At 44.6% G+C, this 72,089-nt stretch overlaps 2 protein-coding genes across 2 annotated transcripts in view; both read right to left on the bottom strand.

The window, feature by feature from the left end:
- Positions 1-6,687: 6,687 nt before the first annotated feature.
- Positions 6,688-32,157, bottom strand: LOC139579400 (von Willebrand factor A domain-containing protein 7-like). The gene is made up of 17 exons (XM_071407988.1): positions 31,952-32,157; positions 31,506-31,642; positions 30,411-30,555; positions 19,987-20,080; positions 18,531-18,662; positions 18,146-18,332; positions 16,799-16,968; positions 16,541-16,653; positions 16,130-16,246; positions 15,695-15,883; positions 15,327-15,459; positions 14,899-15,051; positions 14,186-14,278; positions 13,429-13,697; positions 13,147-13,280; positions 12,725-12,884; positions 6,688-7,089 (listed from the first exon to the last, which is right to left on the bottom strand). Exons 1-17 carry the CDS (start codon positions 32,135-32,137, stop codon positions 6,688-6,690), a joined length of 2,814 nt encoding a protein of 937 aa, XP_071264089.1. The 5' UTR covers positions 32,138-32,157.
- Positions 32,158-38,804: 6,647 nt separating this feature from the next.
- The window catches only part of LOC139579401 (von Willebrand factor A domain-containing protein 7-like), a 34,771-nt gene continuing 1,486 nt past the window's right edge, over positions 38,805-72,089 (bottom strand). The window contains exons 2-18 of the mRNA XM_071407990.1: positions 70,530-70,719; positions 70,167-70,303; positions 67,492-67,636; positions 61,993-62,086; positions 58,231-58,362; positions 57,888-58,074; positions 57,410-57,579; positions 57,150-57,262; positions 56,013-56,129; positions 55,650-55,838; positions 55,061-55,193; positions 54,059-54,211; positions 52,972-53,064; positions 43,613-43,881; positions 43,303-43,436; positions 42,935-43,094; positions 38,805-42,452 (exon numbers count right to left, since the gene is read on the bottom strand). Of these exons, the coding sequence (XP_071264091.1) occupies positions 42,051-42,452; positions 42,935-43,094; positions 43,303-43,436; positions 43,613-43,881; positions 52,972-53,064; positions 54,059-54,211; positions 55,061-55,193; positions 55,650-55,838; positions 56,013-56,129; positions 57,150-57,262; positions 57,410-57,579; positions 57,888-58,074; positions 58,231-58,362; positions 61,993-62,086; positions 67,492-67,636; positions 70,167-70,303; positions 70,530-70,715 (2,814 nt within the window). The 5' untranslated portion in view covers positions 70,716-70,719 and the 3' untranslated portion in view covers positions 38,805-42,050. The remainder of the gene's footprint in view (positions 42,453-42,934; positions 43,095-43,302; positions 43,437-43,612; positions 43,882-52,971; positions 53,065-54,058; positions 54,212-55,060; positions 55,194-55,649; positions 55,839-56,012; positions 56,130-57,149; positions 57,263-57,409; positions 57,580-57,887; positions 58,075-58,230; positions 58,363-61,992; positions 62,087-67,491; positions 67,637-70,166; positions 70,304-70,529; positions 70,720-72,089) is intronic.

Below are 72,089 nucleotides of genomic sequence, written 5' to 3' on the forward strand. Positions count from 1 at the left end.
ACACTACAGACAATTTTGTGAGAAGACCGCTTTTCGGGATGTGGTTTGACAAACACCGCTCTAGCTCTGCAAACTTATATATTTGAGGTTTATTGGCAGACTACACTCATAAAGTGTATTGCCGCCACCTACTGTACGGAGCTAGTAAAATATCCCCAAAAACAAAAGAGGTTTTGGATGAAAAAATTCATACTAACTATCAAAAACAGCAAACACTAACCAAAAATTCATACTAACTACCAAAAACAGCAAACACTAACCAAAATGTCATACTAACTACCAAAAACAGCAAACACTAACCAAAAATTCATACTAACTACCAAAAACAGCAAACACTAACCAAAAATTCATACTAACTACCAAAAACAGCAAACACTAACCAAAAATTCACACCACTTCTGTTCAAATACAAAGTCCAGGTCTTCTGCTGTGAATTCTTTCAGCCCGAAAACTTTGAGTCGCAGCAACAATGATTTCCAATGTTGTTGTTTTTCTTTGACACTTGAGCAGTACAATTAATAACTGTTGCAATAAACGCCACATAATCCACCTTTTTCACACAAAGCGTGTCCGGTTCTCTTGATTGACAAACTTTCACTAATGGCTGGGGTGTATCCACTACCACAGGGGTACTCAACTACTATTTGAGAAGGTTCGGTCACACAAATTTCCTAGGTGGCAAAGGTCTGGATGGATCATGTAATTTATCGCCGTTGTAACAAACCCCCACCTCGCAACCCATGCAACCCCAAACTGTTTACACCCCTCTAGTTGGTTGAGAGACAATGTTGCAGTTTTTAAGGTAATTTCACACAATTTTACACATTATACATGAGACAGAAATCTGTTTTGTTGTTTTAAAGCTAATTTCCTGCAATTCTATGCATTCTTCCATGTTATTCCGGGTTCGAATCCAGTCCGGCAGTTGAGTATGGAGGCACTACCATATCATCAACACTAGCGTCACTTGCTTTTCTCAATTACTTTGCTTGCCTCCACGTAGGAGATCCTTTGATCCACCCTTACTTTTGCCCTGTTTACCTCCTTCACCAGGGAACTCCAAGAACTCCAAGAACTCTGGATCAGTGGTGGAACAAGTACTCAATTGTCATACTTGAGTAAAAGTATAGAAACATTAGAAAAAATTTAAAGTGAATGTCACCCAGTAAAATACTACTTGAGTAAAAGTATTTGGTTTAAAATATACTTAAGAATCAAAAGTAAATGGAATTGTTAAAATATACTTAAGTATTACAAGTAAAAGTATAAATAATTTCAAATTCCTTATATTAAGCAAAGCAGACGCCACCATTTCTTGTTTTTAAAATTTACGGATAGCCAGAGGCACACTCCAACACTCAGACATTATTTACAAAATATGCATTTGTGTTTAGTGAGTCTGCCAGACCATAGCCAGTAGGGATGACCACGTGTTCTCTTGATAAGTGCGTGAATTTCACAATTTTCCTTTCCTGCTAAGCATTCAAAATGTAACGAGTGCTTTGGATTGTCAGGGAAATGTATGGAGCAAAAAGTACAATATTTTCTTTCAAAATGTAGTGAAGTAAAAGTAAAAGTTGTCAAAACTATAAATAGCAAAGTAAAGTACAGATACCCCCAAAAACTACTTAAGTAGTACTTTAAAGTATTTTTGCTTAAGAACTTTACACCACTGACCTTCTTCACCCCAGTCTTCAATATACTCCTTCCGTCTGCAAACATTTTCAACATGGCCAAATCCTTTACAGTTATTGCACTGAAGTGGCTTGTTGACGAATACTCTTACTGCATACTTTACATAACCTAACTTCACATAACCTGACTTTACATAACCTAACTTTACATAACCATACTTTACATAACCATACTTTACATAACCATACTTTACATAACCTAACTTTACATAACCTAACTTTACATAACCTAACTTTACATAACCTAACTTTACATAACCTAACTTTACATAACCTAACTTTACATAACCTAACTTCACATAACCTAACTTTACATAACCTAACTTCACATAACCTAACTTTACATAACCTAACTTTACATGCGTAGGGATGTGTTCTTTATCAAAAAACTAAAGAACCGACAGACATTCTACCTTTTACCCATTTACCATGCGGTTCAGACAACGGGCACCAACCACATCTTGGATTCTCTAGAAGTATTCAATATTTACCTCCATCGACACACCCGGTTATGACTCCTTTAACTGCTGCTCTACTCCGCAGTCCAAAGCACAATAATGTGATTCCCGATGCCTTCTTTTTCTGCTCTTCAGAAACACATTGAACCATAACAAGCCCAATCCTGGTCCCTCTGATTGATTCCACTTTACACAACACATGCTTCACCTTCTTTGATACCTCGAACGAGTTTCCCGAGATTCACATCCATGTTCAAAAAACACATCCCAACAAGAAACAAATCCTTATCTGACCTACACTCATCATCCATTCCAATTGTTGACAATTTCCTTTTTCGCTACCATTCTTTGACGCTACTGTTTTCCATTCATCATCTTAAACTTTACTCAATACTGTTCTCGATTCAGACTTGGCTTCCACTTCCGCCATGATTCCTCCGCCGTCTACACACTGAATCAAGAGCAGATTCTTGGCACGGCTGTGCTCAGACGGATAGGTTTTTCTTTAGTCCCTGCAACTTTTCACCTCAAATGCAAAAGTCCGACCCGAGCTACCAGAAGCCGGAGCTGCAGGCTGCTGGGTCAGCCTGGCAGTCAACCACCGAGACACTGACCAGGAGCAGAGAGAGGGAGAGAGTGAGACGGAGAGGGAGATACCGTGATCATGATGATAAGGGAGAAGTGGAGACAGCCCATGTAGGCCTCTCAGCTCTCTGCTGTATCTTTATCTATGCCTCTACTGTCTAGCATATTTAAACTCAGCAAAAAATAAACATCCTCTCACTGTCAACTGTGTTTATTTTCAACAAACTTAACATGTGTAAATATTTGAATGAACATAACAAGATTCAACAACTGAGACATAAACTGAACAAATTCCACAGACATGTGACTAACAGAAATGGAATAATGTGTCCCTGACCAAAGGGGGGTCAAAATCAAAAGTTACTGTCAGTATCTGGTGTGGCCACCAGCTGTAATAAGTACTCCTCCTCATGGACTGCACCAGATTTGCCAGTTCTTACTGTGAGATGCTACCCCACTCTTCCACCAAGGCACATTTCTGGGGGAATAGCCCTAGCCCTCACCCTCCGATCCAACAGGTCCCAGACGTGCTCAATGGGATTGAGATCCGGGCTCTTCGCTGGCCATGGCAGAATATTGACATTCCTGTCAGGAAATCACGCACAGAACGAGCAGTATGGCTGGTGGCATTGTCATGCTGGAGGGTCATGTCAGGATGAGCCTGCAGGAAGGGTACCACATGAGGGAGGAGGATGTCTTCCTCCAACAAGCTCAGTCCGATGATGCTGTGACACACCGCCCCAAACCATGACGGACCCTCCACCTCCAAATCGATCCCGCTCCAGAGGACAGGCCTCGGTGTAACGCTCATTCCTTCGATGATAGACGTGAATCCGACCATCACCCCTGGTGAGACAAAACCGCGACTCGTCAATGAAGATCACTTTTTGCCAGTCCTGTCTGGTCCAGCGACGGCGGGTTTGTGCACATAGGCGACGTTGCTGACGGTGATGTCTGGTGAGGACCTGCCTTACAACAGGCCTACAAGCCCTCAGTCCAGCCTCTCTCAGCCTATTGCGGACAGTCTGAGCGCTGATGGAGGGATTGTGCGTTCCTGGTGTAACTCGGGCAGTTGTTGTTGCCATCCTGTACCTGTCCTGCAGGTGTGATGTTCTTGCCTACCGTCTATAAGCTGTTAGTGTCTTAACGACCGTTCCACAAGTGCATGTTCATTAATTGTTTATGGTTCATTGAACAAGCATGTGAAACAGTGTTTAAACCCTTTACAATGAAGATCTGTGAAGTTATTTGTATTTTTACGAATTATCTTTGAAAGACAGGGTCCTGAAAAGGGGATGTTTCTTTTTTTGCTGAATCTATCTATCTATCTATCTATCTATCTATCTATCTATCTATCTATCTATCTATCTATCTATCTATCTATCTATCTATCTATCTATCTATCTATCTATCTATCTATCTATCTATCTATCTATCTATCTATCTATCTATCTATCTATCTGTCTGTCTGTCTGTCTGTCTGTCTGTCTGTCTGTCTGTCTGTCTGTCTGTCTGTCTGTCTGTCTGTCTGTCTGTCTGTCTGTCTGTCTGTCTGTCTGTCTGTCTGTCTGTCTGTCTGTCTGTCTGTCTGTCTGTCTGTCTGTCTGTCTGTCTGTCTGTCTGTCTGTCTGTCTGTCTGTCGTGTGCTGTCTGTCTGTCTGTCTGTCTGTCTGTCTGTCTGTCTGTCTGTCTGTCTGTCTGTCTGTCTGTCTGTCTGTCTGTCTGTCTGTCTGTCTGTCTGTCTGTCTGTCTGTCTGTCTGTCTGTCTGTCTGTCTGTCTGTCTGTCTGTCTGTCTGTCTGTCTGTCTGTCTGTCTGTCTGTCTGTGTCTAACTAATCTATCTGTACACTACATGGTCAACAGTATGTGGACACCTGCTCGTCGACCATCTAATTCCAAAATCATGGGATAACACTGACCACAGTGGAAGGAGTAGGACTGATTCTCTGTGTTGTTCATACTCTAGGTTCTGAGAGAGAGGTCAGTATAACTGTGTTGTTCATACTCTAGGTTCTGAGAGAGTGGTCAGTCTAACTCTGTGTTGTTCATACTCTAGGTTCTGAGAGAGAGGCCAGTCTAACTCTGTGTTGTTCATACTCTAGGTTCTGAGAGAGTGGTCAGTCTAACTCTGTTGTTTCTACTGAAGGTTTTGGAGGAGTGGAGGCCCTTATGGTGGTGGAGTGGAGAACTGTGTGGTGGTGGAGTGGAGAACTGTGTGGTGGTGGAGTGGAGAACTGTGTGGTGGTGGAGTGGAGAACTGTGTGGTGGTGGAGTGGAGAACTGTGTGGTGGAGGAGTGGAGAACTGTGTGGTGGTGGAGTGGAGAACTGTGTGGTGGTGGAGTGGAGGCCCTTATGGTGGTGGAGTGGAGAACTGTGTGGTGGTGGAGTGGAGAACTGTGTGGTGGAGGAGTGGAGGCCCTTATGGTGGTGGAGTGGAGAACTGTGTGGTGGAGGAGTGGAGAACTGTGTGGTGGAGGAGTGGAGAACTGTGTGGTGGAGGAGTGGAGGCCCTTATGGTGGTGGAGTGGAGAACTGTGCAGTGGTACCTTACAGGTCATCAAGCCAAGGAGAATAGTGGGACAATCAGTGTTCATATCCAGAGTAGTGGATATGTGAGGGACTGCTGTTTAAGGAACTCTTCACTGTATGTTAAGCAACATCTGACTCCTGGAGGTATTTGGGCGTTGCCATAACAAGAGGGTTGAATACTTACTGATTCAACACATTTCAGATTAACATGTTTCAATCATTTGTCAAATAAAAAAAACTGAATTCTACTTTGACATGACCTTCTACGTTCACTTTCTGAAGGTAATTGTAATGTATCCAATGTATAAGAACGTAATTCATAACACATAGCCAGCCTACTGAAACCTACTTTTGGCAAAGTCTGACGAAAACCCTGTCACTCCATATTTGTTGTACACGGTGTATTCCCACCCTTTGACTTTTTCCCTAAAATGTTGTGTTACAGCCTGAATTTAAAATGGATTACATTTATATTTTGTGTCACTGGCCTACGCACAATACCCCATAATGTCAAAGTGGAATTATGTTTTCAGAAATGTTTCCAAATTAATAACTACTAGCCTAGTCAAGCAGACTAACAGCTGCTTAGTTTAATACGTGAAGCGAAACTGAATGTGAGCTATCGAGATCAGGCTGGTTTCACATGGCTACTAAACTACCTCCGTATTATAACAAAACAACTAACATGAGTCACTCACACAGTAGTCACTCACACAGTAGTCACTCACACAGTAGTCATTCACACAGTAGTCATTCACACAGTAGCTTTTTATTCATGACAGAGATGTAACTGGAGACCTACAAAAATTAAACATCAATCTTACAGTGCAAATAACATGTTGAGAAAGTGCACAGAGAGAGAGTACTGCTGGCAGTTTTTAAAGTGACATTCATTTAAATGTTGGCTTTGTCACACGAACCATTGTTGATGCAATGCAATGTCTGCGATGTAGTCGGCCTGGAGCGTAACCTTTTAACTTCAAGAGGCAGCATTGGTCAGGCAGTCAATACATGAGCCATACCCTGCGTTCACAACCACGTGGGAAGGTGGTATTTACCACATACGACTGGGAAAATCCGCTTGAATGCCCCTCCAACTGGTAATTACTAGTCTATCTTCCCTGAGCAACATCTTCTCCCACATGTTGACCTCTAACGTCACCTACTAAGGATATTAACGCAATAACATCATGTTCAGCAGTTAAATGCAACAACAAAACATTATTATTAAAATGGTTTTTGAACACTATAATTTGTTTAAAAGCGTGAAAGCTGTGCTTTTAGTTTATGGTTAAAGTTGCTTGTTGACCAATTTGCGTTTCTCAACGAGTTCAAAGCACGTGAATGAATCCAACAGGTATTTACAACTTCACAACGGGTAATTTCCACCTTCCCACTTGGTTATTAATGCAGCATTAGATCAGATAAGTAAGTCTCTGAGGGACGTAGTGAAGAGGGCAGAGACCAGCAGACACACCAACAGTGGGAGGGACAGAGCGATGGAGGGCGGTCCCGCGTTGCGGACGATGGAAAACCGACAGGTGCCGACATTCATGGCTTTGTCCACCGCCACCAGCTCCACTGTCAGAGAGCAGCACGAAGCGTTGAACGCTGCTGTAACAACCGTCTGCTTTAGGTCCGTGTGGGTGAGGTTACCCGCGCCCTGGCGGTGTTTGAGGCTGGTGATGCCCGTGCCATTGACACCGTCGGTCAGGTTGGCAGAGAGCTGCCAGAAGGCAGAGCTGCAGGCTGCTGGGTCAGCTGGGCAGTCGACCACCGAGACGCTGACCACCTCACACTGGGGAGGGGTGAAATCTGTCACCTGGGGGGGGGGGGGGGGGGGGCACAGAGAAAGAGAGAGAGAGGTCATGATCAGATGAGCTCCTGCATTTTTCAGCTTGTTCTTAAAAAAATATAGATTTAGAGTTAGATATATTTAGATTTTTTTGTCAGGAACATATACAGGATGCTACCCTCTACAACATAACCCTCACTTCAAATCAAAAATCAAAACCTACAACCTGATTTTGGACGGAATTACGGAATCACCTGGAAGGCTTACAACTACCAAAGATTATTATTCCAACGCTATACAGCAAATGCTCTGGAAAACAACAGAAACCTGAAAACGCCATCCAACCTGGAACTGAGCAAGTAATGTTTAGTCTGAAGCTATATTTTATTTCCAAAAGCCAAGAAGAAAAATACATTACATTACTTTATGAGGACTGAATGCTAAATTAAGTGAGAGGTGTCAAAGCCCTTTAGCCCAACAATGGCAGGAGAGTCGAACAGTCTACTCCAACCAAATGGAGAGGCCTTAGATGCTGCCTCCCGCTGTTCAGAGGTAATTAAAATACAGTACCCTGTGTATGTAAAGAATGAAAAGGCAAGAAAAGATCCCAAAATGAAGCTCCTTGTGGAAAATCAAGAGACACTTTTTGCTGACTATTATAGAAATAGGAACATCAGCAACCTCATCTTCCACACAAATCATCCCCTGGCATGGCACAGTGCTATACTAACACACTACACCTCTGTTAAGAGGGGGGGGGGGGGGTGTTATTGAGGGGTGGAAAATCTGAATACTAGACAACGAGGACTCTGAGTCAGCTAATATATATCTCTATAAGTCTGGAACAGGTACAGGTCAACCCCAAACAGTTTCAGCTGGACTTTCACCGAATCAAAGAATTTCCCAGCAGGAGAAGCTCTCCCTTGAGAAAGATACCCCCACCCCGAGCAGGTCAAACCAGACCTCTTCATTATATAACCCCACAGACGAGCAACTCCAAGCGGAAGGTCAACCTCCCAGCACAGAGTACTACCCCCTCACTGACATAAAGGATACATTTACCCAGCTGGAGGTAAGTAAGGTGGAGCTGGACCAGCAGGTGATTACACTCCAGTCAGCACAGACCCAGACAACAGTCCAGCACAACAACACCCCCTTAACCAGACCCGGAGAGCTGGAGGTGGAGAGAGACATATCTGCACTCTGGACTGTGGTGAGACAACTTCAACAATATAAAAAGCAAGAGCAGGAGAAGAACAGAGCACTAGAGGAGAGGATCAGACTACTGGAGGAGAGGGTGAGGAGGATGGCGGGTGACAGAGAACAACCCAGTAGAGAGGTGGCCACCACCGCAGAGAAGCCAGCAGAAGAGCCCATCTCAGCTCCCGACAAAACTCTTGACACCACAGCAGAACAGTCCACCCCAGACCCTGACCATAGTGTCGACATCACAGCAGAACAGACAAATGAAGAACCCCAAGCCGAGGGGATCTCACCCCCTCTGAGCACCCCCCCGCCCCCTGTCAGCCACTCTGATAGCCCTCCTGACAACCCCCCCCACACCCACTGAGGACATACACAAGACACAGATTGCACTCCTTATGGACTCAAATGGGAAATATATAGAAGAAAATAAACTTTTTCCAAACACAGTCTCTAAACTCTGGTGTCCAAACACCCAACGCATCCTAGACCTTCTGTCTGAGGACAAACTAGGGTCACCTAGCCACATAATAATACACACAGGCACAATTGACCTGAGAACACAGCAGGAAAGGGTGGCCACAGCATTGAAAAATCTTATTCTACTTTCCCCAATGCACAAGTGGTTATCTCCACCCTGCTACCATGAAAAGACTTCCACCCTGCTACCATACAGCGGGTAAACACAAGTATTTCCCATGACTGTGCCTCAAAACCAAATGTTTACCTGGTCCACCACTCCACCCTGGACTTAAACAGCCTTTATGACCAGGTCCACCTATACAAGGCAGCAGTGCCCACCTTCGCCCGGACTCCAAAGGACATCACTCTCAAACGCAGCCCCAACACTTCACATAGGAGAAACAGATCAATAGACACCCCACCCAGACCAGCGAGACACACTTCCCAGACCTGTGGGACCCTCCCGGAAGTACACATAGAGGACACACGCCGAGAGGACCAACATCCAGACCACAACACCACCAGCCACATACACACACCCAACCCAACCAATCAACACCCCCACAAGTCAACCATGCCCACCATGCCAATTTAGGACCCCTCAGATCAGACCTATGCCCCTCCTGCCCACCCCATGCACCCCACCCCTGGTACAACAGACTACGTATTCATCCTACACACCATAATTGACAAACAAACAAACCAAAACTAAGGCAAAGTCTTCTCATGTTTTGTTGATAAAAAAAAAAGCCTTTGACTCAATTTGGCATGAGGGTCTGCTATACAAATTGATGGAAAGTGGTGTTGGGGAAAAAGATACGACATTATAAAATCCATGTACACAAACAACAAGTGTGCGGTTAAAATAGGCAAAAAACATACACATTTCTTCCCAAAGGGCCGTGGAGTGAGTCAGGGATGCAGCTTAAGCCCCATTCTCTTCAACATATACATCAATGAATTGGCGATGGCACTAGAAAAGTCTGCAGCACCCGGCCTCATCCTACTAGAATCTGAAGTCAAATGTCTATTGTTTGCTGACGATCTGGTGCTTCCGTCACCAACCAAGGAGGGCCTACAGCAGCACCTAGATCTTCTGCACAGATTGTGCCAGACCTGGGCCCTGACATTAAATCTCAGTAAGACCAAAATAATGTTGTTCCAAAAAAGGTCCAGTCACCGGGACCACAAATACAAATTCCATCTAGACACCGTTGCCCTAGAGCACACGGAAAACTATACATACCTTGGCCTAAACATCAGCACCACAGGTAACTTCCACAAAGCTGTAAATGATCTGAGAGACAAGGCAAGAAGGGCTTCTATGCCAACAAAAGGAACATAAAATGTGACATACCAATTAGGATCTGGCTAAAAATACTTGAATCAGTTATAGAATCCATTTCTCTTTATAGTTGTGAGGTCTGGGTCTGCTCACCAACCAATAATTCACAAAATGGGACAAACACCAAATTGAAACTCTGCATGCAGAATTCTGCAAAAATATCCTCAGTGTACAACGTAGAACACCAAATAATGTATGCAGAGCAGAATTAGGCCAATACCCACTAATTATTAAAATCCAGAAAAGATTTGTTCAATTCTACAACCACCTAAAAGGAAGCGATTCCCAAACTTTCCATAACAAAGCCATCACCTACAGAGAGATGAACCTGGAGAAGAGCCCCTAAGCAAGCGGGTCCTGGCTCTGTTCACAAACACAAACAGACCCTACAGAGCCCCAGGACAGCAACACAATTAGACCCAACCAAATCATGAGAAAACAAAAAGATAATTACTTGACACATTGGAAAAAATGTACAAAAAGACTGAGCAAACTAGATTGCTAGTTGGCTCTAAACAGAGAGTACAAGGTGGCAGAATACCTGACCACTGTGACTGACCCAACATTAAGGAAAGTTTTGACTATGTACAGACTCAGTGAGCATAGTCTTGCTATTGAGAAAGGCCGTCGTAGGCAGACCCGGCTCTCAAGAGAAGACAGGCTATGTGCACACTGCCCACAAAATGAGGTGGAAACTGAGCTGCACTTCCTAACCTCCTGCCCAATGTATGACCATATTAGAGACACATATTTCCCTCAGATTACACAGATCCACAAAGAATTTGAAGACAATTCAGATTTTGATAAACTCCCATATCTACTGGGTGAAATTCCACAGTGTGCATCACAGCAGCAAGATTTGTGACCTGTTGCCACAAGAAAAGGTCAACCAGTGAAGAACAAACACCATTGTAAATACAACCCATATTTATGCTTATTTATTTTAACTATTTGTACATTGTTACAACACTGTATACATACATAATATGACATTTGTAATGTATTTATTCTTTTGGAACTTCTGTGAGTGTAATGTTTACTCTTCATTTTTATTGTTTATTTCACTTTTGTATATTATCTACTTCACTTGCTTTGACAATGTTAACATATGTTTCCCATGCCAATAAAGCCCCTTGAATTGAATTGAATTGAGAGAGATGAGAGAGAAAGAAGAGAGAGAAAGAGAAGAGACCGTGATCATGATGATGAGGGAGAAGAGATGAGGAAAGGAGGCTATTTGGAAGTGGAGACAGGCCATATAGTGGAGATGGCCCATAGAATGGAGACGGCCCATAGAGTGGAGACGGCCCATAGAGTGGAGACGGCCCATAGAGTGGAGATGGCCCATAGAGTGGAGACGGCCATTATAGGCCTTTCAGCTCTCTAGTGTATCTTTATCTATACCTCTACTGTTTTACATTTCTACACCCATTGTGATGTCACATTAGAATGCACACACAGGGTTCTATACAACAAAAAATATTAACTCAACATGTAAAGTGTTAGTCCCATATTTCATGAGCTGTAATAAAAGATCACAGAAATACAAAAACAAAAAGCGTATTTCTCTCAAATGTTGTGAACAAATTTGTTTACATCCCTGTTTGTGAGCATTTCTCTTTTGCCAAGATAATCCATCCACCTGACAGGTGTGGCATATGAAGAAGCTGATTAAACAGCATGATCATTACACAGGTGCACCTTGTGCTGGGGACAATAAAAGGCCGCTCTAAAATGTGCAGTTTTGTCATACAACACAATGCCAAAGATGTCTCAAGTTTTGAGGGAGCGTGCAATTGGCATGCTGACTGCAGGAATGTCCATCAGAGCTGTTGCCAGAGAGTTGAATGTTAATTTATCTACCATAAGCCGTACCATAGTGTTGTTTTAGAGAATTTGGCAGTACGTCCAACTGGCCTCACAACCGCAGACCATGTGTATGGTGTCGTGTGTGCGAGCTAATTTCTGATGTCAACGTTGTGAACAGAGTGCCCCATGGTGGCGGTGGTGTTATGGTATGTGCCGGCATAAGCGATGGACAACAAACACAATTGCATTTTATCAATGGCAATTTGAATGCACAGAGATACCGTGAGATCCCGAGGCCAATTGTCGTGCCATTCATGTTTCAGCATGATAATGCACGGCCCCATGTCAAAAGGATCTGTATACAATTCCTGGAAGCTGAAAATGTTGCAGTTCTTCCATTGCCTGCATACTCACCAGACATGTCACCCATTGAGCATGTTTGGAATGCTCTGGATCGACATGTACGATAGCGTGTTCCAGTTCCAGCCAATATCCAGTAACTTCGGACAGCCATTGAATATGAGTGGGACTACATTCTACAGGCCACAATCAACAGCCTGATCAACTCTATGCGAAGAAAATGTGTCGCTCTGCCTGAGGCAAATGGATGGTCACACCAGATACTGACCGGTTTTCTGATCCACACCCCTAAGTTATCTGTGACCAACAGATGCATATCTGTATTCCCAGTCATGTGAAATCCATAGATTAGGGCCTAATGAATTTATTTAAATTGACTGATTTCCTTATATGAACTGTAACTCTTTAAAATTGTTGTATGTTGTGTTTGTTTTTGTTCAGGATAATATATTTCTATCTATCTGTATATATAGCTGATGTTACCTTGGTGACGACAGAGAGGCGCAGGACGGCGTAGTTGGAGTCGGACGCCCCGGGGGCCACAGCCTCGATGGTCAGGGTGACGTCTGTTCCTGATGGTGTGTTGGCGGGCACCGTGATGGTCAGTTCACCGGTGGCGTTTCCTCCAGTGGTCACAGCGATGCTGTTAAGTTAGCATCAGCAATGGGTTAGCATTAAGTGTCAATACAAACGATGCCAAGAGAGGACCATAATTAGTAATGTTGAGTCATTTTGCTAGCGGAGAAGAAGCTAATTTTAACCAGATAACCTGGTCCCAGATCTGTTTGTGCTTAAATTGCCAACGCCTGTGGTCAATGTGCCACGTGAAAATGACCATAGGAGTTGGCCAGACAGAACAAGCAGATCTGGGACTAGTCTTAGGATATTCCAGACCTGATCCCTACCTGCCAGGGACATTCATTTTGAAGTCTCTGTCGTTTCTGGCACTGATTTTGTAGCTGCCTCCAGTGGCGTCGGTCATGACGGTGAAGGGAAGGGTGAAGGGTTTACCAGGCTCCATGCTTCTGTCCACCACGGCCTGAGAAGACAAGAAGAACAAGAAAGAGGAATTGTTGAGGAGTTGTTGTGAGGTCCACTTTTTTTTAATGTGCAGTATAGGCTCCTTCATAATTTACAAATGAAAGCCGATTTTCAACGTAAACAGGAAGTGTGTCATCATCACTTACCTTGATGGTAACCTTGGAGACGGACATCTGAGTGGTGGACTGTCTCTGGAACACGGTGGAGGAGACCACGTCTGTCCCGTTCAACAGCACCACAAACTCCCCCGCAGGGACCTTGGTTACCGTAACCAGGAAGTCCCCGTTGCCCATGTCTTCCAGGGCCCCGCCTACGACCTCTGACCCTGACACTGTCACCAAGGCAACGTTGGCCACCTTTACAGAGGCTGGGCCCTTTCTGCCCAACACTGATACCAACAGCATGGCAGGCATACCTGGGAGAAGGAGAGAAGAGAGGAGGAATGGAGGGAAAGAGAGGGAGAGAGAGAGGAGGACGAGTGTAGGGGTAGGGAGAGAAAAAGAGGGAGAGAGAGAGAGGAGGAAAATTATCTTGAAGGGTGTGGCTATGTAACTATTTCTAGGTTCAGATCAATTATTATAAATTACAATTAATTGCTTTTTATGACTATGATTAAGTAGGCTTTAAAAATGAACAGAATGCATTGTTTCGACCTACACAACATCAAGGAGGACCAGCCTACTTTCTGATAGAGAATACAGCGATGAGTGCAAAACCTCTCGCCAGTGAGAAAAACGACGTGCACAATGATCATCTGCCTCTAACGGCTTTAACGAAGTGGCAGCTGCATTCATGTAGATGATGTATCCATGATGTCGCCATGATGTCGCCTTAGTATAATTGTGATTGACAGATTACCTGCTGGTATGATAATGATTTTAAGATGATGTTATAGCGTTTTACCTGTTTTTGGACGGCCAGAGATGAGGGCATATCCTGGGTGAGGTCCCTCGAAGGTCTCCACAAAGTCATAAATGAAGGCAATGGTACTCTGACCTGGAGAGACAGACACACACACACACACACACACACACACACACACACACACACACACACACACACACACACACACACACACACACACACACACACACACACACACACACACACACACACACACACACACACACACACACACACACACACACACACACACACACACACACACACACACACACACACACAGTCAGTCAGGGCTGTATTCTCTCCCTTCTCTTATGGCTCTGCCAGACCTGGGTTCCAATACTTTTTGACATATTTGTACATGATTTAAAAGAGTGAAGGTTAGGTGATGTCACTTTACCCCTACCTACATGTACATATTACCTCAATTACCTCGACTAACCTGTACCCCTGAACATTGACTCGGGATCATTTTTTTCTTGCTTTTTCTTATTTACTTTTTTAAACACTGAATTGTGGGTTAAGGGCTCATAAGTAAGCATTTCACTGTAAGGTCTACCTACACCTCTTGTATTTGGTGCATGTGACATATTTGAATTGATTATTGATTAACCCAGGTCTGGGCTCTGTGTGTATCAAGGCTTCCATCTAGTGGTGAGCGTGAGCATAACACACATATTTAATGGAACAGACGTATCTCTATGGTAACTCACCCGTGACCTTCAGTGTGTAGGGCTGGTTGGAGTTCATGCTGATTTCCCATAATCCTGTCTGTTTGTTGGTGGCCAGACGGACGCGGTAGAGGTTGCCCACCGTCTGGACGGTCCCCAGTTTCCCGTTGGTTTCACTCTGTTTCTGGGTCACACCTGTAGGGGCAAGGAGGGTGACAGTCAAATAGGATAACAGTCAAACATACTGTCAATGGGCTATACCTGGTTCATGATACCTTGTTGAAATGTGCTTTATGCCTTAAAAACATTAAGATAGCTACATACTCAAACACGCAAAACAGGTCTTAACCAATGAGGAGGAAAAACTAACCTTAGATCAGTGTCTAGGGGAAATGTCATCCTATTCAGTTAGGTGAACCTTTACCTGAAAACTGATATTAGATCAGTGTGTAGGTGTTGGAGGTTCCTACCTGCAGGGTTCTTCAGGGTGAAGGTGAGGGACTTTCCAGTGATGTAGATGGTGATGTTGTTCAGAGACTCGTCCAGCAGGAAGGAGAACGTCTCAGCTTTGCCTGGGTTCCTCGCTCGCTGTAGGACTGTCACCTGAGGAGGAGGAGGAGGACAGAATGAGTGAGGAAGATAGAAAGAAGAGGTGATGTAGAGTATGTTGTTGTTTTATTGTAACGTGGAGGATTTAATTATCATAGATATAAATATTATGTCTAGGCATTTCTAAAATTCATTATTTATAAAGCACGTGTTTTTAAATTGATCAAGTTTTGAATTATTTAAAATCAACTACTGATATAAAACAAAATGGCCACCACCGTTGACTCACCAGAGCGGAGGTGGAGGAGTCGATGATGACGTCAGTGGCCTGGGGCAGATTGTCTTTGGTGACTCCAATGGCTTGACCACCAGACGCCAGCGCCAGGTCCTTGTAGGTCTCGAATGTAGCTGCCCTGGACTCTACTCCACGCCTCCTCCTTCTAGCACCAGCACCAGCACCAGTCATGAAGAAAGACACCTGGAGAGACACATAGGTGTGTTTGAGAGAGTTTGCCTGGTCGTATTCATTAGGCACCAAACGAAGAAAGAAAGAAAAATGGGAGTGACTACCTCTCCAATAAGAATTGCTAGTTTTCATTTGCCGTTGCAAAACATTTTCCTGCGGTTTGCTACTGTGTGCCCTAATTAATAAGATCCTGAACTGCAGGACATGGTGTCTTCTAAAACAGGAAGTGTTTGAGGAGGTGTTTGAGGAAGTGCTCACGGTTGACTTGGTGCTCCTGATCAGGGCCACGATGGTGTCCTTTAACGCAATGTCCTTGGCAACGGCATCTGTGAAAACATAGATGTGGGACGACGCAGGGGCACCGGTCAGCGCCAACTAGAGAGAGAGAGAGAGAGAGAGAGAGAGAGAGAGAGAGAGAGAGAGAGAGAGAGAGAGAGAGAGAGAGAGAGAGAGAGAGAGAGAGAGAGAGAGAGAGAGAGAGAGAGAGAGAGAGAGAGAGAGAGAGAGAGAGAGAGAGAGAGAGAGAGAGAGAGAGAGAGAGAGAGAGAGAGAGAGAGAGAGAGAGAGAGAGAATGCTTAGTTTATTTATTTATTGTCAGGTGCACCATAAAGAAAGAATGGGATTATATCTGAAACCTGATTGGAATATAGCCATGTCAATCACTGTACCTGTAGGCCTGATAGGCACATCTCAGGGAGGTCTCCGCCTCCATCAGCCTTGAGTTTAGCGATCTCTGTTTTCATAACATCAGGGTTTGTCGTTCTTATCAGGGGTCCGAACCCTACACACACACACACAAACACACACTGATCACTAACCACTTCCTGACTTAACCACAAACCGCACCAGCATTTCGGTGACTGCCAGAGTTTGTCAGTGATGTTTTGCTAAGGAGAATGCTTGGTGGAGTGTAAAGCCAGCTTTACCTGGGTCATTGAATGGGACCAGGATGTACTGGGAGGGCTCATCCTGCGTTCCCTTCTTGCTGTCGATGATCTCATTGACGACTCGTTTGGCTTCGAGGATGTCATCCTTCATGCTCCCCGTAGTGTCGATCACAAAAGCAACCACTGACGATCGCGCTATACCCATGAGGCTGTGGGAGAGAGAGAGATAGATAGATTGTGAGTAACTTCAACGTGGGTAATTCCCTCTTACCCCCCACTCCTGCCCTTCACCCCCCTCTACCCTTCTCCTCCCTTTCACCACCCCACTACCCCTCTCCTCCCCTTCACCCCCCTCTACCCTTCTCCTCCCCTTCACCCCCCTCTAACCCTCTCCTCCCCTTCACCACCCCTCTACCCCTCCCCTCCCCTTCACCCCCCTCTACCCTTCTCCTCCCCTTCACCCCCTCTACCCTTCTCCTCCCTTTCACCACCCCTCTACCCCTCTCCTCCCCTTCACCCCCCTCTACCCTTCTCCTCCCCTTCACCCCCCTCTAACCCTCTCCTCCCCTTCACCACCCCTCTACCCCTCTCTTCCCCTTCACCCCCCTCTCCTCTCCTTTACCCCCTCTACCCCTCTCCTCCCTTTCACCACCCCTCTACCCCTATCCTCCCCTTGACCCTCCTCTACCCTTCTTCTCCCACTCACCCCATCTACCCCTTTCCTCCCCTTCACCCATCTACCCCTCTACTCCCCTTCACCTCTCTATCTCCCCCATCTCCTTCAACCCCCTCTACCCCTCTCCCCCCTCTACCCGTCTCCTCTGCTTCACCCCCTCTCTACCCCTCTCCTCTCCTTCCCCCCTCTACCTTTCCACTTCATCCCCCTCTACCCCACTCCTCTTCTTCACCCCCCTCTACCCCTCACCTCCCCTTCTCCCCCCTCTACCCCCTTCCTCTCCTTCACCCCCCTCTACCTCTCTCCTCTCCTTCACCCCCCTCTACCCCTCTCCTCACCTTCTCCCCCCTCTACCCCTCTCCTCACCTTCTCCCCCCTCTACCCCTCTCCTCACCTTCTCCCCCCTCTACCCCTCTCCTCACCTTCACCCCCCTCTACCCCTCTCCTCACCTTCATCCCCCTCTACCCCTCTCCTCACCTTCTCCCCCCTCTACCCCTCTCCTCACCTTCTCCCCCCTCTACCCCTCTCCTCACCTTCACCCCCCTCTACCCCTCTCCTCTCCTCACCTTCTCCCCCCTCTACCCCTCTACCCCTCTCCTCCCCTTCACCCCCCTCTACCCCTCTCCTCCCCTTCTCCCCCCTCTACCCCTCTCCTCACCTTCTCCCCCCTCTACCTTTCCACTTCATCCCCCTCTACCCCTCTCCGTACCGTAGGTAGTTGTTGTCACCGGCGGCGCCCCGGATGTCATGCAGCAGCTGGAGGGTGGCGGTCGTTGCCACGGTGACAGCAGCGGTGTGCAGGGCCACGTTGTCAGAGCGACGCTCGTCCTTGCTGATGCCCCCGCGAGGAACCTCAGAGCTGGTCAGGTCAGCTGCACCGCCATGACTACACTTACCTGGGAGAAGAGAGGTGATGATGGGTGTTATACAGAGAGTGTGCGGGTATCTGGGGAAGGTAGTGTGTGTGTGTGTGTGTGTGTGTGTGTGTGTGTGTGTGTGTGTGTGTGTGTGTGTGTGTGTGTGTGTGTGTGTGTGTGTGTGTGTGTGTGTGTGTGTGTGTGTGTGTGTGTGTGTGTGTGTGTGTGTGTTTGTACCTTTAGGCTTAGCTGCAGAGAAGATCCCCATGTACCCAGAGGTGAGTTTCTTCTCATTAAGGATGTTAGGCAGGATGGAGTTGGAACAGAACCCCCCACTGACACAGTCACTGCAGGTCGGGGTGCTGACATCTACCCAACCAAATCACAACGTTTAAGAGTGGTTCTTGAATTACGGTGGCATTAAAAATACATATATACATTTTTTATTTTATTGATATGAACGCATGTTACCATTCTAAATGAACCAATATAGCAGCTTAATAACTTTAAATAGTTTTTACCATTATAATAACATTCTGCCACGAGTAGGAGTAGTAACATCAATGATGGTAACACCAAGGAGACATTTGAAGTCAATTAGGATTTTCTGAAATGGAGGCCACAAATGCTCAAATCTTTATGATTTGAAAACAAAATAGGTATTTTAATAGCCTTTGTTTATATATTTTTTTCATACAATATCTTATATCATTTTGTTCACCGTCTATTCAAAATAATAGATATATATGGCTATTTGAAGAATCTCAAATATAAAATATATTTTGATTTGTTTAACACTTTTTTGGTTACCACATGATTCCATGTGTTATTTCAGAGTGTTGATGTCTTCACTATTATTCTACAATGTAGAAAACAGTAAAAAAAAACTTGAATGAGTAGGTGTTCTTAAACGTTTGACCGGTAGTGTAGATGGGTTGCAGTATAAAGGACTTAAATATTTTTTATTTTAAAATAACAGTTAAGTAAATTGTCAAGGGACCTTATTTACCACCACAAATCAAGAATGACCCACGCACGCACGCACACACACACACACACACACTCCTAAACCCTAAATGGGCGTGGTGATCCTTTCTCTAACCCATAATTCCCTCAGACTGTTCTGCTTTATCTTGCTCTGTTGAACATCGGAGATTACGTGTGTGTTTGTGTCCCTCTCTGTCTGCCCTTTAGACTTCCTGTAAACCCTTAATGACCTCACTATTGTATGAAGCCAGAGGTGGCAGCAGATTTCTCTCTTTGTCTCTCCTTTTTAATCTGCTGTCATACTTTTTCTCTAACATTCCAAGCACTCCTCCCTCCTTCCTTCCCTGCCCTACCACCCTCCGTCCCTCCTTCCTTCCCTGCCCTACCACCTTCCCTCCCTCCTACCTTCCCTGCCCTACCACCCTCCCTCCCTCCTACATTCCCTGCCCTACCACCCTCCCTCCCTCCTACATTCCCTGCCCTACCACCCTCCCTCCCTCCTACATTCCCTGCCCTACCACCCACCCTCCCTACCTCCTTCCCTGCCTGACCACCCTTCCTCCCTCCTTCCCTGTCCTCCCTGCCCTCCCTCCCTCCCTCCCTCCCTCCCTCCCTCCCTCCCTCCCTCCCCCCCCCTCCCCCCTCCCTCCAGTTGGTTCCCACGCCTAGCTGTCCTCGTTGTTGCTTTAACACAAGCCCACCCTACCTGCCAGGTTTTCCAGTGGGAGATCGGGGCGGATCAGGTTGGCGTAGGGTTCAGTGTATCCCAGATCCACCCAGTTACTGTGGCTGTAGAAGTCCTGACAAAACAAGCATGCATTATATACCAAGTCTGTGTCTGTGGGAAAGATATCTATCTAATTCCCTATTACAGACACCTCAAGACAGAAGTGAACTTGGTTCAGATGATAATACTTGAGCCAAGGTGAAATATGAAACGAGAGATGAGGTGAGATAGATGTTTTCTTTCTCTCCCCTCCCCCTTCTCCCTCTATCCTTTTATTCCTTACCTTATCTCTCTTCATTCCTCGAAGTTCAGACTTTCTCCCTCTTTTCCCTTCCACCCCCTCTTCCACTCCTCTCTCCCTCTCCTCTCTCTCCTCCCTCTCCCACTCCTCCATCTCCCTCTCCCACTTCCCTCTCTCCATCTCCTCTCTCTCCTCCCTTTCCCACTCCTCCCTCTCCCACTCCCACTCCTCTCTCTCCCACTCCCACTCCTCTCTCTCCCTCTCCCACTCCCATCTCTCCCTTTTCCACTCATCTCTCTCCCTCTCCTCTCTCTCATCCCTCTCCCACTCCTCCCTCTCCCACTCCCACTCCTCTCTCTCCCACTCCCACTCCCACTCCCACTCCTCTGTCTCCCTCTCCCACTCCTCTCTCTCCCTTTTCCACTCATCTTTCTCCCTCTCCTCTCTCTCCTCCCTCTCCCACTCACCTCTCTCCCTCTCCTTTCTCAACCTCCCTCTCCCACTCCCACTCCTACTCCTCTCTCTCCCTCTCCCACTCCTCCCTCTTCCTCTTCCTCTCTCCCCTTACCTGCAGTCAGGGCTCTAATCACACTGGTGCTCCAAACACATTTGTTATTTTATTAATTAATTTGTAAAAAAAAAAATTTTGTTAACCTTCATTTAACGAGGCAAATCAGTTAATTACAATGATGGCCTACCGGGGAACATTGTTCAGGGGCAGAACGACAGATTTTTACCTCGTTAGCTCAAGGATTTGATCCAGCAACCTTTCGGTTACTGGCCCAGCATTCTAACCGCGAGGATACGTACCGCCCCATACACAAGTTAGGAGCACAACAAAACATTTAGCAGCACTAGAAAAGAGCGGTACTGTGTACAGTCCTCTACCCAGTGTCTCTCTAGCTACCTGTACTATGTACAGTCCTCTACCCAGTGTCTCTCTAGCTACCTGTACTATGTACAGTCCTCTACCCAGTGTCTCTCTAGCTACCTGTACTGTGTACAGTCCTCTACCCAGTGTCTCTCTAGCTACCTGTACTGTGTACAGTCCTCTCCCCAGTGTTTCTCTAGCTACCTGTACTGTGTACAGTACTCTACCCAGTGTCTCTCTAGCTACCTGTACTGTGTACAGTCCTCTACCCAGTGTCTCTCTAGCTACCTGTACTGTGTACAGTCCTCTACCCAGTGTCTCTCTAGCTACCTGTACTGTGTACAGTCCTCTACCCAGTGTCTCTCTAGCTACCTGTACTGTGTACAGTCCTCTACCCAGTGTCTCTCTAGCTACCTGTACTGTGTACAGTCCTCTACCCAGTGTCTCTCTAGCTACCTGTACTGTGTACAGTCCTCTACCCAGTGTCTCTCTAGCTACCTGTACTGTGTACAGTCCTCTCCCCAGTGTCTCTCTAGCTAACTGCAGTATGTACAGTCCTCTACCCAGTGTCTCTCTAGCTACCTGTACTGTGTACAGTACTCTCCCCAGTGTCTCTCTAGCTACCTGTACTGTGTACAGTCCTCTACCCAGTGTCTCTCTAGCTACCTGTACTGTGTACAGTACTCTCCCCAGTGTCTCTCTAGCTACCTGTACTGTGTACAGTACTCTCCCCAGTGTCTCTCTAGCTACCTGTACTGTGTACAGTCCTCTACCCAGTGTCTCTCTAGCTACCTGTACTGTGTACAGTACTCTCCCCAGTGTCTCTCTAGCTACCTGTACTGTGTACAGTCCTCTACCCAGTGTCTCTCTAGCTACCTGTACTGTGTACAGTACTCTCCCCAGTGTCTCTCTAGCTAACTGCAGTATGTACAGTCCTCTACCCAGTGTCTCTCTAGCTACCTGTACTGTGTACAGTACTCTCCCCAGTGTCTCTCTAGCTACCTGTACTGTGTACAGTCCTCTACCCAGTGTCTCTCTAGCTACCTGTACTGTGTACAGTCCTCTACCCAGTGTCTCTCTAGCTACCTGCAGTGTGTACAGTCCTCTACCCAGTGTCTCTCTAGCTACCTGCAGTGTGTACAGTACTCTCCCCAGTGTCTCTCTAGCTACCTGCAGTGTGTACAGTCCTCTACCCAGTGTCTCTCTAGCTACCTGCAGTGTGTACAGTCCTCTACCCAGTGTCTCTCTAGCTACCTGCAGTGTGTACAGTCCTCTACCCAGTGTCTCTCTAGCTACCTGTACTGTGTACAGTCCTCTACCCAGTGTCTCTCTAGCTACCTGCAGTGTGTACAGTACTCTCCCCAGTGTCTCTCTAGCTACCTGCAGTGTGTACAGTCCTCTACCCAGTGTCTCTCTAGCTACCTGCAGTGTGTACAGTCCTCTACCCAGTGTCTCTCTAGCTACCTGCAGTGTGTACAAACCTCTACCCAGTGTCTCTCTAGCTACCTGCAGTGTGTACAGTCCTCTACCCAGTGTCTCTCTAGCTACCTGCAGTGTGTACAGTCCTCTACCCAGTGTCTCTCTAGCTACCTGCAGTGTGTACAGTCCTCTACCCAGTGTCTCTCTAGCTACCTGTACTGTGTACAGTACTCTCCCCAGTGTCTCTCTAGCTACCTGTACTGTGTACAGTCCTCTACCCAGTGTCTCTCTAGCTACCTGCAGTGTGTACAGTCCTCTACCCAGTGTCTCTCTAGCTACCTGTACTGTGTACAGTACTCTCCCCAGTGTCTCTCTAGCTACCTGTACTGTGTACAGTACTCTCCCCAGTGTCTCTCTAGCTACCTGCAGTGTGTACAGTCCTCTACCCAGTGTCTCTCTAGCTACCTGCAGTGTGTACAGTCCTCTACCCAGTGTCTCTCTAGCTACCTGCAGTGTGTACAGTCCTCTACCCAGTGTCTCTCTAGCTACCTGCAGTGTGTACAGTCCTCTACCCAGTGTCTCTCTAGCTACCTGCAGTGTGTACAGTCCTCTACCCAGTGTCTCTCTAGCTACCTGTACTGTGTACAGTACTCTCCCCAGTGTCTCTCTAGCTACCTGTACTGTGTACAGTCCTCTACCCAGTGTCTCTCTAGCTACCTGTACTGTGTACAGTCCTCTACCCAGTGTCTCTCTAGCTACCTGCAGTGTGTACAGTCCTCTACCCAGTGTCTCTCTAGCTACCAGTACTGTGTACAGTCCTCTACCCAGTGTCTCTCTAGCTACCTGTACTGTGTACAGTCCTCTACCCAGTGTCTCTCTAGCTACCTGCAGTGTGTACAGTCCTCTACCCAGTGTCTCTCTAGCTACCAGTACTGTGTACAGTCCTCTACCCAGTGTCTCTCTAGCTACCAGTACTGTGTACAGTCCTCTACCCAGTGTCTCTCTAGCTACCTGTACTGTGTACAGTCCTCTACCCAGTGTCTCTCTAGCTACCTGTACTGTGTACAGTCCTCTACCCAGTGTCTCTCTAGCTACCTGTACTGTGTACAGTCCTCTACCCAGTGTTTCTCTAGCTACCTGTACTGTTTACAGTCCTCTACCCAGTGTCTCTCTAGCTACCTGCAGTGTGTACAGTCATCTACCCAGTGTCTCTCTAGCTACCTGTACTGTGTACAGTCCTCTACCCAGTGTCTCTCTAGCTACCTGTACTGTGTACAGTCCTCTACCCAGTGTCTCTCTAGCTACCTGTACTGTGTACAGTCCTCTACCCAGTGTCTCTCTAGCTACCTGTACTGTGTACAGTCCTCTACCCAGTGTCTCTCTAGCTACCTGTACTGTGTACAGTCCTCTACCCAGTGTCTCTCTAGCTACCTGCAGTGTGTACAGTCCTCTACCCAGTGTCTCTCTAGCTACCTGTACTGTGTACAGTCCTCTACCCAGTGTCTCTCTAGCTACCTGCAGTGTGTACAGTCCTCTACCCAGTGTCTCTCTAGCTACCTGTACTGTGTACAGTCCTCTACCCAGTGTCTCTCTAGCTACCTGCAGTGTGTACAGTCCTCTACCCAGTGTCTCTCTAGCTACCTGTACTGTGTACAGTCCTCTACCCAGTGTCTCTCTAGCTACCTGTACTGTTTACAGTCCTCTACCCAGTGTCTCTCTAGCTACCTGTACTGTGTACAGTCCTCTACCCAGTGTCTCTCTAGCTACCTGTACTGTGTACAGTCCTCTACCCAGTGTCTCTCTAGCTACCTGTACTGTGTACAGTCCTCTACCCAGTGTCTCTCTAGCTACCTGCAGTGTGTACAGTCCTCTACCCAGTGTCTCTCTAGCTACCTGTACTGTGTACAGTCCTCTACCCAGTGTCTCTCTAGCTACCTGTACTGTGTACAGTCCTCTACCCAGTGTCTCTCTAGCTACCTGCAGTGTGTACAGTCCTCTACCCAGTGTCTCTCTAGCTACCTGTACTGTGTACAGTCCTCTACCCAGTGTCTCTCTAGCTACCTGTACTGTGTACAGTCCTCTACCCAGTGTCTCTCTAGCTACCTGTACTGTGTACAGTCCTCTACCCAGTGTCTCTCTAGCTACCTGTACTGTGTACAGTCCTCTACCCAGTGTCTCTCTAGCTACCTGTACTGTGTACAGTCCTCTACCCAGTGTCTCTCTAGCTACCTGTACTGTGTACAGTCCTCTACCCAGTGTCTCTCTAGCTACCTGTACTGTGTACAGTCCTCTACCCAGTGTCTCTCTAGCTACCTGTACTGTGTACAGTCCTCTACCCAGTGTCTCTCTAGCTACCTGTACTGTGTACAGTCCTCTACCCAGTGTCTCTCTAGCTACCTGTACTGTGTACAGTCCTCTACCCAGTGTCTCTCTAGCTACCTGTACTGTGTACAGTCCTCTACCCAGTGTCTCTCTAGCTACCTGCAGTGTGTACAGTCCTCTACCCAGTGTCTCTCTAGCTACCTGTACTGTGTACAGTCCTCTATCCAGTGTCTCTCTAGCTACCTGTACTGTGTACAGTCCTCTACCCAGTGTCTCTCTAGCTACCTGTACTGTGTACAGTCCTCTACCCAGTGTCTCTCTAGCTACCTGCAGTGTGTACAGTCCTCTACCCAGTGTCTCTCTAGCTACCTGTACTGTGTACAGTCCTCTATCCAGTGTCTCTCTAGCTACCTGTACTGTGTACAGTCCTCTCCCCAGTGTCTCTCTAGCTACCTGTACTATGTACAGTCCTCTCCCCAGTGTCTCTCTAGCTACCTGTACTGTGTACAGTCCTCTATCCAGTGTCTCTCTAGCTACCTGTACTGTGTACAGTCCTCTACCCAGTGTCTCTCTAGCTACCTGTACTGTGTACAGTCCTCTACCCAGTGTCTCTCTAGCTACCTGTACTGTGTACAGTCCTCTACCCAGTGTCTCTCTATCTACCTGCAGTGTGTACAGTCCTCTACCCAGTGTCTCTCTAGCTACCTGTACTATGTACAGTCCTCTACCCAGTGTCTCTCTAGCTACCTGTACTGTGTACAGTACTCTACCCAGTGTCTCTCTAGCTACCTGTACTGTGTACAGTCCTCTACCCAGTGTCTCTCTAGCTACCTGTACTGTGTACAGTCCTCTACCCAGTGTCTCTCTAGCTACCTGTACTGTGTACAGTCCTCTACCCAGTGTCTCTCTAGCTACCTGTACTGTGTACAGTCCTCTACCCAGTGTCTCTCTAGCTACCTGTACTGTGTACAGTCCTCTACCCAGTGTCTCTCTAGCTACCTGTACTGTGTACAGTCCTCTACCCAGTGTCTCTCTAGCTACCTGTACTGTGTACAGTCCTCTACCCAGTGTCTCTCTAGCTACCTGTACTGTGTACAGTCCTCTACCCAGTGTCTCTCTAGCTACCTGCAGTGTGTACAGTCCTCTACCCAGTGTCTCTCTAGCTACCTGTACTGTGTACAGTCCTCTATCCAGTGTCTCTCTAGCTACCTGTACTGTGTACAGTCCTCTACCCAGTGTCTCTCTAGCTACCTGTACTGTGTACAGTCCTCTACCCAGTGTCTCTCTAGCTACCTGCAGTGTGTACAGTCCTCTACCCAGTGTCTCTCTAGCTACCTGTACTGTGTACAGTCCTCTATCCAGTGTCTCTCTAGCTACCTGTACTGTGTACAGTCCTCTCCCCAGTGTCTCTCTAGCTACCTGTACTATGTACAGTCCTCTCCCCAGTGTCTCTCTAGCTACCTGTACTGTGTACAGTCCTCTATCCAGTGTCTCTCTAGCTACCTGTACTGTGTACAGTCCTCTACCCAGTGTCTCTCTAGCTACCTGTACTGTGTACAGTCCTCTACCCAGTGTCTCTCTAGCTACCTGCAGTGTGTACAGTCCTCTACCCAGTGTCTCTCTAGCTACCTGTACTGTGTACAGTCCTCTACCCAGTGTCTCTCTAGCTACCTGTACTATGTACAGTCCTCTCCCCAGTGTCTCTCTAGCTACCTGCAGGGTGTACAGTCCTCTACCCAGTGTCTCTCTAGCTACCTGCAGTGTGTACAGTCCTCTACCCAGTGTCTATCTAGCTACCTGCAGTGTGTACAGTCCTCTACCCAGTGTCTATCTAGCTACCTGCAGTGTGTACAGTCCTCTACCCAGTGTCTCTCTAGCTACCTGCAGTGTGTACAGTCCTCTACCCAGTGTCTATCTAGCTACCTGTACTGTGTATAGTCCTCTCCCCAGTGTCTCTCTAGCTACCTGTACTGTGTACAGTCCTCTTCCCAGTGTCTCTCTAGCTACCTGTACTGTGTACAGTCCTCTACCCAGTGTCTCTCTAGCTACCTGTACTGTGTACAGTACTCTCCCCAGTGTCTCTCTAGCTACCTGTACTATGTACAGTCCTCTCCCCAGTGTCTCTCTAGCTACCTGTACTATGTACAGTCCTCTCCCCAGTGTCTCTCTAGCTACCTGTACTGTGTACAGTCCTCTCCCCAGTGTCTCTCTAGCTACCTGCAGTGTGTACAGTCCTCTACCCAGTGTCTCTCTAGCTTCCTGCAGTGTGTACAGTCATCTACCCAGTGTCTCTCTAGCTACCTGTACTGTGTACAGTCCTCTACCCAGTGTCTCTCTAGCTACCTGCAGTGTGTACAGTCCTCTCCCCAGTGTCTCTCTAGCTACCTGCAGTGTGTACAGTCCTCTACCCAGTGTCTCTCTAGCTACCTGTACTGTGTACAGTCCTCTACCCAGTGTCTCTCTAGCTACCTGCAGTGTGTACAGTCCTCTCCCCAGTGTCTCTCTAGCTAACTGCAGTATGTACAGTCCTCTACCCAGTGTCTCTCTAGCTACCTGTACTGTGTACAGTACTCTCCCCAGTGTCTCTCTAGCTACCTGTACTGTGTACAGTCCTCTACCCAGTGTCTCTCTAGCTACCTGCAGTGTGTACAGTCCTCTCCCCAGTGTCTCTCTAGCTACCTGCAGTATGTACAGTCCTCTACCCAGTGTCTCTCTAGCTACCAGTACTGTGTACAGGTCTCTACCCAGTGTCTCTCTAGCTACCTGTAGTGTGTACAGTCCTCTACCCAGTGTCTCTCTAGTACCTGTACTGTGTACAGTCCTCTACCCAGTGTCTCTCTAGCTTCCTGTACTGTTTACAGTACTCTCTCCAGTGTCTCTCTAGCTTCCTGTACTGTGTACAGTCCTCTACCCAGTGTCTCTCTAGCTACCTGTACTGTTTACAGTCCTCTCCCCAGTGTCTCTCTAGCTACCTGTACTGTGTACAGTACTCTCCCAGTGTCTCTCTAGCTACGTGTACTGTGTACAGTCCTCTCCCCAGTGTCTCTCTAGCTACCTGTACTGTGTACAGTCCTCTACCCAGTGTCTCTCTAGCTACCTGTACTGTGTACAGTCCTCTACCCAGTGTCTCTCTAGCTACCTGTACTGTGTACAGTACTCTCCCCAGTGTCTCTCTAGCTACCTGTACTGTGTACAGTCCTCTACCCAGTGTCTCTCTAGCTACCTGTACTGTGTACAGTCCTCTACCCAGTGTCTCTCTAGCTACCTGTACTGTGTACAGTACTCTCCCCATTGTCTCTCTAACTACCTGTACTGTGTATAGTCCTCTACCCAGTGTCTCTCTAGCTACCTGTACTGTGTACAGTCCTCTACCCAGTGTCTCTCTAGCTACCTGTAGTGTGTACAGTCCTCTACCCAGTGTCTCTCTAGCTACCTGTACTGTGTACAGTCCTCTACCCAGTGTCTCTCTAGCTACCTGTAGTGTGTACAGTCCTCTACCCAGTGTCTCTCTAGCTACCTGTACTGTGTATAGTCCTCTACCCAGTGTCTCTCTAGCTACCTGTAGTGTGTACAGTCCTCTACCCAGTGTCTCTCTAGCTACCAGTACTGTGTACAGTCCTCTTCCCAGTGTCTCTCTAGCTACCAGTACTGTGTACAGTCCTCTCCCCAGTGTCTCTCTAGCTACCCGTACTGTTTACAGTCCTCTCCCCAGTGTCTCTCTAGCTACCTGTACTGTTTACAGTCCTCTCCCCAGTGTCTCTCTAGCTACCTGTACTGTGTACAGTACTCTCCCCAGTGTCTCTCTAGCTACCTGTACTGTGTACAGTACTCTCCCCAGTGTCTCTCTAGCTACCTGTATAGTGTACAGTACTCTCCCCAGTGTCTCTCTAGCTACCTGTACTGTGTACAGTCCTCTCCCCAGTGTCTCTCTAGCTACCTGCAGTGTGTACAGTCCTCTCCCCAGTGTCTCTCTAGCTAACTGCAGTATGTACAGTCCTCTACCCAGTGTCTCTCTAGCTACCTGTACTGTGTACAGTACTCTCCCCAGTGTCTCTCTAGCTACCTGTACTGTGTACAGTCCTCTACCCAGTGTCTCTCTAGCTACCTGCAGTGTGTACAGTCCTCTCCCCAGTGTCTCTCTAGCTACCTGCAGTATGTACAGTCCTCTACCCAGTGTCTCTCTAGCTACCAGTACTGTGTACAGGTCTCTACCCAGTGTCTCTCTAGCTACCTGTAGTGTGTACAGTCCTCTACCCAGTGTCTCTCTAGTACCTGTACTGTGTACAGTCCTCTACCCAGTGTCTCTCTAGCTTCCTGTACTGTTTACAGTACTCTCCCCAGTGTCTCTCTAGCTTCCTGTACTGTGTACAGTCCTCTACCCAGTGTCTCTCTAGCTACCTGTACTGTTTACAGTCCTCTCCCCAGTGTCTCTCTAGCTACCTGTACTGTGTACAGTACTCTCCCCAGTGTCTCTCTAGCTACGTGTACTGTGTACAGTCCTCTCCCCAGTGTCTCTCTAGCTACCTGTACTGTGTACAGTCCTCTACCCAGTGTCTCTCTAGCTACCTGTACTGTGTACAGTCCTCTACCCAGTGTCTCTCTAGCTACCTGTACTGTGTACAGTACTCTCCCCAGTGTCTCTCTAGCTACCTGTACTGTGTACAGTCCTCTACCCAGTGTCTCTCTAGCTACCTGTACTGTGTACAGTCCTCTACCCAGTGTCTCTCTAGCTACCTGTACTGTGTACAGTACTCTCCCCATTGTCTCTCTAACTACCTGTACTGTGTATAGTCCTCTACCCAGTGTCTCTCTAGCTACCTGTACTGTGTACAGTCCTCTACCCAGTGTCTCTCTAGCTACCTGTAGTGTGTACAGTCCTCTACCCAGTGTCTCTCTAGCTACCTGTACTGTGTACAGTCCTCTACCCAGTGTCTCTCTAGCTACCTGTAGTGTGTACAGTCCTCTACCCAGTGTCTCTCTAGCTACCTGTACTGTGTATAGTCCTCTACCCAGTGTCTCTCTAGCTACCTGTAGTGTGTACAGTCCTCTACCCAGTGTCTCTCTAGCTACCAGTACTGTGTACAGTCCTCTTCCCAGTGTCTCTCTAGCTACCAGTACTGTGTACAGTCCTCTCCCCAGTGTCTCTCTAGCTACCCGTACTGTTTACAGTCCTCTCCCCAGTGTCTCTCTAGCTACCTGTACTGTTTACAGTCCTCTCCCCAGTGTCTCTCTAGCTACCTGTACTGTGTACAGTACTCTCCCCAGTGTCTCTCTAGCTACCTGTACTGTGTACAGTCCTCTCCCCAGTGTCTCTCTAGCTACCTGTATAGTGTACAGTACTCTCCCCAGTGTCTCTCTAGCTACCTGTACTGTGTACAGTCCTCTCCCCAGTGTCTCTCTAGCTACCTGTACTGTGTACAGTCCTCTCCCCAGTGTCTCTCTAGCTACATGTAGTGTGTACAGTACTCCCCCCAGTGTCTCTCTAGCTACCTGTACTGTTTACATATCCCCTCTTTCACCCCCCCCCCCTCCCCTTCTCTCTCCTCTTACCTGTAGTGTGTGTAGTACTCTCCCCAGTGTCTCTCTGGCAGCCTGGAAGTTCTCACTTTGTACGTTGGCCTTGATGCTGGCCACCCCATCAGTTATAAGGCGCCGGCCCTCAGCAAACGCCTCAGAGTTGAAGTGATGGGCTGGGCTGTTAGAATAAAGATTTTGATCAATTGGTTTTATATAGAAAAGACTGTAGGAGGGATATACCAAATGTTCACTTGGACTGGCACAATAATGACAATGATTAATTGTTTATTTAGTTCATACATTAGATCCACTAGAAGAAGGGTGTATGAGTGATGCACATCCTAAACCTTTCCAATAAGGTTCTTAGGAATAAAGGGTTTGAGAGCAGCATATGACATGTGCTGGATAAGAAAACTAAGTTGTTTTTAAAACTAGTTAAATATTAAATTGAATAAAAATCGTATGTTGCTTTCCTGTATGTTGCTTTCCTCCAAGCACTCCAAGCATTTTACATAATAAGTGAACCTCATCCTCTATCAATGGAGCACCAACCTGTTGACATAATAAGGGAACCTCATCCTCTATCAATGGAGCACCAACCTGTTGACATAATAAGTGAACCTCATTCTCTATCAATGGAGCACCAACCTGTTGACATAATAAGGGAACCTCATTCTCTATCAATGGAGCACCAACCTGTTGACATAATAAGGGAACCTCATCCTCTATCAATGGAGCACCAACCTGTTGACATAATAAGGGAACCTCAGCCTCTATCAATGGAGCACCAACCTGTTGACATAATAAGGGAACCTCATCCTCTATCAATGGAGCACCAACCTGTTGACATAATAAGTGAACCTCATCCTCTATCAATGGAGCACCAACCTGTTGACATAATAAGGGAACCTCATCCTCTATCAATGGAGCACCAACCTGTTGACATAATAAGGGAACCTCATCCTCTATCAATGGAGCACCAACCTGTTGACATAATAAGTGAACCTCATCCTCTATCAATGGGGCACCAACCTGTTGACATAATAAGTGAACCTCATCCTCTATCAATGGAGCACCAACCTGTTGACATAATAAGTGAACCTCATCCTCTATCAATGGAGCACCAACCTGTTGACAAAGTCTCTGTCCACCTGTCCGTTCTGTATGTAGATCTCGTTCAGGGCAGATTTGAACTTAGCTGCTGACACTTCACCTGTTGCTTTGGGTCCCAGGCAGGCCTGGACCAGCTCCTCTGCAGAGTTACCCTAAAGGGAAAGGTCAGATGTTAAAGGTTAGACATTCTGACACACTACTCTATTTTCTTTATCTCGCTCTCTCTCTCTCTCTCTCACACACACACACACACACACACACACACACACACACACACACACACACACACACACACACACACACACACACACACACACACACACACACACACACACACACACACACACACACACACACACACACACACACACACACACACACACACACACACACACACACACACACACACACACACACACACACACACACACACACACACACACACACACACACACACTTACCGTGGGAGTGAAGTCTCTTCCCTCTGTCTCGGCGATGGCTCGGCACACGTCCGTGACCTTCTGTAGCACGGCCGTTCCCGTGATGCTGACGTGGGTGGAGGCTCCGCCCCCAATAGGAGCAAAAGCCCAGGCTCCTCCTGATAGGACCAGGGCCAGGAAGGACACACCCAGCACCGGTGACATCATCAGTCTTTGGGGAGTGGGAGGTGGCTGGTGGATGGAGGGGTGAGTGAGTGAGAGAGAGAGAGAGCAAGAGAGAGAGAGAGAGAAAGAGCGTGTGTGAGAGAGAGAGGAAATCCCTGACCCAGCCTCTGTGGTTAAACCTCTTGGCCACAACCCAACATGTCCTATAATGAGGGTGTAGTTAGTATGCAGAAGCATCTTTATGATACATCAGTAAAATGTAATTAGACGTTGTCAAAACTGATTAGAGACTAGTACTTGGCCCCTGTCCTGGCACACACTGCATTCCTTATTACCTAGGAACATAGAGAGGTGTATATTCCTAGCCTGTTATCCCCCCACCATACTGCATTCCCTGTTACCTAGGAACATAGAGAGGTGTATATTCCTAGCCTGTTATCCTCCCACCATACTGCATTCCCTATTACCTAGGAACATAGAGAGGTGTATATTCCTAGCCTGTTATCCCCCCACCATACTGCATTCCCTATTACCTAGGAACATAGAGAGGTGTATATTCCTAGCCTGTTATCCTCCCACCATACTGCATTCCCTATTACCTAGGAACATAGAGAGGTGTATATTCCTAGCCTGTTATCCTCCCACCATACTGCATTCCCTATTACCTAGGAACATAGAGAGGTGTATATTCCTAGCCTGTTATCCTCCCACCATACTGCATTCCCTGTTCCCTGTTACCTAGGAACATAGAGAGGTGTATATTCCTAGCCTGTTCTCCCCCCACCATACGGCATTCCCTATTACCTAGGAACATAGAGAGGTGTATATTCCTAGCCTGTTATCCTCCCACCATACTGCATTCCCTATTACCTAGGAACATAGAGAGGTGTATATTCCTAGCCTGTTATCCTCCCACCATACTGCATTCCCTATTACCTAGGAACATAGAGAGGTGTATATTCCTAGCCTGTTATCCTCCCACCATACTGCATTCCCTATTACCTAGGAACATAGAGAGGTGTATATTCCTAGCCTGTTATCCTCCCACCATACTGCATTCCCTGTTCCCTGTTACCTAGGAACATAGAGAGGTGTATATTCCTAGCCTGTTCTCCCCCCACCATACTGCATTCCCTATTACCTAGGAACATAGAGAGGTGTATATTCCTAGCCTGTTATCCTCCCACCATACTGCATTCCCTATTACCTAGGAACATAGAGAGGTGTATATTCCTAGCCTGTTATCCCCCCACCATACTGCATTCCCTATTACCTAGGAACATAGAGAGGTGTATATTCCTAGCCTGTTATCCTCCCACCATACTGCATTCCCTATTACCTAGGAACATAGAGAGGTGTATATTCCTAGCCTGTTATCCTCCCACCATACTGCATTCCCTATTACCTATGAACATAGAGAGGTGTATATTCCTAGCTTGTTATCCCCCCACCATACTTTATTCCCTGTTGCACAAGGTTCTCCTCAGAGATACAAAGGGCGTCCTGTTGAAGTGTTTGGCAATGGCTCAACTCAACCATGGCCGTTTTAACTCCATATCCTTTAGCTGAATGCCTTCAGTTCCTCAAGTGTTAAAAGGAGAACATTGCACTGAAAGGCTGGTGGGAAATGGAACAATACTGGTCCGTACTGCTGCTTTCTGTCCTAGATTAAATGTATGTCATATGTACAATCCTATATATACTATATATCATGGTCATATAAATTATGTACAATCCTCTCAATCTGTATACATTCTTGGTTTAAATATATATATATATATATATATATATATATATATATATATATATATATATATATATTCCAAGGGTGTATACAGATTGAGAGGATTGTACATATATTACCATTAATTGATTGAATAAATTAATTGAATACAGACAATCTTTCCACTGAGCTGATAAATGCTGAGAAAATATATTTTGACAAAGCACCAATAACCGAGAATATGGTTAAAACAAACAATTAAAAAACGTAATATATTATAATCTAAGAACTAAAACCATTTACCATTTAAATGACAGAAATAATGGTAAACAAAATGAAAATAAAGACCTCTGAATTGTTTTGTGATATAATAACACCAGTTATGTAAAGAAACCTTCTCAAAGCTTCCATACCTTCTCGGGTTATTTGAGCGTAGTTGGATCTCTTCCTCTTTCCCTGTCTCTGTTGCAGTAGTAACCCAAACTGTAGAGGAACATACAGTACACCTGTATATATACTGGACTGTACCGTCAGGCAGGGATGGAGAGAGGAGGGTGAGGTCTGTCTGTTACAGTACACACTAATCATTAACTTCTAGGGTTTTCCATGGCCACAACATATCCAATCTTCTTATCAGATGTCAATCAATCAATGTGGACCATAAGGGGCAGGGCTACCCTGAACCTAACCTGGTAACAACGTGTAAATCATTACCTACGCTACAAGTCAAATGTCTGGACACACCTACTCATTCCAGGGTTTTTCTTTCTTTTTTAAATTTTCTACATTGTAGAATAATAGTGAAGACATTAAAACTATGAAATAACACATACAACATAACCAAAAAAGGGATAAACAATTCAAAATATATTTTATATTTGAGATTCTTCAAAGTAGCCACCCTTGGACACTCTTGGCATTCTCTCAACACACACATAGGTCATGATTTTCAATCTTTACTGACAATACTGGCCTGAGTAAAGCCAGTGTGTCTATGTATGCGGATGACTCAACACTATTCATGTCTGCTACTACAGAGACTGAAATGACTGCAACACTTAACAAAGAGCCTCATACAGTTTCAGAATGGGTGGCAAGAAATAAGATAGTTCAAAATATTTCACAAACTAAAATCATTGTATTTGGGACAAATCATTCACTAATCCCTAAACTCCTCTAAATCTTGTAATGAATAATGTGGAAACTGAGCAAATTAAGGAGGCTAAACTGCTTGGGGTAACCCTGGATTGTAAACTGTCATGGTCAAAAGATATTGATGTAACGGTAGCTAAGATTGGGAGAGGTCTGTCTACAGTGAAGTGCTGCTCTGCTTTCTTGACATCGCTATCAACAAGTCAAGTCCTACAGGCTCTAGTTTTGTCGTCCCTTGACCCCTGCCCAGTCATACTGTCAAGTGCCACAAAGGGGGACATAGACACATTACAATTGACCCAAACAGAGCAGCATGACCGACACTTAGATGTACACTTAGATGTACACGGAGAGCCAGCATTGATACTATGCATGTTAATCTCTCCTGGCTCAGGGTGGAGTAGAGATGAACTGCATCACCGCTTGTCTTTGTGAGAGGTATTGACAGGTTGAAATCACGAGCTGACTATTTAAGCGACTAGCGCTCAGCTCAAACACCCATACATACCCCGCAAGACATGCCACCAGAGTTCTCCAAGTCCAGAACAGACTATGGGAAACACACAGTACTACATAGAGCCATGACTACATGGAACTATATTCCACATCATGGAACTCAGACAAGCAGTAGAATCAGATAAAAAAAAACAGATACAACTACATCTTATGGAACAACGTGGACTGTGAAGAGACACATACACACACAGCATTCGCAAACACATGCTAACACACACACTCTCCACACACACACACACATTTTAATATTGTTATTTTGCTGTATCATTGGTTTTGTATTGTAGATATGTTGTGGTAGAGTAGTGTGTAATAATGTGTTGTATTGTAGATATGTTGTGGTAGAGTAGTGTGTAATAATGTGTTATATTATGTATTATATTATTGCATTTAATTGTGATTGGACCCCAGGAAGAGTAGATTGTGCCTTGACAACAGCCAATGGGGATCCATAATAAACACAAATACACACACAAAATACTGTATTCAGTTTTTGTGGGAGGGATTATCCAAGCAGAATCATTAAACATCTTTCTTTAATGTAAATCAGTAAGAGGTTTGAAAGAATTCTGAATGGTTTTATGGTACTAGTTTCACAGGCGCTCTGAAGAGATGACTATTGATTTTAGAGAAGGTAATTACTTCGAAAGGAAAATTATTAAAGATATTTTTTCATTTTTTCCTATCATCCATGAGGGTGACCAAAATTATTCTGGATGGTAACATGATTGTTCATGGTTCAGGACAGGCAGTGGAGACTGATGACTAGGGAGAGGATGGCACTAACGTTAGGGTGGATTCTTTATGGTATGATAATATTATTTCACAAGGCATGTGGACAGGTACATTTCTGGGATTGCTATTTGGCGTCGCTAAGGTAATCAGCGTTTATTACCGTTCGTCACAGATAACTCACTGGCTGAATCAACGTTGTTTCTACGTCATTTCAATTCAATTACATTTAACCAACGTGGAACAGACGGTGAATTGACGTCTGTGCCCAGTGGGTTGTCTGGAATGTTCTGAAGAGTTGTTTTGATAACCAGTGCAAGAAGCACCTGACATCAGACTCATTGACCCATCAGCTAACGTAACAGTTTCCATGGCGATATCCTATGTTCACAGGTTACATGTGTGAATATGCTTGTGTTTTAATATGTGTGTGTGTTTTAATATGAGCTATAGTGTATTTACAAGTTCCCAGTCTCATGCTTTCTGCTTAGCTGGGCAGCTCAGCCCAGTTTTATAACAGCAGTTAAAGGGCGAAGCCCCTTATGACGTCCCTAGGAAACCCTGTCCTGTCAGTGCCCTGATCACAGATTACCAACCCATATTCACCTCTTTGACTCTGACCCCAGTCTGCAGACACACACACACACACACACACACACACACACACACACACACACACACACACACACACACACACACACACACACACACACACACACACACACACACACACACACACACACACACACACACACACACACACACACACACACAGTACCTGCTGTACCCCTGGGAGTGGAGGGGGCAGGATACAGAGGGGAGGGGACAGTGACAGTATCAGAGGGTTCTGCCCAGGCCCCCTTGGTGAGGTGTGTATCGGTTATGTTGTCATGGTAACGTTATATGACTCTAAAGAGTTAATAAGGGATTGTGTTGGACAGGTCACAGAGTCGGGGATAGCAGCTGATAATTGATAACAGTCTGTTCAGTTGATACTGTGAAGATCATGATAATCACCACTAGAGTCAGAGAGGGCGTGTTTCTTTATCATGATAATTGATATTTGTTTGGTAAAAGCAGCAGGATAAATACACACGTAGGTAGAGTCCAATCTGTGTTTGTGTTTTGCATTTGAATGTTTTATTATTTCTAAATGAAATATGTATAAAATATGAATAACAAAAATGATAATGCATTAAACCGATAATGCATCCACTTAAACTCTTAATGCATGTATCTTCATGTGTTTTAATGTTCCATCTCCTTGATCCTCATATAATCTGTTCATTATATTAACCATACATGAGTTCTGCTTATTTTCCATCCTTATTACAATAACAGTGGATGTATGGACTTCATCACTGTCACCATAATGTAAAAGATGGGAACATTGAAGAGGGGATTAAAAATCAAGTTTGAAGCTACAGTCTGCGATTGATACATACATTTTTGGACTTATAAGTGAATGACATATATATATTTTGAATCACAGACCCCACCGGCTGCCCTCATAAACTGGTTGATAACAGAATACAACCCTATTGTAATGAGAACCATGCTTTTATTAAATAACTATTATGTGATATAATCATACATGCCATTTAGCAGATGCTTTTATCCAAAGCAACTTATAGTCACGTGTGCAATCATTTCACATATGGGTCCCGGGAATCGAACCCACAGTCCTGGCGTTGCAAACACTATGCTCTACAAACCAAGCTACAGAGGACCACACTACACTATGTACAGGGCTGTATTCCGTCATCTGTCGTTTACTAGGGCCGACAGGCTAGGATAAGTGGTCAGGGTGATGATGTGATGCTGCAGAGTGGGTGGATTTACAGTAGTCAATCAGGAAGTAGAACATGTTTTATGAAGCTAGAATGCTACATTTAGTGAATGTCTATTGGTTAAAAACATTGGTAATTTGGACTCCATGACGTGGCCCTTATCAAGTAGTGGTGAACCTTCAGTGGAGCCAGGTGGGGAATTGGCCAGAGTGGTGATGTCATGTTGTCCCAGAGTGGTGATGTCATGTTGTTCCAGAGTGGTGATGTGATGTCACAGATTTGGTACATCATTGCGCAAGTTAGGCTACACATCATGAAATATGAGACAAACGACAGACAGTAGCGTAGGCTACAAGTATCAAAATAGATTGAACGTGAATATATGATTGAAATAGGCCTATAACCTAATGTGTTTATATTTGAATGCAGTCATCTTTGTATTTGTAGTCAACTTTGTTCTGAAGTTATCGGCACTCACAGAGAAATTGATAAAACATGTGATTCTATGTTTTACAGACATCTTCGGTGTATAAAGTGACCCGGGAGAGCAACAAAACATTTAATGAAGCACTTAGCTGTTCTATGTGTGGTCCGAGGCAGGCCTTAGACTACGAGTGTTTTCAAGTGCAAAGTTAATAACAACGGTTTTGGGAAACAGCTCGGATTTATCAATGTTCCTACAAAAGTTCTGAAGATGAACTCAGTCTTAAGATTATTTTGGGAAACCGGGCCCAGGCGAGTTTCACAGGCTACTAAACTACCTCCGTATCATAACAAAACAAATATCACGAGTCACAAATGCAGCAGGAAAGCAGAGCTTTTTATTCATGCCAGAGAGGTAAACCGGACACAAAAATTAAAACATCAATATTACAGTGCAAGTGACATGATGAGAAATTGCCCAGAGAGAAGCTGCTGGCACTTTTTTACACCAGAAACATTCATTTTCATGGTGGCATTGGGAACATTCCCAGATGAAAACTTTGCAGATGCCTGCCAGATCTAACAACACCTGGATAGGTGTTAATAAACATATTAGCTTTCTTTATCATATCATACAGCAACCTGATGCCCAATTGCGCCATCCCTAGCTATGTTTCCATGAACTTGTCCAGTGATGTTTTGTAGACATTTAGAAAGTTGCCTGCTACGACGCGTTTCCACTGAACGTGTCGATAAAAACAGATGGACGTAATGACATCACACCTATAGGGTTGAATAAAAATGTTGTGGTTGAAGTGTTTCAATGACCCATTTAGGCAAATTGGCAATTAATACATTGGTGATAGCCTGTATGCCCTCCAACCTATCTGTTTCATGTCTCAGGCAAAAGCCAGCATGAATAGAATGCAAGAATTGACTGATATTTGTCATATTCGAATAATTATCATCATGTGCCAACGTATCGCCACGGTGCCATAGTGAAACTTGCACTCTAGTAGATCTGAAATAATTGGATGTTGAAACTTGTATCTAGCCAATCAGAAAAGCAAGGCGAAGCATTTCAGGGATTCTGGAAAGTCAGGACAAGGATCCTGCAAAGAAACGTTGTGTTTAAAGTTGAGAAATAGCTTTAGCAAGCAGTAGGCATTTAGAATGAAATGTAGAGGGGAGCTTTATAGTTAAGTGATAACATCACGTGCCCCGCGTTCCTTCCACATTGTTCGGCAATCATCATTTATATTTAAAAATATATATTTTCATCATCGTTTGATGAAACAAAGAAAGTTTGAAAAAAGACAAAATCCACTCCTGTTGAATGGATAAAACGTTGTTGATCTTTAGAAAGCTAAAGCAAAGCACTCAATATAGGGTAGGGGAAACGTCTCGAGTGGCGCAAAAGGGAATATAATATTGCGGATAAAATTCTGAAAGGCACAATTTCATGTGTACAACATCTAAAGACCTGCATCACTATACTGAGAGCGTTGCCGTTTCTAAAAGGACGTATTTGGGTGTTTATGGAGCCTTTGTTCAGGTTTTTTCAGAGCCCCATACGACACAACGAGGATGAGGAAGTGGTTTTGGTTTATCTGTTTGGGATAAGTTCTCAAAAACATGTGAAATCACAGAACAGGTATTCTGAACCTGAATAACATCCCATTTACATCAAAAATAGAAATATGGTTGAGAAATGTATCTTCTCCTTTAACTTCTTGAGCCTATGGGGGGTGCTATTTCGATCTTGGAAATATTGGTCTCCAAATTAAACTGCCTAGTACTCAATTCTTGCTCGTACAATATGCATATTATTATTATTATTGGATAGAAAACACTCTCTAGTTTCTATAACCGTTGGAATTATGTCTCTGAGTGAAACAGAACTCATTCTACAGCACTTTTCCTGCCAGGGAGTGAGATTTCAGAAATCTTGGCCCCTGCTCCCAGGTCAGTTCATAAGTCCCTGTGAATGCTATGATGCTACAAACACTGCCTACGCCTTCCTCTAGATGTCAGTAAGCGGGGAGATTTTGAATGGAGTGGATTGCGCAATCTGGGCTCTATAAATAGACCCTGGAGCGGAAAGACCGTCCTTTTCAACAGTGCGCTCGACGCAGAGTGGTCGTCGGACTGGCCTCCTTCCAAGCTTTGGTTTAGCCACTTATATATCGCCGGTCATGTTTTTACTCGTTATAGGTCTTAAAAACATCATAAGGTAGTTAATTTAAACGGTTTTATAGCAATTTATATCCGTTTAGTGCGATTTTGAGGCATTTCTTTGTGACGCACTTTGAAGAGCTGGTCACGTTTCCAGTACATGCCGAACGTTAGTGGCCATTTCGACAGGACAAGAGGACATCTTTCGACCAAAAGACGATTAGACCGGAGAAAGGATACATTGCCCAAGATTCTGATGGAAGATCAGCTCATAGTAAGAACTATTTATGATGATAAATCGTTATTCTGTTGAAAAATGTCAAACGCATATATCGCCATTTTTTTTTGTGTAGCTTCGCTTGGCGAACCCTGTATTGCACAGTAAGGATAATTTTAGAAATGTAATTCAGCGATTGCATTAAGAACTAATTTGTCTTTCGATAACTGTTCACCCTGTATTTTTTAGTAAAGTTTATGATTAGTTATTCATTAGACTAGATCACTGTCAAAGATGGCGCCCGACATTTTCGGCCTAGTTTGGCTACTATTCTCATTGTATAACCACGTTTTTTTGTGGCTAAATATGCACATTTTCGAACAAACTCTATATGTATGTTGTAATATGATGTTACAGGAGTGTCATCGGAAGAATTCTGAGAAGGTTAGTGAAAAAATTTATATATTTTGGCGATGATAACGTTATCGCTCTCTTTGGCTTGAATCAATGCTCGGGTAACGTTTGCACATGTGGTATGCTAATATAACGATTTATTGTGTTTTCGCTGTAAAACACTTAGAACATCTGAAATATTGTCTGAATTCACAAGATCTGTGTCTTTCCATTGCTATGCGCTGTGTATTTTTAAGAAATGTTTTATGATGAGTAAATTGGTAATACACGTTGCTCTCTGTAGTAATTCTAGTCGCTTTGGTGAGATTTGTGATGGTGGCTGCAATGGCAAACTATGATTTATACCTGAAATATGCACATTTTTCTAACAAAACCTATGCTATACAATAAATATGTTATCAGACTGTCATCTGATGAGGTTTTTTCTTGGTTAGTGGCTATCAATATCTTTATTTGGTCGAATTTGTGATAGCACCTGATGGAGTAAGAAACTGATGGAGTTAGAAAAGTGGTGTCTTTTGCTAACGTGGTTAGCTAATAGATTTACATATTTTGTCTTCCCTGTAAAACATTTAAAAAATCAGAAATGATGGCTTTATTCACAAGATCTGTATCTTTCATTTGGTGTCTTGGACTTGTGATTTAATGATATTTAGATGCTACTATTTAATTGTGACGCTATGCTAGCGATGATAATCAGTGGGGGGGGGGTTGGGGGTGCTTGTCAAGTGGGACGCTAGCGTCCCAACTATCCCAGAGAAGTTAAGTTTAAGAAGTAGTATCAGGTTGGCAGTCAGTCAGTCCATGAGGTTAAGATCAGATAAGTAAGTCTCTGAGGGACGTAGTGAAGAAGGCAGAGACCAGCAGACACACCAACAGTGGGAGGGACAGAGCGAGGGAGGGCGGTCCCGCACTGCGGACGATGGAAAACCGACAGGTGCCGACATTCATGGCCTTGTCCACCGCCACCAGCTCCACTGTCAGAGAGCAGCATGAAGCGTTGAACGCTGCTGTAACAACCGTCTGCTTTAGGTCCGTGTGGGTGAGGTTACCCGCGCCCTGGCGGTGTTTGAGGCTGGTGATGCCCGTGCCATTGACACCGTCGGTCATGTTGGCAGAGAGCTGCCAGAAGGCAGAGCTGCAGGCTGCTGGGTCAGCTGGGCAGTCGACCGATGAAACGATGACCATCTCACACTGGGGAGGGGTGAAATCTGTCACCTGCAGAGAGAGAGAGAGAGAGAGACAGACACCGTGATTATCATGATGAGGGAGAAGTGGAGACAGCCCATAGAGTGGAGACGGCCCATATAGGTGAGACGGCTCATATAGTGGAGACAGCCCACATAGTGGAGACAGCCCACATAGTGGAGACAGCCCACATAGTGGAGACAGCCCATTTAGTGGAGACAGCCCATATAGTGGAGACAGCTCATATAGTGGAGACAGCCCATATTGTGGAGACAGCCCATATAGTGGAGACAGCTCATATAGTGGAGACAGCCCATATAGTGGAGACAGCTCATATAGTGGAGACAGCTCATATAGTGGAGACAGCTCATATAGTGGAGACAGCCCATATAGTGGAGACAGCCCATATGGTGGACAAAGCTCATATAGGCCTCTCAGGTCTCTAGTGTATCTTTATCTATACCTCTACTCTCTAGCATGTCTACTATATCTGTACATATATCTGAGGTTACCTTGGTGACAACAGAGAGGCGCAGGACGGCATAGTTGGAGTCGGACGCCCCGGGGGCCACTGCCTCGATGGTTAAGGTGACATCTGTTCCTGAGGGTGTGTTGGCGGGCACCGTGATGGTCAGTTCACCGGTGGCGTTTCCTCCGGTGGTCACAGCGATGCTGATAAGATAGCATTAATTGTCAATACAAATTATGCCAAGAGAGGACAATATTTATTAAGGTTTTTGCCAGCATAGAGGAGAAGCTGATTTTGAACAGATCTGTTTTGGTCCCTAATCTGTTTATGCTTAAATTGCTTCTATGGCCAATGTGTACAAACAGATCTGGAATCAGCCTCAGGCTTTGATATTCCAGCCGTGATCCCTACCTGCCGGGGACGTTCATTTTGAAGTCTCGGTCATTTCTGGCACTGATTTTGTAGCTGCCTCCAGTGGCATCGGTCATGACGGTGAAGGGAAGGGTGAAGGGTTTACCAGGCTCCATGCTTCTGTCCACCACGGCCTGAGAAGACAAGAAGAACAAGAAAGAGGAATTGTTGAGGAGCTGTTGTGAGGTCCACTTTTGAAAATGTCTATGACCATGGTTTTTATCTAACACTATCCCAACATGCAATATAGACTCCGTCACGATTTACAAATGAAATCAATGTAAACAGGAAGTGTGTCAGCATCACTTACCTTGATGGTAACCTTGGAGACGGACATCTGAGTGGTGGACTGTCTCTGGAACACGGTGGAGGAGACCACGTCTGTCCCGTTCAACATCACCACAAACTCCCCCGCAGGGACCTTGGTTACCGTAACTAGGAACTCCCCGTTGCCCATGTCTTCCAGGGCCCCACCTACGACCTCTGACCCTGACACTGTCACCAAGGCAATGTCAGCCACCTTGACAGAGGCTGGGCCCTTCCTGCCCAACACCGATACCAACAACATGGCAGGCATACCTGGGAGGAGAGGAGGAACGGAGGGAAAGCGAGAGGAGGAAGAGTATAAGGATAGGGAGATAAAAGAGGAAGAGAGAGAGGAGGAAACATGCTCTTGAAGGGTGTGGCTTTGTAACTGTTCTAGGTTCAGATACATTATGACAAATTATCATTAATGACATTTTATGACTGATTAAAACTTCTCACGAGTCACCATCCCGGAACCGGGAGCACCCCCATCAGTAAAAAAGCTGACTAGCATAGCCTAGCATAGCGTCACAAGTAAATACTAGCATCTAAATATCATTAAATCACAAGTCCAAGACACCAGATGAAAGATACACATCTTGTGAATCCAGCCATCATTTCAGATTTTTCAAATGTTTTACAGGGAAGACACAATATGTAAATCTATTAGCTAACCACGATAGCAAAAGACACAACTTTTTTTTCCCACCATTTTTTTCCTGCATAGGTAGCTATCACAATTTCGACCAAATAAAGATATAAATAGCCACTAACCAAGAAACAACTTCATCAGATGACAGTCTGATAACATATTTATTGTATAGCATATGTTTTGTTAGAAAAATGTGCATATTTCAGGTATAAATCATAGTTTACCATTGCAGCCACCATCACAACTCTCACCAAAGCAACTAGAATAACTACAGAGACCATTGTGTATTACCTAAATACTCATCATAAAACATTTCTGAAAAATACACAGCGTACAGCAAATGAAAGACAAAGATCTTGTGAATCCAGCCAATATTTCAGATTTTTTAAGTGTTTTACAGCGAAAACACAATATAGCATTATATTAGCTTACTACAATAGCCAACCACACAACAGCATTGATTCAGGCCAACAATAGCGATAGCGACAAAACCAGCAAAAGATATTCATTTTTTCACTAACCTTCTCAAACTTCTTCAAATGACAGTCCTATAACATCATATTACACAATACATATAGAGTTTGTTCGAAAATGTGCATATTTAGCGGCACAAATCGTGGTTATACAATGAGAAAAGTAGCCAAACTGCCAGCTATATGTCGGGAGAAATCTTGGGAGGCACCTAGTCTAATCAGTAACTAATCCTAAACTTGACTAAAAAATACAGGTTGGACAGCAAATGAAAGATACATTAGTTCTTAATGCAATCGCTGTGTTAGATTTTTAAAATTAACGTTACTACGACATACAGCGTGCGTTAAAGCGAGACCGCACTGAGATTAATGGCGGAATATGAGTTTTACATTTTTCAACAGAACAACGAATTAACATCATATATAGTTCTTACTATTTGATGAGCTCCCATCAGAATCTTGGGTAAGGTGTCCTTTGTCCAAAAGAATCGTTGCTCGGTTGTAGATTGTCGCCTTCAACGTTGGAATTAGCAGTAAACATTAGCCATGTGGCAAAGACGTGCCCAACTCACTAAAACGCAGCATAAATAAATATCAGAAAATCGCAATATAATGATATAAACTGATATAACTCGGTTTAAAATAACAACATTATGATGTCTTTAACACCTATATCGAATAAAAACAGAGCCGGATATATCTAAGGGCTATAAAGGGAGCTTTCTATAACGACACCCAGAGGTCCTTTCTGCGTCCTGGCGAAGTGAACAAAGGACGGACCTCACGTTCCCAGCCCATTTATAAGCTCTCAGATCTGCCTAGCAACACCATTTCAATTCTCACTATTCGCTGACATCCAGGGGAAGGCGTATGCAGTGCATCTCAACCAATAGAAGACAGGCAGATTTATAAACGGATCTCAGAACAGCCGGCAGATTTCAGCATTCTCACATCCTCATAGGAAAATTGCTATAACTCCAGTTCTGTTTTACTCACAGATATAATTCAAACGGTTTTAGAAACTAGAGTGTTTTCTATCCAATAGTAATAACAATATGCATATTGTACGAGCAAGAATTGAGTACGAGGCAGTTTAATTTGGGAACGAAATTATTACAAAGTGCCAACAGCACCCCCTATTGAGAAAAGAAGTACCAATGATGTTTTGTGACTGATTATAGGGAGTAATGACGTTTTGTGACTGATTATAGGGAGTAATGACGTTTTGTGACTGATTATAGGTAGTAATGATGTTTTGTGACTGATTATAGGTAGTAATGATGTTTTGTGACTGATTATAGGTAGTAATGATGTTTTGTGACTGATTATAGGTAGTAATGACGTTTTGTGACTGATTATAGGTAGTGATGATGTTTTGTGACTGATTATAGGTAGTAATGATGTTTTGTGACTGATTATAGGTAGTAATGATGTTTTGTGACTGATTATAGGTAGTAATGATGTTTTGTGACTGATTATAGGTAGTAATGATGTTTTGTGACTGATTATAGGGAGTAATGACGTTTTGTGACTGATTATAGGGAGTAATGACGTTTTGTGACTGATTATAGGTAGTAATGATGTTTTGTGACTGATTATAGGTAGTAATGATGTTTTGTGACTGATTATAGGTAGTAATGATGTTTTGTGACTGATTATAGGTAGTAATGACGTTTTGTGACTGATTATAGGTAGTGATGATGTTTTGTGACTGATTATAGGTAGTAATGATGTTTTGTGACTGATTATAGGTAGTAATGATGTTTTGTGACTGATTATAGGTAGTAATGATGTTTTGTGACTGATTATAGGTAGTAATGATGTTTTGTGACTGATTATAGGTAGTAATGATGTTTTGTGACTGATTATAGGTAGTAATGATGTTTTGTGACTGATTATAGGTAGTAATGATGTTTTGTGACTGATTATAGGGAGTAATGACGTTTTGTGACTGATTATAGGTAGTAATGATGTTTTGTGACTGATTATAGGTAGTAATGATGTTTTGTGACTGATTATAGGTAGTAATGATGTTTTGTGACTGATTATAGGTAGTAATGACGTTTTGTGACTGATTATAGGTAGTGATGATGTTTTGTGACTGATTATAGGTAGTAATGATGTTTTGTGACTGATTATAGGTAGTAATGATGTTTTTTGACTGATTATAGGTAGTGATGACGTTTTGTGACTGATTATAGGTAGTAATGACGTTTTGTGACTGATTATAGGTAGTGATGACGTTTTGTGACTGATTATAGGTAGTAATGACGTTTTGTGACTGATTATAGGGAGTAATGACGTTTTGTGACTGATTATAGGGAGTAATGACGTTTTGTGACTGATTATAGGGAGTAATGACGTTTTGTGACTGATTATAGGTAGTAATGATGTTTTGTGACTGATTATAGGTAGTAATGACGTTTTGTGACTGATTATAGGTAGTGATGATGTTTTGTGACTGATTATAGGTAGTAATGATGTTTTGTGACTGATTATAGGTAGTAATGATGTTTTGTGACTGATTATAGGTAGTGATGACGTTTTGTGACTGATTATAGGTAGTAATGACGTTTTGTGACTGATTATAGGTAGTGATGACGTTTTGTGACTGATTATAGGTAGTGATGACGTTTTGTGACTGATTATAGGTAGTAATGACGTTTTGTGACTGATTATAGGGAGTAATGACGTTTTGTGACTGATTATAGGGAGTAATGACGTTTTGTGACTGATTATAGGGAGTAATGACGTTTTGTGACTGATTATAGGTAGTAATGACGTTTTGTGACTGATTATAGGGAGTAATGATGTTTTGTGACTGATTATAGGGAGTAATGATGTTTTGTGACTGATTATAGGTAGTAGTGACGTTTTGTGACTGATTATAGGTAGTAATGATGTTTTGTGACTGATTATAGGTAGTAATGACGTTTTGTGACTGATTATAGGGAGTAATGACGTTTTGTGACTGATTATAGGTAGTAATGACGTTTTGTGACTGATTATAGGTAGTAATGATGTTTTGTGACTGATTATAGGTAGTAATGACGTTTTGTGACTGATTATAGGTAGTAATGACGTTTTGTGACTGATTATAGGGAGTAATGACGTTTTGTGACTGATTATAGGTAGTAATGATGTTTTGTGACTGATTATAGGTAGTAATGATGTTTTGTGACTGATTATAGGGAGTAATGATGTTTTGTGACTGATTATAGGAAGTAATGATGTTTTGTGACTGATTATAGGGAGTAATGACGTTTTGTGACTGATTATAGGTAGTAATGATGTTTTGTGACTGATTATAGGGAGTAATGATGTTTTGTGACTGATTATAGGGAGTAATGATGTTTTGTGACTGATTATAGGTAGTAATGATGTTTTGTGACTGATTATAGGGAGTAATGATGTTTTGTGACTGATTATAGGGAGTAATGATGTTTTGTGACTGATTATAGGAAGTAATGATGTTTTGTGACTGATTATAGGGAGTAATGCCGTTTTGTGACTGATTATAGGTAGTAATGATGTTTTGTGACTGATTATAGGTAGTAATGATGTTTTGTGACTGATTATAGGTAGTGATGACGTTTTGTGACTGATTATAGGTAGTAATGACGTTTTGTGACTGATTATAGGTAGTGATGACGTTTTGTGACTGATTATAGGTAGTAATGACGTTTTGTGACTGATTATAGGGAGTAATGACGTTTTGTGACTGATTATAGGGAGTAATGACGTTTTGTGACTGATTATAGGGAGTAATGACGTTTTGTGACTGATTATAGGGAGTAATGATGTTTTGTGACTGATTATAGGGAGTAATGATGTTTTGTGACTGATTATAGGTAGTAGTGACGTTTTGTGACTGATTATAGGTAGTAATGATGTTTTGTGACTGATTATAGGTAGTAATGACGTTTTGTGACTGATTATAGGGAGTAATGATGTTTTGTGACTGATTATAGGTAGTAGTGACGTTTTGTGACTGATTATAGGTAGTAATGATGTTTTGTGACTGATTATAGGTAGTAATGACGTTTTGTGACTGATTATAGGTAGTAATGACGTTTTGTGACTGATTATAGGGAGTAATGACGTTTTGTGACTGATTATAGGTAGTAATGATGTTTTGTGACTGATTATAGGTAGTAATGATGTTTTGTGACTGATTATAGGGAGTAATGATGTTTTGTGACTGATTATAGGAAGTAACGAAGTTTTGTGACTGATTATAGGGAGTAATGACGTTTTGTGACTGATTATAGGTAGTAATGATGTTTTGTGACTGATTATAGGGAGTAATGATGTTTTGTGACTGATTATAGGGAGTAATGATGTTTTGTGACTGATTATAGGTAGTAATGATGTTTTGTGACTGATTATAGGGAGTAATGATGTTTTGTGACTGATTATAGGGAGTAATGATGTTTTGTGACTGATTATAGGAAGTAATGATGTTTTGTGACTGATTATAGGGAGTAATGCCGTTTTGTGACTGATTATAGGTAGTAATGATGTTTTGTGACTGATTATAGGGAGTAATGATGTTTTAAGGAAGATTATAGGTAGTAAGACTTGTTCTGTTTATGAAAGGTAAAGGTCTCTTTTACAAGGGATCCCTGCATGACAACAATTGCACAATCAAGGCAGCATGGGAGCATAGGAAATACACTAACAAATGCTTTTTAAATACAAAACATGAATCATGAAAAACAACCACTTTGCTCAGTAGAGTTCCTCAACCAACAATCTGAGTCGCCCGAAGGGCACCAACGCATCCATCTGTACAGTGTTCTGAAGACTGAAGGAAGGAATGTCAAGAGTTATCAAGAGCAGATCATACAGTACCTGTGATATGTCTATAGGTAAATGCAGTTTTTGCAAATTGACTTTATAAATGAACAGAATGCAATGTTTTGACCTACAATACATCAAAAAGGACCAGCCTACCTTCCGATAGAGAATGCAGTGAACGCAAAACTTGTCGCCCGTGATAAAACGATGTATAACTGCATCTAACGGCTTCAACACACACACACAAAAATCTGCCCCCCCCCCAAAGCTATGTCCTGCTCCTACCCTGACTTTTCCTAAATGTATTTTACACTGCTAATTTGTCCTGCTCCTACCCTGACTTTTCCTAAATGTATTTTACACTGCTAATTTGTCAGAACAGAAAAATATTTAGAGCCTTTCTACCTGTTTTTTCACTCTTATTCCTAACTAAATCCGCCAAATCAACCTATGACATTGGTACCAAGCCAGGCACTAACGTGTCTCTCTCTCCTAACTGAATGAATGACCAATGGGTGATAATTGTTCACCCTACTTCACAATTGAACTTAAATTAGGCCTAGCTGAATAATGAGGGTGAATAAGTTGATTTCATTTAGAAAAACAATAGTTAAATGATGAGTTTGTGTTATGCCTATTTATCAGCAGAAAATAATTTGACCATGCGCCTTGGGTGTGGACACCGTTCTCTTTAAATTTGTAATTTGTATAAAATAAGCTGTTATGGGACTGTTTTCTATTACTAATCAAATGTATTGTAAAGGGAAACGAAGACATGATACATGTTGCGGTAGGCCTTTAGAATAATGCTAAACATATATATCCTTGACTCTATCCAGCGAAGCAATTGATTCCAGCCTACTGAATGAGTGACAACTGGATGGAACGGGCAGTAACTGTGCACCTTACTTCACAATAGATTTTAAATGAGGCCTAACTGAATGGTAAGGAGGGTGAGGAGGAGGTTTAATTTAATAGTGTAGTGAGTTGAATGATGAAAATGAAACAGTACGCGGGACATGTCTATGGGTGAACTCAAAGCATTGATTGCACTCTTGTATGTCCGCGGAGCATATGGCGGAGAGAGCACGGAGGTGGAGTCATTTTGGTCTGATAGGTACGTATGGCGTGGACTTTTTCCCGAGAGACCATGCCACGCAACCGCTTCAGAGAGTCCCGGTGAGCGACTGTCTGAGACTGTGGTTTTGAGACTTGTGTAGCCTTACATGGGCAAAGGTAGAAATGTGACTACGGACAACTTCTTCACATCAATTTCCCTGGCAGAAAAGTTGATCGCAAAGAAGACTAGGCTGCTCCGAACAATGAACAAACAAAGGCGGGAGCTGCCCCCCTCTGTGCAAACACAACATACCAGGAGAGATGTCCTCCGCATCAGTGATGGAGAGTGGTAAAGCAACACTCACGGTGTACAGGTGGTAAAGAAATAAGAGTGTTTGCATCTTCAGCACCATGCATCCCACTGTTGCCATTGGCAGTGACCAGAAGAAGAATACGGAGACATTGACAGATTACAATCGTACAAAGCTATGTATCTCTTCCATATACAGATAGCCAAACACCAAATATTATATTACATTCATATTATTGTTATTGTTAGTATTATTATATAATTCTAAAATTGTCTATTCTATTTTATTGAATGCAATAGGTTGGTGTGGATGCACTCGACCAGATGGCAAGACTTTACTCTGTAAAAGGACGTACTCATCGCTGGCCTGTTGAGGTGTTCTACAACGTGCTCGACATGACTGCTATCAACGCGCACGTATTGTACAAACAATGCCTCGACAAGACAGTCAGCAAGAGAGATTTCATCATGGATCTGGCGATCTGGCATGTGTGCTTCCTGAGAACCACATGAACGCTAAGTAAGAAGCTACAGTCGCCTAGCAGGCTGCCAAGGCCGAAGCGTGTCCTGCTCTCCCTCTTCCCCAAGCACCCCAGCCCCCACTGGGGAAAAGAAGACAGGCTGCCAAGGCCGCAGCGTGTCCTGCTCTCCCTCTTCCCCAAGCACCCCAGCCCCCACTGGGGAAAAGAAGACAGACTGCCAAGGCCGCAGCGTGTCCTGCTCTCCCTCTTCCCCAAGCACCCCAGCCCCCACTGGGGAAAAGAAGACAGACTGCCAAGGCCACAGCGTGTCCTGCTCTCCCTCTTCCCCAAGCACCCCAGCCCCCACTGGGGAAAAGAAGACAGGCTGCCAAGGCCGCAGCGTGTCCTGCTCTCCCTCTTCCCCAAGCACCCCAGCCCCCACTGGGGAAAAGAAGACAGGCTGCCAAGGCCGCAGCGTGTCCTGCTCTCCCTCTTCCCCAAGCACCCCAGCCCCCACTGGGGAAAAGAAGACAGGCTGCCAAGGCCGCAGCGTGTCCTGCTCTCCCTCTTCCCCAAGCACCCCAGCCCCCACTGGGGAAAAGAAGACAGGCTGCCAAGGCCGCAGCGTGTCCTGCTCTCCCTCTTCCCCAAGCACCCCAGCCCCCACTGGGGAAAAGAAGACAGGCTGCCAAGGCCGCAGCGTGTCCTGCTCTCCCTCTTCCCCAAGCACCCCAGCCCCCACTGGGAAAAATAAGACACACTGTCAAGTCGGCAGGTGCACACGAAACAAGGCCCGTGAAAACATTGTTCACTGCAACCGATTTATTTGAAAGCTGTGTGAGGACTGTGGACCTGAAGCATAAAGAGAAGACGATATTGATTCATGCTAAAGGCACGGGTATAAAGGCACAATACTGTGTCTGATACAATTAACAAATTACTGTTTTTATATCTTGTCATTAATATATTTTCCTGAATATTTCTTTATGCAATTCATCCTTTACAATTGTTCATGCGCTTGTGCTTTTGTTTAGGAATACAGAAAATCATTTCACATGCGCACCTGGCTGGTTATATTATTATTATTATTTTCATAATCATCAGCTTTTTGGTTTCTACATTGCCAAAAAAAAACTATAACTGGACTTTATAAATTACCATAACTCTATTAATAATTGAATCTACAAATAAAGTGGATCAAATGTATTACACTGTAATGTCTTTATTGTAAGGGAAACGAAAATAGGCTATAGGCCTACATTTTTTGTAGGACTTTGTAGAATAATACAAAACATATTCTTGGACTCTATCTAAACAAATAACTATTACAAAATACATATTTTCACAAATATTTCTTAATGTAATTAATCCTTTACAATAGTTTAGGCAATATTTATCAAGCATTGGAGCACATGTTTGGACACCTTGCTGGTTGATATGATGCATATGCTAAAATGGACGCCCGGCAACGTTCTCTAGCGGGTATTTATATGCTGAAAGGCCAGGCGGTTCTAGTGTTTTAAGTCGCAGCTGCATTCAAGTAGAATATGTCTCCATGACATCGCCACAGTAATGATAATGATTTTAAGATGATGTTGTTCTGTTTACCTGCTTGCGGACGGCCAGAGATGAGGGCGTATCCTGGATGAGGTCCATCGAAGGTCTCCACAAAGTCATAAATGAAGGCAATGGTACTCTGACCTGGAGACAAACACACGGACGCTTGAACACACATCGATCTGGTCTCACAATTTTTGTATTATTCTGTACGTAAATCCGAGACACTCCATTTAGTGTTATCTGTTATGTTTCATATGTTATGTATTAATTTGTGGATGTCCATCATCCATTTCGGATGATATGTTACAAATTGCAATTGGTACAATATGTTACGAATTATAAATATGTTACGAATTTGGGAAACAAACAATCCATTGACAGAAAACATAGGTCTTTACTTTCCCTCGTACATTAACGGCCCGGGGAAGAGTCACAGGGGAGATGAGGAGAATGTGTCTATTTGAAAGATTTAGAAACATGTTGTAGCTTGTGCCATTTACATGTTTTGTTTAAGTAGCTCTCGTGCTAGAAAAGGTTGGAGACCCCTGGATTAGGGTTAAGGTTAGGAGTTAGGTCAAATAGCTAAGGTTAGGGTTAGGGGAAGAGTTAGTTAAAAGGGTTAAGGTTCAGGTTAGGTTTAGCTAACATGCTAAGTGGTTGCAAAGTTGCTAATTAGCTAAAATGCTAAAGTTGTCCATGGTGAGATTTGAACACGTAACCTTTGGGTTGTTAGACAATTTGCATTATACACCCACCATCCACCCTCTTTTTGTTTTCGCCTTAAGAAACCTTCTGTCTTATGTAACCATACCAAACGTAACATATCACACTAACTTGAGTTTCCAAGATTGACTTTTACTATGTTACATCTAGTCTATGAGACCAGGCTGCAGACAGACACAGTGAGTGAGGGCTGTATTCTCTCCCTTCTCTATATGGCTCCTCCAGACCTGGGTTCAAATTGTTAAATCGTTTTGACATGGTTTTAAATAGTATTTTAAAGTATTCTAAATGATTTCAAACAGTTTTTGAACCCAGGTCTGGGCACTGTATGTATCATGACTGCCTTCTAGTGTTGAGCGTGAGCATAACACACATAATTAAACAGAATATGCGTATCTCTATGGTAACTCACCCGTGACCTTCAGTGTGTAGGGCTGGTTGGAGTTCATGCTGATTTCCCATAATCCCGTCTGTTTGTTGGAGGCCAGGCGGACCCGGTAGAGGTTGCCCACCGTCTGGACAGTCCCCAGTTTCCCGTTGGCCTCATTCTGTTTCTGGGTCACACCTGTAGGAGCAAGGAGGGTGAAATGGGATTATTGCAGGATGCCAGTCAAACATACCTGGCCACACCTGGTGGAACACATTCAAGCATGGTTGTCTCACACACAGGGGTGTAAAGTACTTAAGTAAGTAGTTTTTTGGTGGTATCTGTGCTTTACTTTACTATTTATATTTTTTATTACTTTTACTTTTACTCCACTACATTCCTAAAATAAATAATGTACTTTTTACTCTATACATTTTCCCTGCAGCTCAAAGTACTCGTTACATTTAGAATGCTCAAGCAGGACAGAATTATGGCACCTATCAATATAGCGCTTTGCCATCCCTACTGCCTCTGATCTGGAGGTGTTTGTAAATGATGTCTTAGTGTTGGAGTGTGCCCCTGTCTGTCCGTCTGCTTTGCTTAATATCAGGAATTTGATGTATAGCATTTACTTTTACTTTGTACTTTTACTCAAGTATGACTATTGATTACTTTTTCTCCTACTGTCCTTAAGTACATTTAAAACCAGATACTTTTAGACTTTTACTCAAGTTTACTGGATAACTTTCACTTTTAATTGAGTCATTTTCTGGTAAGGTTTCTTTACTTTTACTCAAGTATGACAATTGAGTACTTTTTCCACCACTGCTCACACATCCCCATCGCACGCGTCTGGCTATAGGGCAGCAACCAAGATTCTCCACTTCTGACCTTAGATCAGTGTCCAGAGGAAACGTCATCCTACTCTGTGAGGTGAACTCTTACCTAAAACCTTACCTTAGATCTGTCTATGTGTTTGAGGTTCTTACGTGCAGGGATCTTCAGGGTGAAGGTGAGGGTCTTTCCAGTGATGTTTGAGGTTCTTACCTTCAGGGTTCTTCAGGGTGAAGGTGAGGGTATTTCCAGTGATATAGATGGTGATGTTGTTCAGAGACTCGTCCAGCAGGAAGGAGAATGTCTCAGCTCTGCCTGGGTTCCTCGCTCGCTGTAGGACTGTCACCTGAGGAGGAGGAGAAATGAACAGAATGAGAAAGGAGAGAAAGTGGAAGTGACAGAAATAGTTACCTACTGTTTTTATTTAATGTATTTTATTTAACCTTTATTTAACCTTTATTTAACTAGGCAAGTCAGTTAAGAACAAAATCTTATTTACAATGACTGCCTACCAAGAAGCAAAAGCCCTCCTGCGGGACGGAGGTTGGGATTCATGCTATGTTATTTTATGTTATGCTACAGTATGCTATGCTATGTTATTTTATGTTATGCTATGTTATTTTATGCTATGTTATGCTACAGTGTTCTATTTTATGCTATTTTATGCTATGATATTATGTTATGTTATTTTGACATGCCTAGGCATTTTTAAAGTTCATTAAGCACATATTTGTTTTTCATTCATCAAGTTTTGAATGATTTTAAATAAAAAACTGATCCAAAACAAAATGTGTTGACTCACCAGAGCGGAGGTGGAGGAGTCGATGATGACGTCAGTGGCCTGGGGCAGATTTTTCTTGGTGACCCTGATTGCCTGACCACCAGACGCCAGCGCCAGGTCCTTGTAGGTCTCGAATGTAGCTTCGCTGGACTCTACTCCACGCCTCCTCCTTCTAGCACCAGCACCATCACCAGTCATGAAGAAAGACACCTGGAGAGACACAGAGGTGTGTTTGAGAGAGTTTGCCTGGTCGTAATTCATTAGGCACCAAACGAAGAAAGACAGAAAAAAGGCAGTTTTGCTACTGTGTGGCCTAATGAATACAACCCTGAACTGCAGGAAATATTTTCTTCTAAAACAGGAAGTATTTGAGGAAGTGCTCACGGTTGACTTGGTGCTCCTGATCAGGGCCACGATAGTTTCCTTTAATTCAATGTCCTTAGCAACGGCATCTGTGAAAACATAGATGCTGGACGACGCAGGGGCACCGGTCAGCGCCAACTAGAGAGAGAGAGTTATCAAAATCCAGAAAAGAGCTGTTTATTTCAACAACCACCTAAAAGGAAGGATTCCCAAACCTTCCATAACAAAGCCATCACCTACAGAGAGATGAACCTGGAGAAGAGTCCCCTAAGCAAGCTGGTCCAGGGTCTCTGTTCACAAACACAAACAGACCCCACAGAGCCCCAGGACAGCAACACAATTAGACCCAACCAAATCATGAGAAAACAAAAAGATAATTACTTGACACATTGGAAAGAATGAACAGAAAACTAGAATGCCATTTGGCCCTAAACAGAGAGGGCACAGTGGTAGAATAACAGAACACTGTGACTGACCCAAAATTAAGGAAAGCTTTGACTATGTACAGACTCAGTGAGCATAGCCTTGCTATTGAAAAAGGTTGCCGTAGGCAAACCTGTCTCTCAAGAGAAGGCAGGCTATGTAAACACTGCCCACAAAATGAGGTGGAAACTGAGCTGCACTTCCTAACCTCCTGCCAAATATATGACCATATTAGAGACACACATTTCCCTCAGATTACACAGACCCACAAAGAATTTGGAAAAAAATCATATTTTGATCAACTCCTGTATCTACTGGGTGAAATACCACATTGTTCAATCACAGCAGCAATATTTGTGACATGATGCCACAGGAAAAGGGCAACCAGTGAAGAACAAACACCATTGTAAATACAACTCATATTTATTTAGATTTATTTTCCCTTTTGTACTTTAACTATTTGCACATTGTTACAACACATAATATGACGTCTGAATTGTCTTTTTTCTTTTGGAACTTGTGTGTAATATTTACAGTTCACTTTTTATTGTTTGTTTCACTTTTGTTTATCCAACGTAAACATATGTTTCCCATGCCAATAAAGCACCTTGAATTTAAATGAGAGAGAGAGAGAGAGAGGGTGTATTTTGTGTCTTTATTTATTGTCAGGTGCACTATAGAGAAAGGGATTATATCTGAAACCTGATTGGAAGATAGTCATGTCAATCACTGTACCTGGAGCCCTGATAGGCACATCTCAGGGAGGTCTCCGCCTCCACCAGCCGTGAGTTTAGCGATCTCTGCTTTCATAACATCAGGGTTTGTCGTTTTTATCAGGGGTCCGAACTCTAAACACACACACACAAACACACAGTGATCACTAAAGCCACTTCCTGACTTCACCATACATCACACAGGCATGTTGGTGAATGCCAGAGTTTGTCAGTGATGTTTTGCTAAGGAGAATGCTTGGTGGAGTATTTAGCCAGCTTTACCTGGGTCGTTGAATGGGACCAGGATGTACTGGGAGGGCTCATCCTGCGTTCCCTTCTTGCTGTCGATGATCTCATAGACGACTCTCTTGGCTTCGAGGATGTCATCACTCATGCTCCCCGTAGTGTCGATCACAAAAACAACCACTGACGAACGCGCTATGCCCATGAGGCTGTGGGAGAGAGAGAGAGAGAGAGAGCGAGAGAGAGAAGAGAGAGAGAGAGAGAGTGTGAGTAACTTCAACATGGGTATTTCCCTCTCCTCCCTTTCACCCCCCTCTACCCCTCTCCTCCCCTTCAACCCCCTCTACCCCTCTCCCCCCCTCTACCCAACTCCTCCCCTTTACCCGCTGTCTACCCGTCTCCTCTGCTTCACCCCCCTCTACCCCTCTCCTCCCCTTCACCCCCCTCTACCCCTCTCCTCCCCTTCCCCCCCCTCTACCCCTCTCCTCCCCTTCACCCCCTCTACCCCTCTCCGTACCGTAGGTAGTTGTTGTCACCGGCGGCTCCCCGGATGTCATCCAGCAGCTGGAGGGTGGCGGTCGTTGCCACGGTGACAGCAGCAGTGTGCAGGGCCACGTTGTCAGAGCGACGCTCGTCCTTGCTGATTCCCCCGCGAGGAGCCTTGGAGCTGGTCAGGTCAGCTGCACCGCCATGACTACACTTACCTGGGAGAAGAGAGGTGATGATGGGTGTTATTTAGAGAGTGTGTGGGTATGTGGGGAGGGTAGTGTGTGTGTATGTGTGTGTGTGTGTGTGTGTGTGTGTGTGTGTGTGTGTGTGTGTGTGTGTGTGTGTGTGTGTGTGTGTGTTGGTGTGTGTACCTTTAGGCTTAGCTGAGGACAAGATCCCCATGTACCCAGAGGTGAGTTTCTTCTCATTAAGAATGTTAGGCAGGATGGAGTTGGAACAGATCCCCCCATTGGCACAGTCACTGCAGGTCGGGGTTTTAACATCTACAAAACCAAAACACAACTTTCAAGGGTCGTTCTTGAATTACGGTGACATGAAGAAAATAGCAGATTTATTTTTATAGGAATGCATTTGGGTACATCTTCCCATTCTAAATGAACCAATATAGCAGCTTAATAACTTTAAATAGTTTTTACCATTATAATAACATTGTACCACCTGTAGGAGTAGTAACATCAATGATGGTATCACCAAGGAGACATTTTAAGTAAATTAGGATTTTCTGAAATGGAGGCCACAAATGCTCAAATCTTTAAAAATGATTTACTACTGCTATGATTAATGATTTTGCTCAGAGTGTTATTTCCCTTCATTTAAATTGACTAACACCAAGTGACACATTGGATTGAGACACACCAAATGATCCATAGAATCCTCAAATGTATGACATAGTGATAGGGTGTGATTAGCTAATCATTTTCTTTAACATAAACCCTCCCCAGATAACCCTTGGAAAGGGGGATACCTAGTCAGTTGTACAACTGAATGCAGTCAACTGAAATGTGTCTTCCGCATTTAACCCAACCCCTCTGAATCAGAGAGGTGCGGAGGGCTGCCTTAATCGACGTCCACGTCTTCGGGGCCCAGGGAACAGTGGGTTAACTGCCTTGCTCAGGGGCAGAATGACAGATTTTTACCTTGTCAGCTCGGGGATTCAATCCAGCAACCTTTTGGTTACTGACCCAATGCTCTAACCACTAGGCTACCTGCTCTAACGACTAGGCTCGAATGCTCAAGGTCATTGTATATCTTTTTCATCTGTGATTTTCAAGGGGGTAACACAAATGACATAAAACTGAGGGACACACATTATCTTCATAGTAAAATAACTATTTTATTAAACGTCTTTGTTTTTATTGATCTATACAATATATGAAATACTTTTGTTCACTGTCATTCAAAATAATTGAAAGATATCTCTAAATTCCCCAAATGTGTCACCACACCTCTACACATCACCAGTGAGACAAGCCAATATGCTAGCCCCCAGTAGTTTCTACAACGCATACAAATACACTACATGACCAAAAGTATGTGGACACCTGTTTGTCAAAAATCTCATTTCAAAATCATGGGCATTAATATGGAGTTGGTCCCCCCTTTTCTGCTATAACATCCTCCACTCGCACGGGAAGGCTTTCCACTAGATGTTTGAATATTGCTGTGGGGACTTCCATTCAGCCACAAGAGCATTAGTGAGATCGGGCACTGATGTTGGGCGATTAGGCCTGGCTCGCAGTCGGCGTTCCAATTCATCCCAAAGATGTTCGATGGGGTTGAGGTCAGGGCTCTGTGCAGGCCTGTCAAGTTCTTCTACACCGATCTCAACAAACCATTTCTCTATGGACCTCGCTTTGTGCATGGGGTCATTGTCAAGCTGATACAGGAAAGGACCTTCCCCAAACTATTGCCACAAACTCAGAAGTACTGAATCGTCTAGAATGTCATTGTATGCTGTAGCGTTAAGATTTCCCTTCCCTGGAACTAAGGGGCCCAAACCATGAAAAACATCCCCAGACCATTATTCCTCCTCCAGCAAACTTTACAGTTGGCACTATGTGTTGAGGCAGGTAGCATTTTCACTGCTCCAGAGTCCCATGGTGGCGAGCTTTACAACACTCTTGGCATTGCACATGGTGATCTTAGGCTTGTGTGAGGCTGCTCGGCCATGGAACCCCATTTCATGAAGCTCCCTACGAAAAGTTATTGTGCAGTCGTTGCTTCCAGAGGCAGTTTGGAACTCGGTAGTGAGTGTTACATCCGAGGACATACGATTTTTACGAGCTTCAGCACTCGGCGGTCCCGTTCTGTGAGCTTGTGTGGCCTAGCAGTTCGCATTGTTGATCCTAGAAATTTCCACTTCACAATAACAGCACCATCAGTTTTCCAGGGCAGCTCTAGCGGGGCAGAAATTTCACAAACTGACTTGTTGGAAATGTGGCATCCTATGACGGTGCTTCTTGACGGTGCTTCTATGACGGTGAAGTCTTCAGTAAGGCCATTTTACTGCCAATGTTTGTCTTTGGAGATTGCATGGCGGTGTGCTCAATTTCATACACCTGTCAGCAACGGGTGTGGGTGAAATAGCCAAATCCACTAATTTAAAGGGGTGTCCACATACTTTTGTATATATAGTGTAGATGTGTTGCAGTATAAAGGACTTCCATTTGTTATATATATATATATTTTTTAAATATTTAATTGTTGTATTTCTCCCCCTTTTTTCTCCCCAAATTCCTGATATCCAATTGCGTTCCAATTACGTTCTTGTCTCATCGCTGCAACTCCCCAACGAGCTCGGGAGAGGCGAAGGTCGAGTCGTGTCCTCAGATTTATCTCTTTATCTCGTCTCCTGTTTTTATCTGCTATCGTTATTTTTCTTCACATTCCATACCACCCTCCCTCCTTCCTTCCATCCTTCCCTACCACCCTACTTCCTTCCCTTCCTTCCCTTCCTTCCCTGCCCTACCACCCTCCCTCCCTCCCTCCTTCCTCACCTGCCCTACCACCCACCCTCCCTCCCTCCTTCCCTGCCCTACCACCCTCCCTCCCTCCCTCCCTCCTTCCCTGCCCTACCACCCTCCCTCCCTCCCTGCCCTACCACCCTCCCTCCTTCCTTCCCTGCCCTACCACCCTCCCCCCTCCTTCCTTCCCTACCCTCCCTCCCTCCTTCCTTCCCTGCCCTACCACCCTCCCTCCCTCCCTCCTTCCCTGCCCTGCCCTACCACCCTCCCTCCCTCCCTCCTTCCTTCCCTGTCCTACCACCCACCCTCCCTCCCTCCCTCCTTCCTTCCCTGCCCTACCACCCTCCTTCCTTCCCTTCCTTCCCTGCCCTACCACCCTCCCTCCCTCCCTCCTTCCTTCCCTGTCCTACCACCCACCCTCCCTCCCTCCCTCCTTCCCTGCCCTACCACCCTCCCTCCCTCCCTCCCTCCTTCCCTGTCCTACCACCCACCCGACCTCCCTCCCTCCTTCCTTCCCTGTCCTACCACCCTCCTTCCCTGCCCTACCACCCTCCCTCCCTCCTTCCCTGCCCTACCACCCTCCCTCCCTCCCTCCTTCCTTCCCTGTCCTACCATCCACCCTCCCTCCCTCCCTCCTTCCCTGCCCTACCACCCTCCCTCCCTCCTTCCTTCCCTGCCCTACCACCCTCCCTCCCTCCTTCCTTCCCTGCCCTACCACCCTCCCTCCCTCCTTCCTTCCCTGCCCTACCACCCTCCCTCCCTCCTTCTTTCCCTGCCCTACCACCCTCCGTCCCTCCTTCCTTCCCTACCTCCCTCCCTCCCTCCCTGTCCTCCCTCCCTCCTTCCTTCCCTGCCCTACCACCCTCCCTCCCTCCCTGTCCTCCCTCCCTCCTTCCTTCCCTGCCCTACCACCCACCCTCCCTCCCTCCCTGTCCTCCCTCCCTCCTTCCTTCCCTGCCCTACCACCCTCCCTCCCTCCCTCCTTCCCTGCCCTACCACCCTCCCTCCCTCCCTCCTTCCCTGCCCTCCCTGCCCTCCCTCCCTCCCTCCCTCCCTGCCCTGCCCTGCCCTACCATCCTCCCTCCCTCCCTCCAGTTGGTTCCCACGCCTAGCTGTCCTCGTTGCTGCTTTAACACAAGCCCACCCTACCTGCCAGGTTTTCCAGTGGGAGATCGGGGCGGATCAGGTTGGCGTAGGGTTCAGTGTATCCCAGATCCACCCAGTTACTGTGGCTGTAGAAGTCCTGACAAAACACAAGCATGTATTATATACCAAGTCTGTGTCTGTGGGAAAGATATCTATCTAATTCCCTATTACAGACACCTCAAGACAGAAGTTAACTTGGTTCAGATGATAACACTTGAGCCAAGGTGAAATATGAAACGAGAGATGAGGTGAGATAGATGTTTTCTTTCTCTCCCCTCCCCCTTCTCCCTCTATCCTTTTATTCCTTTTTATTCATTTAAATTTTATTTAACCTTTATTTTATCAGGGAGTCATACTGAGACCAATGTCACTTTTACAGATCAGCCCTAAATGACAGAAATGACAGAAAATCCACATCAAAAACAGGGGCACAACTTTTACTGGAGATGGGGGGACATGTCCCCCCCACATTCTGAAATTATATTTTGTCCCCCCCAGTTTTATCACTGGAATGTGATACAAAAACATGGCAAAGGTGTACTTTAGGACCATGCGGACACCTCTGAGCGATCAGTAGGTTGTTTGGAGTGTTTGTCTGACAATTTTTTTTAAATAAAATAATAATATGATGTCCCCCCCACTTTCTAAAACCACTTCTATATGCTGCCCTAAATCAAAAACATGGTCATACAAAAAACACATTCATCAGTAATAAGGTGCTCAATCAGCTTTCTGAATTGACCTAGAGGCACCAAAACATCACATTTAAGAACATTTAGAGAAAAACGAAAGGCTGATTAACCTAACTCAGTAGAGACCAAAGGAATTCCCAGAGTATGCCATCCCTGAGACTGGGTGTGGTAACTTGTATGTCTAAAGTTTAGTAATAATGTTTATAAATGAAAACATAGCAATGTATCAACCTCTGTGACATCAAAGAGGTCAAACCAACTTTCTGGTAGAGAATGCTGTGATGAATAGTAAAATTGTCGCCTGTATTAAAGCGCAGTGATAAACTGCATCTAATGGCTTTAATGAAGTGGCAGCTACATTTATATAGATGATGTCGCCATAGTCTAGGACCGATAGGAACATCAGTTGAATAATCTGCTTTAGCACAGCCCGCAAGACATACATTTTTTTCAATCCAATTGGTAGTTTCTAGTTCCATCGCTGCAAATCCTTTACGGACTCGGGAGAGGCAAAGATCGAGAGCCATGTGTCCTCCGAAACACGACCCAGCCAAGCCGCACAGCTTCTTGACACAATGCCCGCTTAACCCGGAAGCCGGCCGCACCAATGTGTTGGAGGAAACACCGTACACCATGTATGCACCCGGCCCGCCACAGGAGTTGCTGGAGTACGATGGGACAAGGAAATCTCGGCCTACCAAACCCTCTCCTAACCCGGACGACGCTGGGCCAATTGTGCGCCGCCTCATGGGTCTCCCAGTCAGCTGTGACACAGCCTGGGATTGAACTTGGGTCTGTATTGACACCTCAAGCACTGTGATGCAGTGCCTTAGACCGCTGCGCCATTCGGGAGGCCAACGCAAATTAATTTTAACAAACAATTGGTCCCTCAAAAAATGTGTCCCACCGTTGAATTTCAAAATCCCGATGTGGCCTTCGAGCCAAAAAGTTTGCCCACCCCTGTACTAGAGTCTATTGACGGACCGTTGCATTGATCTAAGTAACATAATAACAAATCCCCATCAAAATCCGTCAGTTTAAGGAAGAGATATCTGTTTTTTTGCATTGGCTGCCTCTCAAACCACTGCATCCGCCTGTCTGTGGTCAAAGGTGGTCGTGCTACAGCGATGTTTGTCAGACCAAGAGACATCCCGAAAATCGGTCTTCTCAGGAAAATGTCTGTAGCGTCCGAACGGTTTGGCTTACTGACTACAATAACCACTCTATGAAAAGATGAGACTCTCACGAACATAATGGCGTTCAAACAAATGTGTCCCCACGTGTCACGGGACTCGTTACTGGTTAAAATAAATAATGTCAGTATGGAGGTAGTTTTGTGCCTACCCCAAAAAAAGTGGTTTAATATGCATAAAAAAAACATATTTCCTGAACTTTCTTCTATCTTCTAGATATAAGATAGACACTTCAATCGACCCCTACGGGACCCCTTTCCTAATATCCAAGAAACCTGAGTAGGCATACATTAAGTTCAATCTGTCAAGTGGTTTTGAAAGCAGTTCCGTGCAGCCTGTTCACGGCCAGTTGAGGAAAGCGTCTGAATGAGCAGTGACTGATCAAAAGGATCAAAAGCCTTTGACAGGTCGATGACAGAGAGCAGCAGTGTTGCCTTTCATCCATACAGTTAACCACATCATTTAGAACCATGGATGCAGCAGAGATAGTGCTACAACCTGCTCTAAAACCTGACCGATGTACATTTCAAAGATAAGAAAGATCTTAGCTTGAGAATGAATGAAGGATTGTAATATTTCTAGCTAGGCAAGAACATTTAGGCGATTCATTATTTAGGTCACAAGGGTCATGACTTTTGTGAAAGGGGAGCACATGGGCCACCTTCCAAACCTTGGGGGATAGTATCATATATCATCTTTAACCTTTATTTAACCAGGCAAGTCAGTTAAGAACAAAGTCTTACTTAGAATGACAGCCTACCCCGGCCAAACCCGGACGACGCTCCGCCAATTGTGGCCAGCCCTATGGGACTACCAATCATGGCCGGATTGTGATACAACCTGGGATCAAACCAGGGTCTGTAGTGACACCTGTAGCACTGAGATGCAGTGCCTTAGACCGCTGCGCCACTCGGGAGTCCATCAGATTAAAAGTATTGGTTAATGATTCAACAATCAGGGGGGCAGAGAGCTGCAGCAAACATGGATCATATCAGCCCCAGTGGATTATTTTACATGAATCTTAAGCAGGGCATCTAGCACATCACAGTGAACTGTTGCAATGACAACAAAAGATTCACTAGAAGTTGACGGGTTAACAGTCAAGTCAGCTAGAGGCTGGAAGAGGGAAAAGCAGTCGATTGATTGACCAGTGTAAATTAAACCACAGTTTCTCTCAAAATAAAAAGCCTGCCGAGATAAAATTATGATAAAAAAGCACCACGTGTCCCAGTGCTCTCCGCTATGACGCCAGAGTCAGACAGAACTTGCTTAGGCAGGAAAGAAGAGGAATTTGTACGCTTCAGTACATTTACTGTTTTCCCCCCAAAAATGTACGATCACCAGCAGAGTCAGAGATAGAGCTTAAAAACCTTTCTTAACTAGATAGTACGTCTGTTTCTCAGGTGTCTGAAAGATTGCCAGACAACTACACAGTCACTTTTCCTTGCTTTGGCTCAGGCCTGATTTCTCATCTGAATGAGCTCAGATAGCTCAGAAGAAAACCAAGGGTTAGATTTATCTTTGACTCTGAATTATCTGAAAGGGGACCAGAGTGGCTGCAGGGGACCGGAGTGGCTGCCAATGCTCCATTCTGGATGTGCACAGGAGGCCTGGGTGTGGCTCCTGTTGCAGGGTTGGAGCTGCCATGGGGGGCAGGAATGATACATGGTGTGGACTGCATCATGTGGTGCACTACCCTCAACAGTGTTTTACCAGACCCTAGGGTAGTTGTCGGTGCTGTGTAGAGCTGGGCTGAGTTGAGGTGGGCCTGGTCTGATAGAGCTTTGCTGTGATGGGCCGGGTCTGGTTGACCTTGTCAGAGGCAGGCATGGTCTGGTCGCATGGGAGGGAGGTTGTAGGGGGATTTGAAGAGGGTAATGTAGAGGGGCCTCTTTGACTGTGTGCTGCTTGGGCATAGCTCATTGTATCTGCATGCAGTTCCTTGGTGAAAAGTGGTGGAGGGTGGTGGGGGGGGGGGGGGGGTTGCTGGCTGTTCTCCAGTCTCTGTGAGGCGCCATCAGATGCAGGTCTAAAGAAGTGTCTGATTTATCTCAGGGAGTTGGTGGCTGGTCTGCAGCTCCTGATCTTATCTCTCTTGATTCTTGAAAGTGTTGGAGTTCCCCCCTCTTTTCTTTCCATCTTCTCTCTCTCTCTCTCTCTTTCTCTCTCTCTCTCTCTCTCTCTCTCTCTCTCTCTCTCTCTCTCTCTCTCTCTCTCTCTCTCTCTCTCTCTCTCTCTCTCTCTCTCTCTCTCTCTCTCTCTCTCTCTCTCTCTCTCTCTCTGTCTCTCTCCCTCTGTCTCTCTGTCTGTCTGTCTCTCTCTCTCTCTCTCTCTCTCTCCCTTTCTCTCTCTCCCTTTCTCTCTCTCCCTTTCCCTCTCTCCCTTTCCCTCTCTCTCTCCCGCTCCCTCTCTCCCCTTACCTGTAGTCATGGCTCTACATCAGGGGTGTCAAAGTCAATCAGGAAACGGGCCGTATTGAAAAAACGAAAGGAATTTGCGAGCCAGACATACATAGCTTATTGTTTGTTTTTACCAAAAAAAGTAAAAACCTGAATAGAACTGCTACCCAAACAGGCCATTGTTTTATTCTGACAAATATGACGCTTTATAATGTCCACTTACATAATAATGTGCCCTTGAGCAATGCACTTAACCCAAATTGCTCCTGTAAGTCGCTCTGGATAAGAGTGTCTGCTAAATGGCGTAAATCCTGGACACTGATATTAACACAATGAACATATACTACATTTGGTATGGTTACATGAGACAGAAGTTTACTTAAGGCAACAATGAACAGAGAGTGGTTGGCCGGGCATATAACGCAAACATTTAGCCAAAAGGTTGTGCGTTCGAATCTCATCACGGACAACTTTAGCATTTTTGCTAATTAGCAACTTTTGAACTACTTACTACTTTGTTGCTACTTTGCAACTACTTAGCATGTTAGCTAACCTAATAACCCTAACCTTAACCCTTTAGCTAACCCTTCCCTTATCCCTGACCCTTACCTTAACCCTTTGACAAACCTACTAACCTTAACCCTAACCGTAACCCTAACCCCTAACCCTAACCTCTAGCCTAGCTAACATTAGCCCACTAGCTAACGTTAGCAATAACAAATAGAAATTCGTGAATTGTAATTTGTAACACATCATACCGAATGGATGAAGGACATCCACAAATTCATAAATACCATATGAAACATAATGTATCATACTAAAAGGAGTGTATACAATGTAACCTGCAGATATACATTTCATAAGAATGACACTTTTATGGCATTTTTATGGTATAGTTCTCTCTTTATTCAACCCGCCCAAATATTTCATAACCCTTAACACCCCACCTCCCCCTCTCTCTCCTCTTCCCCAGTGTCTCTCTAGCCATCTGTAGTGTGTGTAGTACTCTAAACAGTGTCTCTCTAGCTACCTGTATAGTGTACAGTACTCCTCCCAGTGTCTCTCTAGCTACCTGTAGTGTGTACAGTCCTCTACCCAGTGTCGTTCTAGCTACCTGTACTGTGTACAGTACTCTCCCCAGTGTCTCTCTAGCTACTGGAAATGTTTGCATATCCCCTCTTTCACCCCCCCCCCCCCTCCCCCTCTCTCTCCTCTTACCTGTAGTGTGTGTAGTACTCTCCCCAGTGTTTCTCTGGCAGCCAGGAAGTTCTCCTTTTGTACGTTGGCCTTGATGCTGGCCACCCCATCAGTGATAAGGCGCCGGCCCAGAGCAAACGCCTCAGAGTTGAAGTGATGGGCTGGGCTGTTAGAATAAATATTATGATCAATTGGTTTTATATAGAAAACGACTGTAGGAGTGATATACCCAATGTTCACTTGGGCTGGCACAATAATGACAATGATTAAATGTTTATATAGATCAAATATTAGATACGCTAGAAGAAGGGTTATAGGAGAGATGCACATCCTAAATGTTTACAATAATGAGCTTAGGAATACTAGTTAAAACTAGTTGAATTAAGATTTTAAAAAACGTAAAAAGAAACGTCAATTTTTCAGGACCCTGTCTTTCAAAGATAATTCGTAAAAATCCAAATAACTTCACAAATCTTAATTGTAAAGGGTTTAAACACTGTTTCCCATGCTTGTTCAATGAACCATAAACAATGAATGAACATGCACCTGTGGAACGGTCTTTAAGACACTAACAGTTTACAGACGGTAGGCAATTAAGGTCACAGTTATGAAAACTTAGGACACTAAAGAGGCCTTTCTACTGACTCTGAAAAACATCAAAAGAAAGATGCCCAGGGTCCCTGCTCATCTGCGTGAACGTGCCTTAGGCATGCTGCAAGGAGGCATGAGGACTGCAGATGTGGCCAGGGCAATAAATTGCAATGTCCATACTGTGAGACGCCTAAGACAGTGCTACAGTGAGACAGGACGGACAGCTGATCATCCTCGCAGTGGCAGACCACGTGTAACAACACCTGCACAGGATCGGTACATCCGAACATCACACCTGCGGGACAGATACAGGATGGCAACAACAACTGCCCGAGTTACACCAGGAACGCACAATCCCTCCATCAGTGCTCAGACTGTCCGCAATAGGCTGAGAGAGGCTGGACTGAGGGTTTGCAGGCCTGTTGTAAGGCAGGTCCTCACCAGACATCACCGGCAACAACGCCGCCTATGGGCACAAACCCACCGTCGCTGGACCAGACAGGACTGGCAAAAAGTGCTCTTCACTGACAAGTCGTGGTTTTGTCTCGCCAGGGGTGATGGTCGGATTCGTGTTTAACGTCGAAGGAATGAGCGTTACACTGAGGCCTGTACTCTGGAGCGGGATCGATTTGGAGGTGGAGGGTCCATCATGGTCTAGGGCGGTGTGTCACAGCAACATCGGACTCAGATTGTTGTCATTGCAGGCAATCTCAACGCTGTGCGTTACAGGGAAGACATCCTCCTCCCTCATGTGGTAGCCTACCTGCAGGCTCATCCTGACATGACCCTCCAGCATGACAATGCCATCAGCCATACTGCTTGTTCTGTGCGTGATTTCCTGCAAGACAGGAATGTCAGTGTTCTGCCATGGCCACCAAAGAGCCCAGATCTCGGGCCTGTTGGATCGGAGCGTGAGGGCTAGGCCCATTCCCCCCAGAAATGTCCGGGAACTTGCAGGTGCCTTGGTGGAAGAGTGGGGTAACATCTCACAGCAAGAACTGGCTAATCTGGTGCAGTCCATGAGGAGGAGATGCACTGCAGTACCTAATGCAGCTGGTGGCCACACCAGATACTGACTGTTACTTTTGATTTTGACCCCCCTTTGTTCAGGGACGCATTATTCAATTTCTGTCTGTGGAACTTGTTCAGTTTATGTCTCAGTTGTTGAAAAATGTTATGTTCATACAAATATTTACACGTTTGCTGAAAATAAAGCAGTTGATAGTGAGAGGTTTCTTTTTTTGCTGAGTTTATGTTGCTTTTCCTTTGCTACTTCCAAGCACTCCAAGCATTTTACATAATAAGGGAACCTCATCCTCTATCAATGGAGCACCAACCTTGTGACATAATAGGGGAACCTCATCCTCTATCAATGGAGCACCAACCTGTTGACATAATAATTGAACCTCATTCTCTATCAATGGAGCACCAACCTTGTGACATAATAAGGGAACCTCATCCTCTATCAATGGAGCACCAACCTGTTGACATAATAATTGAACCTCATTCTCTATCAATGGAGCACCAACCTTGTGACATAATAAGGGAACCTCATCCTCTATCAATGGAGCACCAACCTGTTGACATAATAAGTGAACCTCATTCTCTATCAATGGAGCACCAACCTGTTGACATAATAAGTGAACCTCATTCTCTATCAATGGAGCACCAACCTGTTGACATAATAAGGGAACCTCATTCTCAATCAATGGAGCACCAACCTGTTGACATAATAAGGGAACCTCATTCTCTATCAATGGAGCACCAACCTGTTGACATAATAAGGGAACCTCATTCTCTATCAATGGAGCACCAACCTGTTGACATAATAAGGGAACCTCATCCTCTATCAATGTAGCACCAACCTGTTGACATAATAAGGGAACCTCATTCTCTATCAATGGAGCACCAACTTGTTGACATAATAAGGGAACCTCATCCTCTATCAATGGAGCACCAACCTGTTGACATAATAAGGGAACCTCATCCTCTATCAATGGAGCACCAACCTGTTGACATAATAAGGGAACCTCATCCTCTATCAATGGAGCACCAACCTGTTGACATAATAAGGGAACCTCATCCTCTATCAATGGAGCACCAACCTGTTGACAAAGTCTCTGTCCACCTGAGCATTCTGTACGTAGATCTCGTTCAGGGCAGATTTGAACTTAGCTGCTGACACTTCACCTGTTGCTTTGGGTCCCAGGCAGGCCTGGACCAGCTCCTCTGCAGAATTGCCCTACATTGAAAGGTCAGAGGTCAAAGAGTAGAGGTTAGAAATCAGCCAATCAGAATTGAGGGAAAGGTAGATAAAGAAAATCACTTTTAGATAAAAGAAAATCTTAACACTCATTCTGAAACACAACTCTTCTCTCTCTCTCTCTCTCTCTCTCTCTCTCTCTCTCTCTCTCTCTCTCTCTCTCTCACTCACACGCACACGCACGCGCACGCGCACACACACTTACCGTGGGGGTGAAGTCTCGTCGCTCTGACTCTGCGATGGCTCGGCACACGTCCGTGACCTTCTGTAGCACGGCTTTTTCTGTGATGCTGACGTGGGTGGAGGCTCCGTCCCCAATGGGAGAAAACGCCCAGGCTCCTCCTGATAGGACCAGGGCCAAGAAGGACATGCCTAGCACTGGTGACATCATCAGTCTGTGGGAGTGGGTGGTGGGTGGGGGGCGTGAGTGAGAGTGAGAGAGAAAGAGACAGAGAAAAAGAGAGAGTGAGACTGCCATCATCATCATCATCATCATCATCATCATCATCACGAAGTGGGATTTCATTATCAACAACTGTAAGGAAATCCCTGACCCAGCCCCTGTTGTTAAATCTCTTGGCCACATCCCAACATGCCCTATAATAAAGTTAGTAGACAGAAGCATCTTCACGAAACATGATAAAAATATAACAAGACATTGGCATACCTAATTAGAGACGGGTTTTTAGCCCCTGTCCTGGCACATAGTACATTCCCTGTTACCACACTTCAATCAGTGTAAATGAAGGGGAGGAGACAGGTTAAAGAAGCCTTGAGACAATTAAGACATGGATTGTGTATGTGTGCCATTCAGAGGGTGAATGGGCAAGACAAAAAAAGTGCCTTTGAACAGGGTATGGTAGTAGATGCCAGGTGCGCCGGCTTGTGTCAAGAACTGCAACGCTGCTGGATTTTTCACGCTCAACAGTTTCCGGTGTGTATCAAGAATGGTCCAACACCCAAAGGACACACCTTGACTTCTTAAGGCTGCTCTGAGGGCATCTCAGTATTAGTGTTCCTGTTTGGTTTTCTCTGTGAATATCCTTTAGCTGAATAGCTATTTATTGAACACCTTTAGTTCCTCAAGGACTTGAACCTGATCGAACATCTCTGGAGAGACCTGAAAACTGCTGTGCAGCGACGCTCCCCATCCAACCTGACAGAGCTTGAGAGGATCTGCAGAGAAGAATGGGAGAAACTCCCCAAATACAGGTTTGCCAAGCTTGTAGTGTCATACCCAGGAAGACTCGAGGCTGGAATCGCTGCCAAAGGTGCTTAAACAAAGTACTGAGTAAAGTGTCTGAATACTTATGTAAATGTAATACTTAAGTTTTTTATTTTTAATAAAAACAGTTTTTGCTTTGCCATTATGGGATATTGTGTATGGATTGATTGGGGGGGGGGGACTATTTAATACATTTTAGAATAAGGCTGTAACGTAACATAATGTGGAAAAAGTCAAGAGGTCTGAATACTTTTCGAATGCACTGTATGTATATATATATAGATACAGTACCAATCAAAAGTTTGGAAACACCTACTAATTTATTATTTATTATTTATTTTTACTGTTTTCTACATTGTAGAATAATAGTGAAGACATCAACACTATGAAATAACACATATGGAATCATGTAACCAAAAAAGTGTTGAACAAATCATTTCATTTGTGAGATTCTTCAAAGTAGCCACCCTTTGCCTTGATGACAGCTCTGCACACTGTTACTGTAAATCCATAGCAAGGTACATTTATGGTTTTAGTTTC

Source organism: Salvelinus alpinus, chromosome 6 (genome assembly GCF_045679555.1).
Source record: "Salvelinus alpinus chromosome 6, SLU_Salpinus.1, whole genome shotgun sequence".
Classification (NCBI taxonomy): Eukaryota; Metazoa; Chordata; class Actinopteri; order Salmoniformes; family Salmonidae; genus Salvelinus; species Salvelinus alpinus.

Coding starts and splice junctions, on each gene's coding strand:
- LOC139579400 (XM_071407988.1), bottom strand. CDS start 32,137: ATGATGTCACCGGTGCTGGGTGTGTCCTTCCTGGCCCTGGTCCTATCA. Junction 18,333..18,530: donor CTCTGCAGCTAAGCCTAAAG/GTACAAACACAC, acceptor CTCTTCTCCCAG/GTAAGTGTAGTCATGGCGGT. Junction 16,654..16,798: donor GGTCCCATTCAATGACCCAG/GTAAAGCTGGCT, acceptor GTGTGTGTGTAG/GGTTCGGACCCCTGATAAGA.